This window comes from Morus notabilis, unplaced genomic scaffold (assembly GCF_000414095.1).
Source record: "Morus notabilis unplaced genomic scaffold, ASM41409v2 Scaffold16, whole genome shotgun sequence".
Classification (NCBI taxonomy): Eukaryota; Viridiplantae; Streptophyta; class Magnoliopsida; order Rosales; family Moraceae; genus Morus; species Morus notabilis.
This window is the reverse complement of record NW_010367452.1, coordinates 273,238-344,250: the sequence shown is the minus strand read 5'-3', so window position 1 is coordinate 344,250 and position 71,013 is coordinate 273,238. Positions and strand designations below refer to the sequence as shown.

The following is a 71,013-nucleotide window of genomic DNA, read 5'->3' as shown; positions in this document are numbered from 1 at the left end:
TTCACATATGCGCGAAGGAGGCGCAGGGGGGGTTTCAGTGAAGGGGCAGAGCAGGAAGTTGAGTCAGCAAGGCAGCCGCTGGATGAACGCCAGAGGCAGGAAGCTGAGTCAGCAAGGCAGTTGCTGGAGGAAGGCCATGCCAGCAAGTTAGTTAAGGGACGGGAGGTTAGTTACCTGGAGTCTGTATAGAGAATTAAGGTAGGAGTATAAATAAGATAGAAGGGAGGCTAGTAGGGATTAATTCCAGTTTGTCATTCTTTAAGAAGTTGTTAGGAGAGCACGGGATCTCTCGAAAATCCCCATACCATTCTTTACTTTTCTTGCCGCCATTGTTAATTCTCGGATTAGTAAATACAAATCCTCTTCAATTTGCCATCTTTCTGTGTTACTCGAATTGGAGCTTATCAGCTTAGCTTCACGATTTCCCATTTATTGCTAAAGCACAGTACCATTTTGAACATATATTTTGGCCAGATCAAGGGAGATGTGTCCACTGAAATTGTGAAATGTCTTAGTAGTTTTTACGTTAAGACTCTAAAATTCTAAATCGAGTCTGATAATTTTTTCATGCATGATATCGCAGGAACTGGATGGTCAATCCTTGGGTACATCGTCGCAGTTTGATACATTTGGATTCACAGCTGCTCAACTTGCTCTCAAACAAGCTGAGAAGGAACAAAAGCAAAGGTAAGTGTTTATTATAGGGGAGTATTTAATTGCTTATTATTTATAGCAGTGGTTTGATCACTTCTACTGAGTCCTTTCATTGGTTGAGAAAGTTGACTTGTAGAGCATCAAGATTAAGATGGTTGCTTTTTTAATTGAAGTTTGTATTTATATGTTGTAAACTACAAGTTTAAAAATTTATCCATTTTGATGAAAATAACCTTTTTCACTGTGCTTGGCTCCATGCTGCATAAGTGCCTGATATCTCACCATTATTTAATTTGAAATTTTTGTAATTATAAAAACATGTATAAAATTCCTGATTTCGTGTTGTGTGAGGGGAATGTTTGATTTCCATTTGTGGAATGGATTGATAATAAGAGGGGAACATATGATGTGTACATTCGTTTCTTCTTTCTATACGCTTTTGCGGCAGAAAAACCTACTTGGTACTCTATTAATTCTGATAATATATTATCTTAGTCTACTTCTTTTGCCTTTCACCTTTTGATGAACAAGATAACAATTTTTTGTCTTTATTTGCTTGTCCTTGTTTATCTACTTTCAGGTCGTCTATTTTCGGCTAGCTGTAGCCTTTTGCTTTCTGTTTAAACATGTTCCTACTTGGTTTAAATTTTTTCTTGATACAATACCATTCTTTATATAGAGCATCATGAGTAATTTTCTGGCTCAATTAATATTTTGTTTCTTTCTGTTTTTCAGACCATCAGCCATTCCTGGACCAATACCAGATGAAATTATTCTTCCAGCCACAGTGTCCATAGGTTTATTTTGTTTGAAGTTTAGATTATTGGTTATGCAAATTATTGTCCCAGTACAAATTGTGAATATTTCAGCTGTTTGCTTCATTGATTAGGTGTAAAGTTGCTGTTGAAGATGGGGTGGAGACGTGGTCGTTCAATTAAGGATTCTCATGCTGATTCACTCTACAGTATGTTTTTCGTTCCAAGTTTTCTTACAAAGATACAATTTTACAGCATCATTTAGGGTTGGTACACTTACAGATTTTGATCTAAACGGTCCTCTAAAGGGGCAAATACTTCTTATAACTGTCGTGTCAACATTAGTAATTATTGTCAGGATTGTTGTTTTCCTCAATTCTTAGTTTTGGATGCTTGCCTGCTTGTTTATTGTTTGCACTTAAGAAGGCTGCCTTCTCTTTTTGTATGGTATTGTGCATGTGAAAAAAATGTCAGAATGCCAGGGTTGTAAGCTATATTAACATGCCTACAGCAACTATGACGTTTTTGGCGATTGCTTTGGCTGGGACTCCTGTTTCTTTGGACCACGAGTACTTGTAGGGAGGATAGTTGGAGTTGCATTAGTTTGGTTAAAACTCCTGCTCCTGTACATTTTATATCTGTAGCAACAATAAACAAACTTTAGGTTATACTTTGGTATGACGTTTATCGCTTATCCAGTGGACGGAATATATTTAAAAACTGAGAGATAGTTTGTAATTGTGTGCTTGCACGGGCCATCTCTGGTCATGGGCATGTAAAAAACTAAAGATGTGTATGACAGTGAAATTAAGCAAGGTTAAACCAGTTTAATGTTTATAACTTTTTTGCAATTTAGTTGAAATTGAACCACATTGGTCTCACCAACCTGTCTTTGTAATCCACTTACAGATGCCCGAAGAGAAGCACGGAAAGCTTTTTTAGCATTTTCTTCTGATGATGCATCAGCTCAGGCTGCTCCTTCTGAATCTATTCAGGGTGACCTTGAAAACTACATTGAGCAGCCGGCTAATGATGATGTTCGCTCTTCTCAAGGCACTCATGTGAGAACGTTCTCTGCTTTTTTGCATATTACATAGAAAGTGTTCTATTTGGTGATTCAACATTTGAATTCTCTTATAAAATTTATCATGACATGGTTGGAATTTGGGTTCTAATAACATGCAGTGTCATAGATGGGCTTTTTATGTAACGTGCATGTATAAAGATATTTTGACTAGTGTGCCTAACTTGAGTAATCGGGTATTTAGATTCTGCGAGAGAACTCATATGTTGTGAAATTAAAGCCCTTTGGACGTTAAGGGAGAATTCTAAGACCATTTTCTCCGCTGCTTAGCTGAATGGGAATGTGTTGGAGTAAATTATTATTTCAAGTGTATCGTCTCTGCCACTTTAGTACAACAGACTTTTAGTAGCTTTGGAAAGAGAAAAGTAATACCATTTACTTGTATTATAAATGGGGTTTTAGACTTTGGACTTGGAGTTGGGTGGTAGGAGGTATTTCTGTTTGCTCTGTATTGCAGGTATTTTTTTCTTTGATGGGAGGGGGCTGAAACCACTCCTTAATTCCCATGTCAATTGCAGAATCTCATTATTTGGTCACTATATTTCTGGTTTCCGTGGTTTTTTTGTGTCCTAGAACGTTTGCCAATATGTAATTTGGCTTTTGCAAATTGCAACTAACTTTGATTCAAATCTTGCCAGAGTGATGGACGTTTCAAGTTTCCTCAGTTTCATATTTCCTTGATCATTGCTTGAACTGCTATTGTTTATTTTTTGATGTCATATCCATCCGCTCTTGTTAATCTATAAAAACATTTTGAAGATTCATTATCTGATAGTAGTAGAATTTGTGCCTAATCTTATCCTTAATTCCTTATTGCAGGTTTATACACTCACCCCAAAGCAGGACTTGCATGGTTTAGGTTTTGACCCTTATAAGAATGCTCCTGAATTTAGGGGTATGTGTTCCACAAGGTTTGCATTACTATAAAAAAGGCCACAGCTGAGTTTTTGTCCTGTTGATGTATTTTTATCTTTATTTATGAATTGATTCCTTCATCATTATTGTTATTTCCAGAAAGGAAAAGATCACGCATATCTGGGAACAGGGACCCTGAGTACAGGAAAGCTCCTTCAATGAAAAACAATCTCTTTGGTTTCAAGTGTAAGATCGATTGACATACATTTGTTTGCCATATCATTTAGAGCGTCACATTCTGTATAGGCACTCAGAGATCCATATTCCTTTGAAAGCTTCTGTTTGGTTTTTATGGTTTAACATGAGATTAACTATTTATCAGCCGGAAAGGTTGCACCTGGTTTTGGCATTGGGGCACTCGAAGAACTTGATGCTGAAGATGAGGATGTTTTTGCCTCCGGTTGGTATCAGCACTATAATCAATGCATTCTCGATAAAATCTAAATTTTCTAAAGTCCTATGGTTTCTTTGTTAAATGAGTTGGTAAAGGTTTGAAGCAGTGGGAGGCACTCCTGTTCATGGCATCGGGACAATACTTTTCACTTAACAGTCTGAAATAGTAATGAATATTGAACAGGACTAGTCTGTTTATAGTCCACTCCATTCCTAAAGTCCTATGTGCCATTTTATATTTGTTCTTTAAGATACCTGGTTTGCTATTTATCCATTTAACTTTTTGTATTATGTTGTAAAAGGAACAGTTTGTTAATAACAGACTTGATCTTCAGATTACGACTTCGAAGAGACTTATGTTCAAGAAATAGATGAACCTTCAACGAAATTGACAGTGGACAGCAAAAGAAAGTTGATTACAAATGAGCAAGGTGTTCTGCCTGGATTTAGAATTGCATCAAAGGCTGACTACCAGCCAGAAAGGTAATTAGATGGGTGTGATTTCATGTTGTATGCGTGTTGGTACTTTTTTTTCCCGGCATTTATAACCCAGTACAAATATCTCATATCTGTGAACTTATCTTCTTTTCTTCTTGGTAAGCAGCTCTTTTTTCAATCAAATTGTTATGCTTACGGATCCAAGGATGAGCTTTCTTAATAAAGAGTTCTGTAGAAATGAATGCATATATTTCTTTTCAATTCTGTCTTGTTTTTTCTGCTGTAAAACTTTTAATTATTTTACTTTGGAAACTGTTCCGCAGATTTGATCCTCCCCTTGTTCCTAAGGATTTTGAACCCCACCATAAATTTCCTGGCCCTCTTGAGACTGATTTTAGGGTCGCTGATGCCGGCCCTCCAGAAGTTTCTCCTCCTGTGGATAGTAATTTGAGACTCTTAATTGATGGGGTTGCAACTTTAGTAGCTAGGTGTGGTAAATTATTTGAGGACCTGTCCAGAGAGAAAAATCAGTCAAATCCATTGTTTAGTTTCCTTCGTGGAGGAAATGGCCATGATTATTATACAAGAAAGCTGTGGGAGGCCCGATTAAAGCGAGCTGATCAAAACAAGTATCAATTGGATGAGAAAGTATCTCCAAGCATGCAGAAGCTAACTGCAGAGAGCCGTGGACATATCTTAGGAGAGAGGCCTTTAGAACGAAGCTTCAAAGATGCAAGTTCATCTGTTGCTTCCTCAGATTCGGTTCATTTACAATACAATCTTTCTGACACATTTACAAAACCTAAATCACTTGTGAGTAGATATATATATATATATATATATATATATATATATTTTTGTTTTTTTTTTTTAAATCATATATATATATATATATATATATATATATATATATATATATATATTCTTGTTTTCCTTTTTTGTAATTTTTATGTTTGCAATATTCTTGGCTTTTATAAGATCCTCTCAGATCATTGCTTATTTATTTATTTATTTAGTAATATCAGATGATTGCTTTGTAATGCTTACATAGGTTATATATTTATCTTTTAAGAAGTATTCGTGGGTACTTTCGAATCTTACTTCTTGTTTTGGGATTTTAGAGTGGATTGCCTGAAGTTGAGAAACCCTTTAACGATGATCCTGCAAAGCAAGAAAGATTTGAGTTATTTCTCAAGGAAAAGTACCAGGGAGGGCTTCGAACTACACAGTTTAGTGGAGCTAGTCATATGTCTGAGGCAGCGCGTGCTTGTGAGAGGTTGGACTTTGAGGCTGCAGCTGAGACAATAGAGAAGGGAAAGGAGGGTAAAGAAAGCAAGATGCCTGCACAGCACATTACAGACTACTTGGCTACTGGGGCAATGCAGTTTACTTCCGGTGGGTTACAGGTATGTTTTGCCAATATCTTTCTTTCCCTTGTTTAGGTTGCAATATCTAGATTTTACATTTGCAGCCTTGAAATTAATTATTTGCTTAAAATTATTGGAAGCAGAAAGCTGAAGACCCTCATGCTGAAGATTCAATCACAAAGAAACTGTACCCAAAGCGGGAAGAATATCAATGGCGGCCTTCGCCTATTTTATGCAAGCGTTTTGATCTTATTGATCCTTACATGGGGAAGGTACTTCAATTGCTTTCTTTAGTCTGTCCTGTATCCTAATCTCTATTGTGCAGAAACCTCTTGTTATCTCTCTCATTTGAGCGGTATTTTTTTTCCCGATATTTGAGTAGTGATTGGAAAATTTTAAAAGGAAAAAAAAGTAATTATCTTCATTTTTGTGAATCTTCAGTTTTTTGGTCCTGGTGACAAATTTCCCATTTTAGTGTGTAGAAGCAGTAGTATGGTTAATTAACAAAAAGATGATTTCGGGCTGGTCCTTTCCTTCCTCTCCAGCCCTAAAATGTTATGAGCTGGTTTCATGGATTGATCTTCAAATTATTTGAATTTAATTTCTCACCTATTCCCTCCATCAGGAAAAGGAAAAAAAAAAAAAAAACAAAAACAATCTTTTGTACTTTCTTGTATCTCATCATTAGTATTTTATTTAAAGTTTTCCGTTCTCTTTTTTAGTTGATAGATATTGAATAATAACCGTGTACAAAATGAATAATTTATTGGATTTGTATAAATTATTTTTATTATGAAATTTTGATTTCTTCAAAATCATACCTTAGAATTGTTTCCCTTTGCAGCCACCACCAGCTCCACGCACACGTAGCAAGATAGATACTCTCATTTTCACACCGGATTCTATCAAAACCAAAAACATTGAAGAAACAGTAACAGAAAATAGAGATTCATTTGCAACACCTCAATCTGATACCCAAGGGAAAAGCAAAGATGTAGCTGATAAAGAATTAGAAGTTGAGGTAGAAGTTGAAAATGTGGAGAGGCCAGTTGACCTATACAAGGTAATACTTGTAGTAGTTTTAAGTACATATTACTTGCGGCTTCTATTTTCTGATTTTCTTTTATGCGAGGCTTTTTATTTTCTGGATTATGACAACTTTCAAGGGGTTGTAAAAATATTTATATAAATAAAACCACTGATTTTTATTGCATTTGCTGTATGTATAAGGCGTTCTTTTCAAAACAGTCTTCACTTCTATGCAGGCTATCTTCTCTGATGACTCGGACGTTGAAGAGGACACTACCTCTAATCTCAACAAAGCGGAGCATCCAGAAAAGAAGGCCGAAGCAGCTAATACAGCACTAAGTCGTCTGATGGCAGGCGACTTTTTGGAGTCCTTGGGTAAGGAACTAGGTCTGGAGGTTCCCCCCGAACCACCTTACTTAAAGAACAAATCCGTGGCTTCTACTTCAGAGAAAGAAGTTAACGAGAATTCAAGATATGATAAGATCCAATCCATTGAAGATAACCATGGGATTCCGTACAACCAGGACATGTCTCAAGATGGCAGACACAAGAAAAATGAGCTAATTCATGGTACCGCAAGCAAACATGGTAGTATACATTCTGAGATTGGTTCATCTGAGAATAAAAATGATCTAGTGAATTTAGAAAAGAATCCTCAGGAGGATAGGAAAGATAAAATGCGGCACCGAAGGTTGAGCAGCAGTTTATCGTCAGAAGATGAAAGGAGTAGAAGGCATTCCAGACGACGTCGGCATAGAAGCAGTGATTCAGATAGTGATTCATCCAGCGGGGGTCGTCATCATTCTAGATCAAAAAGCAAGAGGAAAAAAAATTCTCGAGAGAAGAGTACCAGCAGCGGCACAAGGCATTCTAAACATCATGATCGTAGAAGCAGGGACTCTCCAAGTAGATCTCGTCATGGCAGTGCGAAGGAACACACCAAAGCTAAGAGGGAGAAACATTAAAGGAGGAGTTGAACAAGAATTTCAGTTCCATAAAAGCAGGTTTAAAGAAAATGTAGTTCAGTCTTTGGAAAGATTTTTTCTTCTTTCTCAGGTTTTCCTTTAAAATCAAATTTAGTTGCTTGAAGGTGCAATAAATTTTCCATACTTTGACAAAACCAAAGTTTTTAAGATTAGAGGTTACAATATGTACCTCCTCTGAAAGATAGCGGTTTGCATGCCCGATAAAGCTTAATATTACCACATTTTAGTCCCATGTTACGTGTGACGTGATGTATATATTGATTATGGAGAATACTAGCATATGGGGGAACAATTTTCTTCCCTCAATTTTGAACATCCATTTCCAATGCCCATTAAACAACGTAGTGCATACATGTTAATGTCACAGTCCACGGCATCTTATGCTTCTCTCCTCTTTTCCTTTTCTTATTTCCTATATCCATAACTCAAATGGTGGATAGTCTTGACTCGGGATGAATTATGGGTCGTGCTAAACACGACACGATAACACAATTGTGTCTAGCGCGGCACAGCCATTTGGCATTTCTACTATTACTGTCTTTCTATAAGTTGTTTCTCTCGAGCTTAAACACAAATAATAGAAAAAACAAGGGAATAAAAAAAGAAAGGAGAAAATTACATAATTTACTCTTATGTGTAAATCTGGGCTTTTACTTCTTTTTCTTGATAAATACTTTTTTATTAGTATAATTATTTGATTAAAAAAGTTATGAATCAAGAATACACGGGTAAAAATCTTGACTCATACACTTCTAAAAAGTATTTATTAAGATTATCCAATGAAAAACCGTCACACAGGTTGCTTTGCACTTCAAAAAAATGTGTACACTTTTAACTCTTTCTTAATTCCTTACTATCTATCTCTTGTAAGGGTTAAGTTCGTAACTTTGGAACTCTAAACCAAAAGTAATAGACTCCTGATCCAGTCTCTTCTTCAACCTCCTCCAAGTCCTCAACTTATCAGACTGTATTAGCCCTCTATAGAGGGTCTCGAAAGTGACCGTCTGAGGAAGAAATCCCTTCTCTATCATCTCCACAAAGAATTGACAAGCCTCTCTCCACTTCTCTTTCTCGCACAACCCGTGAACCATCATCGTATACGAATCCAAATCCAACCCGCTTCCACTCTCCTTCATGTCATCCCAAATTTCTCTCGCAATCTCCAAACGATTCTGCTTCAAGAACATCCCAAGCAATATGTGGTACGTGTGCATGCCAAGCATGCACGAACCTTCATCCTTCATCTTCCTATACAACTTCAAAGCACCGTCCACATCTTTTCTTCCTCTATACTCCTTAAAGAAACAGTTATAAGTCTCCACACAAGGACTAATCCCGTCTCTAACCATCTGATCAAGCAATTCCTCCGCATCCTCAAGCCGCCCACATGAACACAAACACTTGACGACCGACGTGTACGTCGCCACTGTCGGCGACACCCCCTTCTCCCTCATCTCCCTCAGCTTCTCAACCGACATGTCGGGCTTATGAGCCCGGCTATAAACATGAAGCACGATCGAAAAAGTCGTTGCGTCGGGCTCAATCCCTCTCTCACGCATTTCATCAAACACCTTCTCCGCATTCCTTATTGTCTTCTCGAACCTCTCCTCCGGGTGCAAACTCGCCTTCCTGCAAACCCCATTCAACAAAACATTGTACGTAACGACATTGGGCTCGATTCCTCTCTCCACCATCTCGTTCAAAAATTTCTTCGCCGTCTCAACCCGCCCGATCTTGCACCACCCGCACATCAAAGCAGTGTATATCTTCACATCCACAACAAACCCATTTCTCCTCTTGTTGAAAACCTCAACGGCCTGTCTCACATATCCGTACTTACATAACGTGTCGAGCAAGAAAAGGAAATCCTCCGACGTCGGTCTTGTCCCGACAAAGGCCTCGACATCGTCGAACGCCCGGACGGCCTGACGGGTCAAACCGGCGGCGATCAGGCGGCGAATGAGGATGAGGAACGTGTCGGAATCGGGTTTCACTCCGGTCGACCGGTCCATTTCCACAATCAGCTGCCAAACGACGTCGAATTGGCGGACCTTGGCGAGGACGTCGATGAGGATATTATACGACGTGGTAGTGAGGGGAGGGAGAGGGAGAGACTTGGAATACTGGAAAAAGGCGAGGGCAATCTTGGAAGAGTGTTTGAGGCGGAGGAGGGTTTGGTGGAGGAGGTGAGAGGAGAGAGAAAGGCCGTGGAGCTGGAGAGAGGATTCCATGGCGTGGAAAGGGTTGTGGTGGCGGACGAGGATTTCGGAGATCGAATCGGCGTCGTTTGAAGGCTCTAGAGATGGGAGGTGGTGGTTGTGGTTGGGAGAGACGGAAGAAACGACGTCGTTTTGTGAGTCGGAAGGAGAGAAAGAGCAGAGGAGGCGGCGAGAGGTGACGGCCGCGACGGCGGCGCTTTGGGGGTTGAGATGAGAGAAAGCGGATCCGAGATGTTTGCTTGTAAAAAGAAGTTTGGCCATGTTTTTTCCGGGTGAAACTTGTCTCGTGGTATTGGTAGTATGAACTGAAGTGGAGTTTCAGAGTTTCGTTTTTAACTCCCTCGTTTTTGTTTCTGCTTTTTCACGAACGACCACTGAAACTTACGGAGCGTTCAGGGCGGATTTGTGTCGGATCATTATTTATAATTTATTATAATATTTTTTTCCGTAATTGAGAATGATTCTGAATTAATGAATCAAATATTTCCTCATTTGTGGCTCGTTTAATTCATACGTTTAAACTGTGATTTTGAAACTAATTTTAAAATAATTTTATTTTTTATATGAAAATGGAAATGAAAACGTCAATCTCAGATATAAATCATTTTTAAAAATATGTTTAATAGTTTTATCAAGAAATTATTTTCAGTATAAAAAACTCATTAATGTCTTTCTCTCTCTCTCTCTCTGCTTGAGAGAGGAGAAATCGAAAATAAAAAAATGAAAAAAGTCATTTTTCATTTCTCTCTCATTTTACACTAAACTAAAAAATCGTTTTCATTTCCGTTTTTGTCTTTTCGTTTTATAATCATTTTCATTTTTTTTCCTTAAAAAACGTGAAAAAAACAAAAACAATTCCAAACACGGCAATTGTTTTTTATTTTCGTTTATGTTTTCAAAACTTTTATTAAACAAACGCGATTTATAGACCGTTTTCATGCCTCAAAAGATGTGCATAAACGTTTTGAAAAATAACTAAAAAATAATTCTAAACGCACCTATGGTTTTGATTCTATTACAGTATTTTAAAAAAAATTAAAATTTAAATATCAAAATCAAGAATCACTAATTTAAACGCATAAATTAAGCGAGTTTTCCTTAGTTCAAATCATGATTCTTACTTCTGCTGCAACATTTTTCTCTCACGAAAAGTTTAAATTCTAAAAGTCAGAATCAAAACTATTAGTTCAAACCTGTGAACCAAACATACATTAGAAAAAGACAATTTAATTTAGTACTATGTGTCATATAAAAATTGTATGTATTTTTAATGATTTTAAATTAGTACTTTAATGTTTAAAAAAATCAGTTTTTGATACTTGAGGTCTTTTTAGAACATAAATGTTGAATTTGTCATTTTAATAATTTTTGATTTGGTTGCTTTTTATTAAACGTTTTTTTTTTAAAAAAAAATTACCCAAATATACTTAAACAAATAAGAAATTATTAAAAAGGATAAATTCGACCTTTTATGTCCCAAAATATAACTTCAAGTATCAATAACCGATATTTTAAAAGGTAGATATGCTAATTTAAAATTATAAAAAAATATTGTACTAAAAGACGGTTTTTTTTATTTTTATAACACATAGTAGTAAATTGAAATTATCTTAAAATAAAATATACAAAGAAACAAGATAGAAAAATAGAAGAAAAAAGAAGAAGAAGAAGTGAAAGCACGTTTGTTATTTACGAATTAAAACGACATTCACTTTACTATTGAGTTGATTCTTTTTTATTCTCACATATGCCTCTTAACTTTAACTTTAGTGTCATTTTCTTATTAAACTTAAAAAACTCTTACTTTATATATTTTTTTTAAAACGTGGAGTTAAGCAAAGTACGTGTGATCTTTTTTTTGTTTGTTATCAACATAAATTTTAACAAAAAGTTAAACGATACCAAGTTTCCCCTTTTTTTGGTCAGTTTTTAACAAAAATTATAACAAAAAAGATTAATTGTGACTAATTTAAAATTTAAAAGATAAAGTTAAAATGACCCTAATATTCAGGGTCATACTTTGACCATAATCCTTTTTTCCCTAGTCAATGGCAATGGTGTCACGTATAACATATCCAAAATACTCCTTATATTTTATTAAAATATCACTTTCGCTTATTATATAAATACTCAAAACACCCACGTTTGTAAAACATAATTAAAACACTCCCTTAAGCAATTAATTTTTTTTAATACCAAGATTATTATTCCCAATCTTTTTTAAATACAATTCAAAATATATTAAACTAAAATGTTAAATAAAATCGATCTTAAAAAAAGAAAAACTCTCAAAACAATTGAAGTATTTTTTTATTGGCATATTTATCTGAGGATTTTTTAAAAGAGTAATCTTGACATTTTAAAATTTTAACTATTTCAGGGGTGTTTAGGGTCTACTTTTATAAACATAATGGGTGCATTATGCATTTATATAATAAGAAAGGCAAAAATGGTATTTTGGCAAGATACATGGGTATTTTGAGTATTTTCCTTTTTGCTAATAAAAAAGGGACGAGTATTTTCTATTTTGCCGTCCTTTTTTTTTTTTTTTTTTTTTTTTTTTTTAAAAAAAAAAAAAAAAAAAAAAAAAAGAGAAAAGGGGGGGTTATTTTCTATTTTTCCGTCTTTTTTTTTTTTTTTTTTTTTTTTTTTTTTTTTAAAGATAGAGAAAATAGAAAAAGAAGTGAGACATGAAAGATAAAACTCAAACCTCAATTACCAAAATTTACAGTCCAAGAATGAGCTATGAAGATACATTGACATAGAATTAAAAATAAAACTACATAAAATTGGAAACCTGCAAAATAGCTAAAATAACTATCAGCATGTTTTGTTTTTTTTGTTTTTTTTTGTTTTTAAATAGAAATCAACTTGGTTATTGGTTGTAATATAATCAAAATAATGTACAATTGCTTCCTAACTAAAAAAAAACTCTTCTATTATTAATTTGTTTGATCAAACAGCATGCCTCTGGCTGTCTAGCATTGTTGTCGCATCCATTTACGGTTGCGACACTGCTTTGCTTGACTTGAAGTAGGAAACCCGATTAGGAAAAAACAAAACATTAGCACTTACCAAAAATAATAATAATAATAAAACATTAGCAAATTTCATTTCTCAATGATTGTATCACATATAAAAAAGGAAAAATTTTATATTGGTACCATATGTTTAATATAATTATCTTCTAGTATCGTGTGGTTTTAATAATTTAAAATTGATACATCAATGTTTCAGAAAATCATTTTTTAGTATCTTAAGGTCATTTTTAGAAATATAAAATGTTAAAATTGCCCTTATCATTAATTAATAAAAAAACTAATAATAAATTTAGAAAAATTATGAATTTTTCCAATTTTTTTTTTAATTTTCTTAGTTGTTGGTAAAATAATGAGAAGGGCATTTTACATTCTAAAAAATGACCTCAATGTACTAAAAAATGATTTTTTTTAAATGTCAATGTACTAATTTAAAATTATTAAAAATACAGGATATTAAAAGAAAATTATACTAAAACACATGGTACCAATATGAAATTTTTCCTCGTTTAAGAATATAAAAAAACGCACCACTAACGTTTTCTTTTAATTTGCTTATTTATTTTTTATGTCTAAAAATATTTCTGACAAACTATTAAAGTTGGGAAAAAATAATATTACATTTAGTTTTTTGAATCCCTAGAAACTTCTTTTTTTCTTTAATATGAAGGACCTAATGGTTCTATTGTGGGGCTTTAATTTTTTTAAAGCTAAGATTATTGTGGTGTATATTGTTCATGTATATCCGTCCATCAGTGACGAAAAAAAGTAATATATTTGAATTTTATTTTATTTTTGTTGGTTAATGTGTGTTTTTGATTAAAGAATACGTCAAATCTGCTATATATCATTATTTCCTTTTATTTATCTTATCAAATTTGGCAAATTTGTTTTAGTAAACTACTAGTTAACGAAACGCTTGATTTACAAGGAACATAAATGTTCATTTTGTTCCAATACCTAATTGTTTTCTTCTAAACCTGAACGCTTCAGATTCAGCAAGAAAAAAAAAAAAAAAAAAAAAAAAAAAAAAAAAAAAAATTTTGAACCTTTAATCCAAAGAAAAAAAGGCTGTTGCAATCTTTCTGTAAAACAAAAAAAAAAAAAAAAGAAACGTGGCAACTGTGTACATCTAAGTTGGCAATTAACTATAGCTATGTTTGGTTCAACTATTTGAACCAAAAATTCAATTCCAATTGTGTTTAAAGGTTCAAATTAGTGTTTATATTAAAAATAAAAAAAGATAATTCAAACCATCAACTAAGATTTAAATTATTGATTTTAGAATTCATACCCCCTTTAAAATTCACAACCCTATTGTTGACAACAATTCAAAAAGAATTGTTTTTGGTTTTTCTGTTCTTTTTAACTTTAAGCTTAAAAATATCATAACTTTTTCATTTTAACGTCAATTGAGATTTTTTTCTTATATGTTCATAATGAAGAGATGAACAAATTCTCATCCATATTGCATATCTTTCAACCTCATTTTCCATGACGTTTTATAAGATTTGTGATAAAACTCTAATGACAGTTTTCAATATTTTATTCAAACACAGTTCAGATTTTATTCTCAATTTAAATTACAATTTACCAGTGTATCTAAATATCGGTTCGAATTACAATTAAGCTCACTACAATTCAAATCACCAACTCAGACTAAATCAAGAATTTAAATTATTGAACCAAACAATGCCTATAAAAAAGTGAGTGCAAGTAGGGTGTGTGACCGAGTTAAAGAGAAGAGTAGCATTTATGTAACTATATTTGTACAAAATGACTTATTATTAAATATGTTTGTTTAAAATTCATAGGATGACATGTGTCAAAAATAGAATGAAAAAGAACTTTTATTTAGCATTCTCCTTAAATTTAAAATCACGCAATTACAAAAAAAAATTGAGAGAGGACACACACCTCTATATAATTTAAAGTTTAAAGGACACACAGAAAGATAATTTGTTGAAAAATGTGCATTCAGTATGAATTGAACTTACGAATTCACCAATTATGAGAGAAAGATACCAAAAGCAAGAATGTTGCCCCGTTCATTTCGCCGATTCGAGTTTAGAATTCGAGTTTTGCTACAGTAAAAAGCTCTCAGAAACAGTCACATCTAACTTTTTTACTACAGTAAAAAGCTCTCACACAAAATCACATCTCAACTCGAATTACAAACTCGAATCAGCGAAGTGAACGGCCCCTAATGAGGAGGTAGTCCCCAATCACTCGACTTAGAAAGGAGGTTCTCCTGCGGTTGAGTTTTTTTATTTATTTTTTATTTTTTATATAGATAGTCTAACAAGTAAGCAAGTAAACTACCTACCTTTGAAAGCATTCGCCGTGGCATTTCCCTCTTGCAGGATACTAGAAGCTCTATTGATTTTGTACCAAAGCGGATGTGTTGGATACAGAGATGAATAAAAAAGAATTGGAAAATTTTTATATTAGTACTTGTGTTTTAACGTAGTCTTATTTTTTTTTGGTAACTTGTGTTTTTGATCATTTGAATTAGTATCTTGATGTTTTAAGAAATAGTCTTTTAATATCCTGAGGCCCTTTTTTATATGTGAAATTGTTATTTTTTTAAGGGATGAAATTGTTATTTCTACCCACGTATTTTATTTTCCAAGAATTTAAAGTCAGATCTAATTTAATTTTTTTAAGAAAATTTTATATTTTGTATATTTTTTTTAGTTTTTTTTGATTTTAATACATTTTTAAATATTTTTAATCTATTTAAAAATAGATTCTTAAAAAATTAAGGCCATGTTCATTTCACCGATTCGAGTTTAGAATTCGAGTTTTGTTACAGTAGAAAGCTCTCAGAAACAGTCACATCTAACTTTTTTGCTACAGTAAAAAGCACTCACATAAAATCACATCTCAACTCGAATTAAAAACTCGAATCAACGAACTAAACGGGCCCTAAGTATGAGGGTAGAAATGATATTTTACATCCTAAAAAATAAGCTCAGATACTAAAAATTAATTTCTTAAAATATCAAGTACTAATTCAAAAGTATCAGAAATATAAAATACTAAAAAATGATTACGCTAAAAAACAAGGTACAAATATAAAATTTTCTCAAAAGAATTCTAACGATGGTTACTTTGGCCACCCATTTAAATTAAAGTATGCTGTTTTTATATTGTAAAAATTAAAAATATGGCCAAAGTTTAGAAGTTTTCCTTGTAATATTCCAATATTAATCTTGTCGTCCACATATCTCATGCCTTCTCTCCTCTCTATCTACTCACCGGAAAAATGGCAAAAAGATCTGCAAGGGAGAAATTCGACGAGATCTCATGTTGCCGTGGCAAAAGTGAGAACTGGTCATGGAAAAACCACATGGGCCCGTTTAGTTCGCTGATTTGAATTTTTAATTCGAGTTGAGATGTGACTTTATGTGAGAGCTTTTTACTGTAGCAAAAAAATTAGATGTGATTGTTTCTGAGAGCTTTTTACTGTAACAAAACTCGAATTCTAAACTCGAATCAGTGAAGTGAACGGAGCCCAGATGTGTTGCGGTGGAATCTCTTCTCCCTTTTTTCTTATCCCCTACGACTATGATGAACAAACCAGTGATATTGATGAAGGCCATTTTTGTCTTTTTCTGTTTAATTAGTCGACCGTTTCACTGTTGGTTTTCAAAACGTTTTGAGTGCGGATGCGTGGTAACAGATTGTATATAATAAAAATTTTTATAAAATTTTTAAATACTGTATAAATTGTATTAATTTATATAATAATAAATTAATCATATTAATTTATAAAGATATGTACTTAACGAATGATTAGGTGGATAATTTGAGATTTTTGATCACGAATAGTCTAAACTCTAAGTTTTTTTTTAGAAAATTTAAATTTTTCTCGTCTAGTCCTTGAAATCTACAAGACCTAAAGCGCGGGCTCTAATATAAAAATATGGATTTGATCACTAACTAATTTGTATTCATTCCCTATCAACACATGTATAACTTAGAATTAGAATAACTTTTATTATCTTTTCTGTCTCTAGAAACCAGCCACCTATAAAAAATAGAGAGTGAAAAGTTCTCCTCATATTTTCTATTATCTCCTATTTAGAGAACATTAGACTAGCTCTTTTACTTTAACTTAAAAACAAAACAATAAAAAATTGACTATTACTATATTTTAATCTCATTAAAATATAAATTTTCATTTAATTTTAAAAATAAATTTTCTCATTCCCTTTTACTACATTGCTGGCCATGCCACAAGGAAACCTCTCCGTGGTTGGGCGCAAATCTGTAACAGGAAAAAGAAAATTTATTTTTATCAAGTTTTTAATTTTAGTTCAAATTTAAATTTAAATAAAGTCATACTTCATTTTCTTTTTGAATTTGATTAAAAAATTTGTCAAACAAGTGAATCAGATATCTTAGAGAGTAGTAACTAAATTCTGGTGAGATTCTACCTGTGTCACACGCTCTCTGTATTTCACGGTGCCTGGGGTGTGACCTCCTGTGGTCCAACCACAATGTACTCGAAAATTAATTTAATTAAATAATCACATTATTTATTTTGAGTGATATTAAATCTTAATAATTCATCTTATTTTATAAATATTACAAAAATTACGCGGGGACTTAAACTTATAATTACAAGCTTTAATAAAAATAATAATTAATTAAAATTTTTAATTAATTAATTATCCCAATATTTCTAGTTTAAATAAACAGTTCACCGTACGATCATCATCAGCTTTGCTTTTTCTCTCTACCGTAACCAATAACTGTTTTATGTTCCTTCCCTGCGACGCCGACAGTCTCCGACGAGTTTAGAAGCGTAAGCATCGTAACCTTATTTCTCTGATATGAACCTCAAAATCAAAATTTCCTTTTTTTTAATGCGAATTGTTTTTTTGGTTTCTGATTCGTTTTCCTCTTGACCAATTCATCTCCGTGCTTTTGATTCGCTTTTGAGCATTTTCTGTTCGTATTTTGATTAGTGGATTTTGCGGTATTTTTGCTTGAATTCGCTCTGTTGTTTGGTGAAATCATGAATCCTAATAACAGCGATATCTATATAGATGAAATAAAATGTGCTTGAAAAAAAAATGCAATAGGCTTGTTAATTTGTTGTTCATAGGAATAAAAAATAAAAAAACGTATAGAAAAAAAAAGACGGACAGAAAATTTGTTTTTGCATTTGTACGGTTTTGTAAATATACCACTTCTAGATGAATTTGAAACTTATCATTTTGTGGTCAATAAACTTTTCATTTATACGGTTATGAATAATGCTAATGGGCACGACATTTTGAATCCCAAATTGGCTTGTCAGGATGTAATTAGTAAATGATGCTATGCATATATTGCTTGATTAGACATTAGTTTGATTATTATGAGGACTTTCCTTTTTTTTTTTTTTTTAATTCTTTTGAATTGGAAAGATGTAATGGGATGATTTGGTGTGATGTATCTGGTTTTTCTTTTCTTTAATGGTTTTATTTTTATTGTTATTGTTTGTAGTATGTTCATGTTGTTTTCTTCACTGTTTCTGTTTTGTTATTCTAGAGGCCACTTGTCCTCTTTCCTTTGTAACCAATTAGATATTGTCGAGGACATTACTTGGTGTGGTAAACAAGCCGACGGTTTGATGTACTGGACAACAAAAGTTTAAAGGGGTTGATTTGGGTGGAAATTGTTGAAAAAAACTCATGGGTATAATTTTGGGAAATATTTGTGGATGAAGAACATGTTTTTATGTATTACGGATTGATCACATGTGTTATCTCATAAATCTCATTTTCATTTGTTGAGCTTGCTTTGCCTTAAATAGCTCACAGATTGGCTAAATTGAGCGGTTTCTTGAGAGTTGCATTCATTTTTCTCATTATAGAAGATGATGGCTTCACGAGCAATCTTGAGAAGAAAGGCATGCATCTTAAATTCCCTAAAGCAACCATTTTGCTTGATTCGGGGTTCCTCTATTTTTGAGCGCGAGCAACTATCCCGATCTAATGAATTAAAAAGTGCAAACTTGCTTGTAAGCCAACTATAACCATATATTGATAATAGAAGTGATAAAGATGCGACTTCAGCTCTTTGGATTGATCGTTTGGATCTTAGAGTTGTAGAATTTTCAAGCATAACTTGCTTACAGAAAAAACTTTTGAAAATCAAGTTGGAAGGGCAGATTTTGTTTCTTTTCCCAGAGTTGCATGGGCTTTGTAATTTATGCGCTATACTTCGACAACAGTAGCTCGTCAACCTGAATTTGGGAGCGGTGATCAAAGAGATATACAACAGGTCTTTGGAAAGGAAAAGGAACCTTCATGCCATGAATGTGATTAAGCAGTTGAAGGTTTGAGTACAGTTAAAGCAAAAGCAAAGGCTAAGTAGATGCATGAATCTCCAAATTGTGATAAATCTGTAATGACGAGAATTTGGCCCAAGCTTTTGGGGACTGGTATTTCTCTAAAAGTTGTTGCTTCTATAAGCAGGTTTGGGAATTTTCTCCTCATTTTGTTGTTATTGATCTCGTTAGATACATATAATAACCATATCATATTTCAGGGAGGAATGGTTATATTTCAGGGAGGAATGGTTTTCTCCTCATGTTGTTGTTATTGATCTCGTTAGAAGTATATAGTAACCATATCATATTTCAGGGAGGAATGGGTGTGGAAGCTTTGTTATTGGAAGGATGAATTTAAATCAACAATGCAGCACTATTGGTTGGGTACAAAACTCCTTTGTGTTCATGTTAGGATCAGCTCAAGGTTGTTGTTGAAGCTTGTTAGTGGCAAGAGTCTTTCAAGAAGGGAGATGCAACAGCTCAAATGCACCATAGTTGATATTTTCAAACTAGTCCATTAGCTGCTTTTATTATACTTCCATTCACGGAACTCTTGTTGCCAGTAATACTTAAATTCTTCCCAAAGTTGTTGCTGTCAACCTTAGGGACGAGATGAAAGAGCTGGTACGTGTTGACAACCATTAGAAACTTACAAGCTACATCCTATTGCTTTTACTCAATTCTTATCATTTTACTATTAGAGGAGAGTGAAGATTTCAATATTTAAATTATTGGAAACTGAGAACTTCATTAATATATAAACCTGTGCAATAAAGTTTTTTGGATTGATGAGAAATCCATTAGGGGAAAATATGTTTCGATGTTATTGAGTATTTACATGTTGGGCCTTCTCATTGATACTTACTCACACAATTGTCCATTGTCTAACCCACACGTGAGGGGCAGTGTGTAACGACCCGCACTTCCAACTAGTATGATAATGTCTATTTTGGGCCCAATTCCACAGGGTTTTGCACTTGGGCGCCTCATACCATTGGGGCATGGTGTCATTCCTTACAAACTATCACTTATGACCATCCCACGTGATGTGAGATTGCACAACTTACCTTATCTTGGCCCTTTTTTGGTCAAGGGAATGATGGCTATCACAAAGTGTTAGAATACAAAACTGTTGTTGGCCCTCTTCGTAAGAGCTTAAGCTCTCGGGAGAGTTGGTAAATTGACAAAGTTTAACTTTGATCTCATTGCACAAGTTTATCATACATTTGTAATTGATTAATTTATCAAAGAAACAAATTTTTTATTAAAAACAAAGACTCTTATTTTGCTCAAGTTTCGAAAAACGTTTGCCTTCAAGCCATAATATTTGAATATATGCTGCAACCCATACTCTTTTGTTTCTACACTTGTATATCCTTTTGTTTTCGAGTTCAACTCATCCCCTTTTTTGTTGCTAATAGCACGTTCTGTTTATCTAGCGAGAAGATTTTAATGTTTTGGATAAGGAAAAATATGAAATTTGGACTCTTTCAAGGATTCAGGGTTGGAATTGCTATAAAACAGCTCTGACATTTATCAATAATAATGCATAAAAGCTGAATTTAAAAACATAATTAATCATTATTTTAATTCTGGCATATTTAGGAATTCTATCTAGGTAGAAAACAAATAAATATTGGAATCCTAATCTAATTCTGACAATAAAAATAAATCCTAATAGAAATAGAGAGCAAACAAAATAAAATCCTAATTGGATTCAAACTGTCCTACATCAAATTTATATCCTTCAAAATGCATAAACTGTAGGAGGAGTTGAAAAGAAAGCTACATGCAAGAATAAAGTATGCAGAGTTTCTTCAAGATACAGTAATAGAAATGGCGACTGAAATCCAAACCTCACGAAGTGGAGAAGTTAGAAAGACAGCAAAAGATCTTGATGAATTTATGAACAAGGTCGGTTTTAATACTTTTTTTCCCTTTCATAAAGAGAAGGCACTTCTTTTCTTTCATGTTTTGCCATATTAATGCTTGGTTTTATTCTGCTACTTGACAGGTTAGAAACGGTGAGCATGTTTCTAATGATGACATTTTAGGCTTTGCCAAGTTGTTTAGTGATGAACTTACTTTAGATAACATCAGCAGGTTGTATTTTTCTATTATTTAATTTAAATTGTTGGGAGCTTGTTTTGTCTTTGCTGTTGGGACTTTACCTGCCCAAGTGATTTTACATTGTGATAGGCCTCCTTTGCGCTTCACTTATGCCCGTAGGAAGAGAATGGGGAAGATAGGAGAGAAGGAGGGGGGAAATAAGCTGACCACTACTGAAAACAATGAGGGAGCTGTTGAGTTGGCAAGTGACAGTGCTGAAAGTGCTGAGGTCATTAGGGGGGCTGAGCTGGCTGAGATGGACACTGTGATTGGGGGCTGCAGTGTGGGAAAGGCGTGACTGCTTCAGGATTCAAGTTAGTTGGTTAGTTAGGGAATGAGGGAATAAAAGAAGAGGGAGAGCTCTGTGAGTGGTATCGATCATTATCATGATATTTTGTACTCAGTCGAGCTTCTGCTCTAGGGAGTGCAAGGGGCCACTCGAATACCCTCATATCCACTTGTATTTCTTTAATTGCTAATAGAACTTCTAATTTAGTTCCCTCGATCGATCAAATTCCCTTGTTTGCTGTATGTGCGATTTGATTTGAACCAGGTCCTATCACATTGTTGTCTGACAAACTTGCTTTTTTGGTTTTTGCATACAGGCCACGGTTAGTAAATATGTGCAAATGTATGGGTATTAGCGCATATGGAACATATGTGTTTTTGCGTTATATGCTTCGAAAAAGACTGCGATGGTACGAGTTTTTTTCTTTTCCTATTTTTAGTTTACTCTTTGATTGAGCTGATCATCATACTTTTTTTAAAAAAAAAAAAAAAAACAAGAAACGGAGTATATTAATGGTCAAAAACTAAGTACATGATTTGAGGACGAAGTTTCCTCAAGGACCTGACCAAAACTGGAGATAGGCTACAGAAAGGGTGGCCATGTCCTATCTAAATCTGAGGAAATCCGACTGGCTGACTTTTATATCGATATTTCTGCAAAGAAACCCGGTCTTTTACTTTGTCCCATATGCTGAAACTATCTTCCTTGCACTCCTCAGGAGTCCTACAATTTCTCCGTACAATATCAAATAATTCATATTTATTTTATTGGTCCTTTTCTATCCTCATTCAAATTCCATATCTATAAAATTTGCTATGCCATATAAATCTAATTAATTAACGTTGATATGATAATCAAGTAAAAAAAAAAAAATACAAACAAAAAGACTATACCTCTCTTTATATCTCTCTTTTATAAGGGATGTTGTTTCTAGTCTATCTCTTTCTATTTCTATATATGGAAAGTTAAAAAAATTGTTGATGGTCAAATTTCGTCAACAAAAACTGGCCGTGTTACCTCTTGGTATCCCTTGGGATTACCGGCCGTGTGCGTAGTGAACGTATGAGGATTTGTTAAATATATGTGCTTGTGTGTTAACTAAATCATGCATAGACAAACAACACAAGGAATTTTATAGTGGTTCACTCTATAAAATGAGAGCTACATCCACTGTGATTTTGTATTTCTTTTGAGAAGATAACAATCTACAACAATTGCTCTCATTAAATCTCTTTTCTCTTTTTTGGAATCTCCGAACCCCTTCCTTACTGGGGGTCTTCCTCCTTTTATACTGGGCTTCTTTCGCTTAGGGGGTTTCCTTCATAGGTGAAAGCACTCAAGTGCTCTTCCTTGATAGGCCCAGACGTAGCCCACTAATCAGCACTGTTCACTCAGCCAATTAGTCTCCTATTACGGCTCTGTGTTTCTCCGTAATACTTTTCTGTCCCCTGTGGGGCGGTTCGAGAGCTTGCAATTAATGCCTGCAGACGTCTTCCACTTTTGCACGCAACCCGTCACGTCCTCTAAAAAAAGTTCCCCTCGTCGTCAGCGTTGCTTAGCCCAATCGCCCTCTTTGGCGGTCCTTTCTGCGGTCGAGGGATCTTCGTGCCTTAATCTCGAAGGCACGATCAGTCGACGCCAGAAGGAATCGTCGCCCTAATTTGGACTTCGTGCTTTGGGTTTTCCAGCGGAATAGGAGGGAGCCATAGACGTCGAGGGTTGTTGCTTGGCGGATAGTAGTCAAGGCCACGTGTCGCATTATCGTTCGTCCATGTGTCCGTCACATTTTCCCACACAACAAAAATCGTCATATAATAATCCAGAAATTGAAATAGAAAAGAAAAAGGGGATGTTTGCAATATATGTGTGTGTGTATATATATATCAAAACAAATATATACATATGTATGTGCATGTATATATGTATTTGTAAGTTGATCGTTTGTAAAGACAGTGTACAAATCAATCCATTATCAAGTTTTTGTTTGATGACATGTCTATCACTTCAACATGCTTTGTTCAGTCACGCTGGATTGGATTCCGTGCAATGTTGTTTATTTATCGTCGCAGCACAATCTCATTTGTCCATGCCACTTGACCCTTAGATCCTCTAGGATAATTGTTGGCCACAATAATTTGTTGATACCAAGAGCCATTGCCTAAAATTCAGCCTTTGCCGTAGATCTTTTGCCACAATTGTCTGTTTCTTTCTTCTCCGTATTGCAAGTTTCCTCCAGGAATAGTGCAATAAACTGATCTGGACCTTCTATCTGTGATAGACCCTACCTAATCAGCATTGGTATTGGCCTAACTAGCCTTCAATACCAAACCCTTCTCAACTTCTCCACTTTCACCAAGGTTATGGTAGGTTACATGGGAGTATCAACTAGTATGCTTCCAAGCATCCTAGTTTATTTGAGAAGATCAAGCACATACTTTTTTTTGTGACACAAAAATGCCTTTAGCCGAATGTGTTACCTCAATCCGCAAGAATACTTTACAAGTTGCTTAATTCCAAATTCAGAGGCTAATTTCTTCTTGAGGAAGTTCCTTTCATCTAGATTATCACCTGTCACAATTATATTATCCATTACACAATCAAGGCAGTAGCTCTCCTACGTTCGACTGGAATTCTTAGGGTGTTTTCTAGCTTCCTTTTGGCACCATCTAGAAAAATATTGAATACTTTTAGATTTCCCACTTTGAATAACATATTACATCATATATGTGTGTGTGTGTGTGTTCTCATATTTTTTCCCAATACATTGCTGGCTGCTCTCAGGATTCGAGCATGGGACTTAAATCCCCAATCCACCCCACCCGTATCAACTGGTCTAGCATCAGTTGACAATACATCAAATATATACACTGTAGATCAGTGATTATGATAACTATAAAAGGTCAAGAATCGTAGGTAATTTAGGAAACTAGTCTTAACTAGCTGTATACAAATGAATGCAGATTATTTTCACAAAAATAGAGTAAACTAGGAAACACAAATTAGTCCGACTTCCAACAAGGAACAAGGATTTTCCAATTGCTTTTAAAGAAAATGAAAGGCAAGATTGGAAGTTCAGCTCTCAAGAAAGGAAAATAGGACTTAACAGAAAGCAAGTCTCTTGTATCTAGAATCCAATCCCTTCTATCCTAAACCCCTTTTTTTAGGTTAACCCTCTCCAAAAAAGAAATTAACTCTTAAACCTCCCCAAACTCACTGTCGGTTAGATTCTTGCGAACTTAAAATCCCAAGTCCAATCGTCTTGCCCGTTGATTAGCAACCAAAGTAAAGTTCAAAATTGGCTGAAAATGAGAGACGGAAGTCTATATAATGTCAGTAACATTGCACTCAATAACATTTCCTCACACCAAACATCCTCCCAAAATTTGACGGTCTCCCTCATACCCTCCTTTTGCTTTACTTGGAAAAAACCTCTTGCAGCGGACTGGCCACTTTCCTACAGGCATCTAAAACTGACTCTAGTGGCTTCCCTGAAGTCCCATTTATTTGAATTTAACCCATATGTCCCTACAATCACTTTGTAGTTTGTACTATAATGATTCTTTCTCAAATAGGAATCTCCATAGCCATTTTCTGAAAAGAGCATTTTCTAATATTACCAATCACCAAACTCCTCGACTTCTTTTGGTCTACACACGTACTCCTAAGCCACAAGGTGAGTGGTGTTGTCCTCTGAGTATCCCTTCCAAGAAAGGTCCCTCATTAGCTTTTCTATCTCCCTTACCACTCCAATTGGAAATTTTAAAATGGACATATAATAAACCAACAAAGACGACAGAACAAACTGGATGAGAGCTATCCTCCCTGCTTTCAATAAGAAAGCTTTCTTCCACCCATTTGACCTTTTCATGACTTTGGATAGCACTGACTCCTAAAAATCTAACAGCAGTGGGTTTCCTCCTACTCACAACCTCAAATATTTGACTGGCCAGACACTTGTTGCATAACCATCAACCAATAACGCCTGGCAATGTGGACAACCTATTTTCATCCAAATTTTAATAAAAATAAGGCTTTTATCCAAATTTATCTTCAAATCGGGAATTAAACAAAAAAAAAAAAAGAATTTAGAATAGAAGTTAAAAGTTGATACTCTCCTCCTCCAGTGAGCTAAAAGATAAAGTTTTGTTCACATACTACAACCAACTGGTTTGGATGTTGGATCTCCTGATTTTGTGCTTTGAAGAGAATGTTACACCTCCCTTTCATTGAAAATCTTCCACTCTACGTGGTTATAGGCTTTTTCAAATAATTTTGATAGTTCCCTCTATCTAATCTTGCTGTTATAGTGGGTCTTTTCTGTTTAATCTCTGGTTTAAAGGTTAATTTGGATAGAAATTTTGGGCATGAACTTGGAGGAAGATAGGTTGCCTAGTTTGGCGGAAGTTGTTTGCTGTGCAGTAAGTTCTTGGCTAGTTAAATATTTGGGTTTACCACTCGGTTGGAATCTCTTGTAGCAGAACTTTTGGTAGCCATTGTTGTCTAGAACTGTGGAGAGATTGGACAGTTGGAAAAAACCTTATTTGTCAAAAGGGGGTGGCGCACTCATGCAATCTGTTCTATCCTTGTTGCCGTTTTATTATTTGTCCATTTTCAGCCAGTTGGACTAGCAGGGAAGATTGAAAGACGTATGAGGGATTTCTTGTGGAAAGGTTACTGCAAGGACAATGCCACCCATCTGATAAGCCTTTACTCAGGCAAGTGTACATTAGGAAGAATAAGAGGAGTCAAGAAAGGGTAGGGTGATTGTATAGGCTTGTGAGTACTTGAGTTGTTACAAAGCTTAATAAGAAAGATTGTTTCGGTAGCTTGTTAAGAAAGATTGTTAGTAGCTTGTTAAGAAAGGTTGTTAGTTAGCTTGTTAAGAAAGATTGTCAATTAGAGCAGTAGGAGGGAATAAAAGGGGGAGGAGGGGAACTAAAAAAGGAGGGAAGATTTCAGGCCCTGTTCACTTCACTGATTTGAGTTTTACTACAGTAAAAGGCTCTCAGAATCAGTCACATATAACTTTTTTATTACAGTTAAAAGCTTTCACATAAAGTCACATCTTAACTCTAATTATAAACTCGAATCAGCGAACTAAATGGGCCATCAATGATTGTTCAAGGGAAAATCTTGGAGACATTTCCAAGTAGGGGAGGCTACGGACCCTCGAAGTTCCGTAATTCGTTTGTAACACTCAGCAATTGTCAATATAGTTTCATTCAATTTCTTCTCTATTCAATTCTGTTCTTACCTATTGTTAGAGAATCTGTCAAGGCTCTATCATTATCTTGGGAGCAGGTGTGTAGACCAAAGAAGTTTAGGGGATTTGGAAATTGGTAATATTAGAAGAAATGATACACGCGTAGCAAAATGGTCGTGGATTGAAAAGAGAATCTTTATGCCATAAAGTCATTGAAGGGAAGTACGGATTTGACCAAACAAGTGGGATTCTAGGCCAGCCTCTAGAGTCACTTTCAGATGCCCTTGAAATCGATTCAGTCTGTTTTAGAAAGGTATTTGCAGCATGTTAAATGGAAAGTGGGTTCGGATGAGTTTATTATTAGACTTCGAGAGGATGTCTGGTGTAGTGAAATCAATTATGGCATTGCCATTGAGTTTGAAATTTCTGGCATCATATCGATTATCTCCTCTCCATAATAAGCAAGCTCTAGATTTTGTTTCGACTTCTAATTCACGAGAAAGTGAGTCTCGATCTTGGGATTTTAAGTTTTCTAGGAACTTTATTGAAAGGGAATTTAGGGAGACTTCATAGTTAGTAACTATTTTGGATTGGTTTCATCTGAGTGGCGGGATCCAAGATAGTAGGATTTGGGCTCTAGATACAAATGGGTTGTTTGTTGTTACTTCTTATTTTTCACTCGACAGCCGAATCTTTTGGCTTGCGTTTTTTTTTTTTAAATTTATTTAACTACATGATTTGGAAAACCAGCGTTCATTCTAAATTTCCAAATTTTTGTTGGCCCCTAATTCTTAGTAAATTGAACACTCAGTACATTTTAAGTATGGAGGAGGTAGAATCTTATAGCCAACTGTTCTTACATTGCTCCTTTTGTCATCAAGTCTGGTCGTTGCTGTTGGCGGAGTTTGGCTCTCATGGGTAACGCCTAGGAATTGTTTGGAGTTGCTTGAATTTTCCCTCCTCTTAGCCTTAGTCTTAGGGGAAAATTTTGTGGAAGGTTTGCTATGTCTGTAGTTTTTTGGGGGCATTTGGTTAGAATGTGTTTTGTGGGATGAAGCAAGGTATTGGGTCTCTACCTAGGTATATAGAGATAAAAAGTTTGGCAGGCTAGTCTTTTTAGATTCGGTTAGGAGCTGGGCACATTTTTGTAGCCCTTTTTACTAGTTCTTTGTCAGATTTTTGTCTCTGCGAGGAAAGCTCTTCCTCCTATTGTACGTTCATCTTTTCTTCAATAAAATTTCTTCGTTTCTTTTCACACCACCAAAAAAAAAAAAAAAGGTAACCAAGTTGAAAAGCTTATGTAACTTTATTTATCACGGTAAGCCTTTCAGAACAATCTTTGAAGGCTAGACATACGCACCCAAAAAAAAAAAAAAAAAAAAAAAAAAAAAAAAGAAGTAGAAATAAAAACAATAAAAATAAAAACAACAACAAAAACCAAGACAAAACTTCATATTGAAATCTAATGAGATTGTAAGGCTTTATTGTGAAATCTTTTATTGTACTGTTTTCAGCATCAATAAAATTTGTTTTGTATTTAAAAAAGTAAGCCTTTCATGCTTTAAGAATTGAATTGCCTGCATGCTGAAAAGTGATGATATTTGAAGATTTGTTTTTTCGCTTTGTTATTTTGTGCATTCAAGTGATGAGGAAAAGAGGTTAATATCAGTAGTTTTTTATAATTTTCCAAAAAGTCCTCGAATTTATTATTATTATTATTATTATTATTGTTGTTGTTGTTGTTGTTGTTGTTATTAATATTATTATTTTTAGAAAATTGCATGGTTTTATTTGACAGGATCAAGGATGATGATAAGATGATTCAAGCTGAGGGAATAGAGTCCCTTTCAGAAAAAGAGCTTATCTTAGCCTGTCGAGAACGGGGTATACTTCGATCATGTTCAGTGGAGGAAATGCGGGAAGAGGTTGGTGCGTAATCTACATTTTTGTTTATCTTGTTCATTGACTGAAGATAGACCGACCCATCTCTTTAAATTAAAACATTCTGCATGGGATTCCTCACTCATGACTTGGAACTTTTTGCTTTCGTAGTAATTTCACATGATCTTTAATGAGGTTAGCTTTTACTTACCAGTCACTATCTGGGATATCAACAAGCCATTCAAGCTTGATTGGCTGTAACCTTTCTTGAAACGCAGAAACGTAAGCTTATATCCGTATGAAGTGATCTAGAAGAACGAGAACTGTTGCTATTTTTATGCTGTTACACGAGTTTATTTGTTTTGACTAGATTGGCAAACTCCCAAGTTCCGACATTGTATGATTTATTTCACATAAAGATCATCAACGACTGGATTATTCAACAGGCTTTTCTTTAATGCACAATTTATGATGCTACTTGCTAAAATATTGAGATGAATTTCTTTTTAAAATGATTTCCTCCACAAGCAAATGAGTTTCTCATTCTTAAGTGGGGGGTGTGTGTGTGTCTGTGAATATGGTTATTTTTATTTTATTTAATAATTTAATTATTTTTTCTAATGGGTGGGGTGGGGGCATAATTGGTAAAGGAAAAGATTCATCTTGTTCAGGCATGTAATATTTCTTTTTTTTCAGTTGCATGATTGGTTGGATTTATATCTTATTCGCTCCCTATCATCATCCCTCTTGATACTTTCTAGGTATTCTTTGGCCATATCTGTTTCCCAATGTTTCTGGACATTGAGCTGTATGCAAAAATTTTCCTATATCTGGTAACCTCTGCAGAGCTTTCTTGGTGCATGGCAAGGTGAAGCCAGAGGTAGCCTTGCAAGCTACACTCTCCTCTCTCCCCGATGAGGTTGTGGATAATGTTGGGGTGACTGCTTTGCCATCTGAAGACCCCGTTGCAGAATGCAGGAGAAAGTTGGAGTTTTTAGAAATGCAGGAAGAGCTGATCAAGGTTGGCTGTTTATGCGTTCGCATTTTATTTTTTATTTAATTATTTTTTGTCACGCTAACATCTTTGTGGGAATTTGAGAATTAGTACAACATATTACAGTTTTTGTTAAGCCGACTGGATCTGGGTGGTAGGTCGTTGGTCTTTTAGAGCCCCACCCTCTCTCTCTCTCTCTCTCAATTTTTGCTTTATACATTGATAGGTTATTATAAGATTTCTGTTAAGAAGTTTTACTTGAAAATAGATCTTATGCTTTGCATTATCTCATATAGTCGATACAACTTAATTTTGATTTCTATAGGAAATGTTCATGAGAGTTTATAAAGCACAATGATAATTTCTGACTGCAAAGGAGTGTTACTGGAATGAGTTTGCTAACGTTTGAGAAGTCTATAATCTAAAACTTTATTTGCGTGTTTTCTTCTTATTTCTTAGTGTTCCTACTTTGGTGAGCGGCTCTAAATGATAATATTTTTTTTTCCTTCTTTAAAGGAGGAGGAAGAGAAAGAGGAAAAAGAGCAGGCCAAGTTGAAGCAATCTTTTAGTAAAAAACTGGATGTGGCTTTGGAGAGATGACTATTACAACCAGAGAAGCACAGGAACAGACAAGAGCAAAAACATTAGACAAGAAAGTACAGCTTTGCGAGCTCAGTCGTGCATTGACTGTTTTGGCTTCAGCATCTGTAAGGAATTAAAAGTGGTTATCTATTTTTAAGTTGGCAAAGCCTTTTCTTCTTCTATGTCAGAGTATTTTCTAATCTCTTATTTTCTTTGTCTACTACTTTCAGTCAGTCAGCCTAGAGCATGAGAAGTTCTTGAGACTCATTTGAAAGGAGGTATAGTAATTTCTTAGCCTAGAGAATATTAGAGATTAAATGCTTGCCCTTCTATAACCAAACAAGAAAGAAAAAGAAAAAATGAAAGGAAAAAAAGGTAGTTCCATGGGATCCCAACAAATTGAGTTGGTTGAAAAATCCTTGCTCTCTAGAAGATCTATCAGATTTTGCAATTGCTATATTTTTACTGTATTCTAAAAAAAGAAAGGAAATTTTTCATCTGTTGCCATAATCATTTTCAGATAGAGCTATATGACGATTTCGTGGGGAAGGAGGGTGATAAGCCCTTACTCAGGCAGGTGCATGTTAGGAGGAATAAACAGGTTTAGGAGAGTAGGTTTAGGAAGGGGGGTCTGGTTTGGGAAAAGGCCGTCTAGCTTGCTGTGGAAGTGTTAGTATTAGTTAGTAGCTTACTGAGAAAGTTTGTTAGAGGAAAAGTGTATAAAAGGGGGGCAAGGGGGATAGTATGGGGGATCGAGAACTTAACAGGAAAACTTGTACAAATCTTGGATAGATTCCAAGTAAGGGGAGGAAGCATACTCTCGAAGTTCTGCCGATTGGAGTGTACATTCCAACAATCAATAAAGTCTACCGTGATTCTTTTCTTCTTTCTTTCAATTCTTTTCTTGATTTTGTTCCAAACGACAGTCTTTATCAATTTGGTATCAGAGCATCGTTTTTGGGTGATTATGGCGGCTAGGAAAACGGAGGAGAGATTTGAGGCGGTGGAGAAGGAGATTCAACAAGTCAAAGCTTCAGTGGAGAAAAGAATCGGTGAATTTAGGGCTGAGATGAATCAGAATTTTGCCAATGTCCGTCAGAATCTTGCCGATTTCCGTCAGAATTTTGCCAATGAGGAAATTTTTTTGATGAATGGGTCATATGGTCGGTAGCTCCCGAGTCAATAATCCAGGAGCTGGTAAAGGCTATATCTGAGACATTTAATCCAATGGAGAAGGGAAGTTTACCTGAATACGCCAGTGAACAAGTACCTGATGGTTTTTCAAGATTGCCAATAAGTGATCTCACCCTCTCAATTTCTTCTTGGCTAAGATTTCCCATCTCTTGTGATGTCCCTTCATGCGGCTGCACTGCTACAATCTGGGCTCGTCCATTGTTCCTCGGTTGCTCTCCTTTTTGTCCCCACTCGCGGCTTGGTGGTTTTCCATGCAATTTTTAACACCGCTCACAAGTATGACGTGCCTTCTTGCAGTAGGTACACCATAGAGTGTCTTTGTAGTCACGGTTTTGGGTCTTTGGCTGGCTGATCCCCCCATTCTCGACCGCCGGCACTTTTTCTGCATTTGTGGCTGTCTTATTACTGTTGCTAGCAACTAAAGTCAAACTGTCAGTCCCCTTTGGTTCAAGCATCAATTCTCTTCTACTTTCTTCTCCTCGGATGAGTGCCACCACTTCATTGAAACATGGAACTTCCTGTTTGCCAAGAATTTGAATTCTAACTAAATCAAATTCTGGATTGAGTCCAACAAGGAAATCATAAACTCTATCTTGTTCAATAAACTCCTTCAAAATTGCTGCATCATCGGGATACTTGGTCTTAATCACCCTATAATGATCAAGTTCTTGCCACAAAACCTTCATTTGATTGGCATATTTAGTGACAGTCCTATCTCCTTGTTTTGCAGCGATCGTCTTAACTTTGACTTCGTAGACTTTGGGTAGCATCCTTTGCCTTGGAGTACGTTTCTTGAATTGCATCCCATACATCCTTGGCAGTGGCCAAGAACATACAGGTATCGCTAATCTCCGGATTCATGGAGTTCCGTAGCCATGCCATGATCATCGAATCCTCCTCATCCCACGCTCCAAATCGTGGATCTTCCGGTTTTGGCCCGGTCCCTAAGATGTGGCTGATTTTTCCTTTCCCTTTCAGCACAGTCCGGACAAGTTGGGACCATTTAAGATAGTTTTTTCCATTCAGCCTATATGCGGCATGAATTTTCTGCAATTCCCTGGCTTGAGGCCTAACGATTTCTGCATCCTCCGACTGTATCGTAGCTGTTGTTTCTGCCACCTCCGACATCCTCAATCAAACCAAGCAGTCCCAAGGCAATTAAGGCCGGTTGAGTCAAGTAAAATATCAGCGATGAAGGCTGATACAATTCAGGTGCTCTCTTACAAAAGCTTCTTGGCAGCAGTGGCGGTAGGGCAGGAAATAGGGGCAGTTCCGTACAAATATGTACAGTTCCGTACAGTTACGTACAATTTCGTAGTTTTAGAAAACTCCTCGGCAACAGGACAGAAAAAGAAAAGAGAACCCTGCGATGAAGGCTAGGGTTTCCGTTCCCAGAAAAAGAGCCTAAGGCTGATACCATGTGGAAATTTGAGAGGAAAAATTGAAGGAATTATATATTACATGACAATTACAACCGATTTATATATAGGAGCCCTAGCCTATAGAAACGGCAATCACATCCCATAATATGTGGGATATCACACTAAAAAAGGAAACTAACCAAATCAACCTAATTCCAGGAAAACTAACTATTATATTCAAACTTTCCTAATTTAGTCTATACACGTGTAAAACACATTCTTCCACATCAGGTAACCAATTTGGCTTCATGCCAGGCAGATCAACCACGTAAGCCATTTTTCTTCTTAGGATGCTGATGGAAAGGTACAGAGAAGCCAAGACGGACCTACATATGGTCTTTATAGATTTAGGAAAGGCATATGATAAGGTGCCGATGGAAGTTTTATGGTGGGTGCTAGAAAAGAGAGGAGTGCATGTGAGGTATATCAAGGTAATTAAGGACATGTACGATGGGGTGGTTACGAGTGTGAGAACTACTGGAGGCTACACGACAACGTTCCCCATTCGGATCGGCCTTCATCAAGGATCTGCTCTTATTCCTTATCTTTTCACCATCGTGATGGATGAACTGACGAGAAATTCAAGATAGAGTTCCTTGGTGTATGCTTTTTGCGGACGATATAGTTTTAGTTAATGAAGATAGGAAGGAGTTAACCGTAAGTTAGAACTGTGAAGACAGACTCTCGAGACGAAGGGATTTAAGTTAAATATGATGAAAACTGAATACATGCATTGTAGGTTTAGTAACTCAAGTGATCAGAGTGATGAAATTTCTTTAGATGGTGTGGAGATTGAGGCTTCTAGGAAGTTCAGGTACCTTGGGTCTATAGTGCAGTACGAAGGAGATATAGAAGAGGATATTCAATATAGGATTACACCCAAGCCTAGGCGGAACATATATGAACGGATGTATTCTAGAGGAGCTCGTAACGTTTTCGGTTGGGGAAAGGATGTGAGTGCGTGAGGAAGGTTGCTGAGGTGGCTATAGACGGTTAGGCTAATCTAGGGAATAGTGCCTAGGGAGCAGGGAGGTTACAACGGCCTCAGGAGTTTTAAGGGAGAGGATTGTGTGAGAGTGAGCACATGGAGAGAAAAACTAATGCTTATTGTTTTTATTTACTGGCCGAGCAGAGCTCGTGGTTTCCAGTGACAATTAATGAATTGGATCCTTTGGTTGAGGTTCCTTCAGTAGTCTAGCTGTGGTGTTGTTCTGTTGCAGGTACTCGGTGTCTCAAAAGTTTTGGTATCAGAGCCCCTACGATCTGGGAGAGTAGAGAATGACGAAGGGCGGAACTCGTGGTGATCGCGTGGAGGAATTAGAGAAGAAGTTGGACGAATTGACAGAGAAGCTAATAGGGTTAGACCGATTGGAGGAGTGTCTCAAGGGCTTTACCTCAGCTGGTGACTAATCTCGTCAAGGAGAGCTTCGAGAGTTTCAATCGCGAATTGCCAGCATCTTCGTCGAAGGAACGAGGAAAGGAGGCGGTCTCCGCTCCTGCAGCAGAAGCGGATGAGGCCACCACGGGAGCAGGACAGAGTGAACCTTGGGATTTGGCGTCCACCGGCGTTCCTCCTGCAAGACGGCCACACTACACGGTACGGACAGATGGACTGCGACCTCGAGGGGCAGCACCTGAAGTAGAGCCGCCGACAGCCTGGGCAAGAGGCCGATATAACCCAGAAAGAAGGTGCGGTCCAGAGCGCTAGGAGGTTAGGGGTGACCGAAGGCGGTTTGGAGAGGAGTTTCCGCCATGGGCTGGAGGCGAACCCCCTAACCCGTTTCCTCATCGACAGAGGACTGGAGGGAGTCCACCTCGTGTGGATCTACCGCCCTTTGATGGCGAGGGGTGGCTGGTCTAGGAGAGACGGGTGGAGCGGTACTTTCGGGTCCATATGATCCGACTTGATGTTCGCGTCCAAGTGATTGTGGATTTCCTCGTCGAGAAGGCTTGGGAATACTATGAGTAGGTCATGGAGGAAGAGCCGGGCATGGATTGGGAAGAGTTGAAGTTCTCCTTCGGGCAGCGTTTTGGGCCTAGAGAATTTAGATCAGTTCAAGAACAATTGGTGGGCCTAAGACAAAGGGGCTCCGTGGCGGAATACGGAGAACAGTTTTAGGAGTTGTCGGCTCGAATTCGAGGAATGGACCGGGCTACCACCCTGGGAATTTTTTTGAATGGACTGAGCCAGGAATTGCAAGATGATGTCCAGATGTGGCAACCAAGGAGTGTACATGAGGCTATTCAATTGGGATTACAGCTGGAACACAAGTTGAAGGCTCAAGGAACACGTGGAAGGGTAGGCCACGTATCACCCTTCCATTCCCCTCACCAAACGACAAACCGTTTGGTTTCCAATAGGTGGGGATTAGCTACCATGAGCAACCAGCGTCCCTTATTTGGGTAGACCCAAAAGCCTGCTGAAGGGGGACAAAGAGAGGTTGGCGGTGGTCCGAGCGCGGCTCAGCTGGAACGATAACGGCGGAAGGACAACCGGGAGTGTTTCTGATGTGGAGAGCCGTGGGTTGGCGGTCACCGATGCAAGACAGGAACCCTCAAACTACTAGAGACCGCGACAGAAGAAGACGACGAACCAGAAAAAAGAGCGACGCCGACAGAGGAAGGCCGCGGCAGTACAGACTCAGAAGAGGAGGAAGGATTGCTGTTCCTCCAACCGGATCTGAGGTTGCAGGCTTTGGTGGGAATTAATGGGGGAGAGACCCTCAAATTGTACGGCCAGATACAGCAAAAACAGGTAACCATCTTAATCGATAGTGGGGCCAATTCTTCGTTTATCAGTTGGACCAAAGTTAAGGAGTTGGGGTTATCGATGTTTTCGATTTCGGAATACACCGTCAAGGTTGGAGATGGTTATTGCGTGACTATTGATAACGTATGCCGAGGAATGCGTCTGGAAGTGTCTGGTTTAGCGTTTGAGTTGGATTTATACCCGTTTGAGATACCGGGAGTAGATGTGGTTTTGGGGGTTGGATGGCTTAGGACATTGGGAACTTTTAGGGCGAATGTCCGGCCGATGTGGTTAGAGTTCGAGTTGGAAGGGAAGGCACACCGGTTGATTGGGGTGTCGGCGCTATCCACAGAACCTATATCGGTTATCGCCATGGCCAAAATGGCCAAGAGGGGAGAGGAGTGTTATGTGGTGCAGTGGCAGAATACTTTCCCAACCAATACCGGGAATGATGGGGCACATAAGACTTATGTGGAGGAGTTGGAGAAAGAGTATGAAACGGTGTTCTCGGGGAAGCTGGGACTACCACCGTCCAGGATAGGGGATCATGCTATTGTGCTACAATCCGATGCAAAACCCCCAAATATCCGGCCCTACCGTTACCCTCATGTGCAGAAGAATGAGATAGAGCGTTTAATTGTAGACATGACCGTGGCGGGTATTATCCGACCCAGCCATAGCCCCTACTCAAGCCCGGTGATATTGGTTCGCGAGAAGGATGGGAGGTGGTGCTTCTGTGTGGATTACCGAGAGTTGAACAAATTGATGGTGCCTGACAAGTTCCCTATTCCTGTAATCGAGGAGTTGTTGGACGAGCTACACGGGACATCCTATTTTTCGAAGCTTGATTTAAAGAGTGGTTACCACCAAATACGCATGAGGCGGGAGGATGTGGAGAAGACGGCATTCCGGATGCACAAGGGACACTATGAGTTCCTCGTCATGCCCTTTGGGCTTACGAACGCTCTGGCTACCTTCCAAGCAATGATGACCGGGTTATTCAAACCCCTATTCTGGAAGTTTGTTTTGTTTTCCTAGATGACATACTAGTATACAACTGCAGTTCACAGGAGCATTTTAACCATGCACCGTGTTGGGATTGTTGAAGGAAGGGAGTTTTGTGCTCAATTTAAAAAAGTGTTTGTTTTTCCGGGATTCTGTGGAATATTTGGGACACCGCATCTCACAGGAGGGCGTGGCGGCAGATCCGGAAAAGATACGGGGTATGGTTGAGTGGCCATTCCCAACCACAGTAAAAGGGTTGCGAGGCTTTCTGGGTTTGACAGGGTACTACCGCCGTTTCGTTAAAAATTATGGCACCATTGTGCGGCCTTTGATAGAATTGTTGAAAAAAAGGGAGTTCACTTGGTCTGAGGGGGCGCAACGGGCATTCCAGGAACTCAAACGGCGGATGACGGAGACTCCGGTCCTTGCCTTACCCGATTTTAATCACACATTTGAGGTTGAGACAGATGCATCAGGGGTAGGGATAGGGGCAGTCTTATTACAGCAGGGGTGACTGGTGGCTTATTTTAGCAAGGGGCTGTCGCCTAGAACAATGGCCAAGTCAGTTTACGAGAGAGAACTTATGGCTTTGGTTTTGGCCATCCATAAATGGAGAGCCTACCTTCTCGGCAGGAAGTTTGTTGTGCGTACCGATCAAAAGTCACTTTGTTTTCTGTTGGAACAACGAATCAGTACCCCGGCACAACAAAAGTAGTTGGTGAAGTTGATGGGGTTTGAGTTTGACATCCACTACCGAGTAGGAAGAGAGAATACAGTGGCGGATGCATTGTCTCGCCGGGGCGGCTGGCCACAAGGAGGGGAGCTGTTGGCTATCTCGGGTCCTCAATTTCTTGACACGGCAACCGTGGAGCGAGAGGTAGCCGCGGACGTCACTCTTCGCACCCTCAAGTATCAATTGAGCCGCGGAGAGGCACAAGGAAGTCATTATACAGTGGAGAATGGGTTGTTGTTGCATCGAGGACGGATAGTGATTCCAGCGGGGTCCCATCTCAAACAGCAAATGTTGGAAGAATTCCACTCAACCCCAACGGGGGGACACGCGGGGACGCTACGGACGTACAAGCGAATTAGCGCTAATGTGTATTGGCCGGGTATAGCTAGGGATGTGCAACGCTTTGTGGCTGAGTGTGGGGTTTGTCAACAGAACAAGGTGGAGTCTACGAGTCCGGCGGGGTTGCTACAACCATTACCCATTCCAGAGGCAGTGTGGGAGGATATCTCGATGGATTTCATTGAGGCTCTGCCTAAATCCAATGGTCATGAGGTCATTTTCGTGGTGGTAGACCGCTTGACCAAATTCGCGCATTTCATTGCTCTCAAGTGGCCGTTTACTGTGAAGGTGGTGGCTGAGGTGTTTTGTCGAGAGGTGGTGCGCCTTCACAGCATACCTCGGAGTATAGTGAGTGATCGGGATAAGGTGTTCACTAGCCTTTTTTGGAGAGAGTTGTTTCGCCTCCAACACACCACCTTACGTATGAGTTCGCCATACAACCTTCAAACGGATGGGCAGACAGAAGTTCTCAATCGTTGTTTGGAGGCGTACTTAAGGTGTTTCACAAGTGGCCAGCCTAAGCACTGGAGTAGGTGGTTGTGCTGGGCGGAATATTGGTACAACAACAAATTTCCACGGTGCTACTCGCTTGACACCTTTTCAAGCCCTATATGGCCGGGCTCCCCCGACTTTGATACGCTACACAGGGGGCAAAACCGCAGTAGGTTCTGTGGATATGCAACTCACTGAACAAGATAAGCAGCTCAAACAGTTACGTTGCAACTTGAGTGTGCACAAGAACGAATGAAGCGCTATGCGGATCAAAGGCGGGTGGAGCGAGAGTTTCAGGTTGGGGAGCTCGCTTGGTTGAAACTGCAACCTTACTGACAGGGAACCGTGGCCAGGCGTGGCAACAACAAATTGGCACCAAAATATCACGGCCATTTTGAAGTGATCGGCAAGGTAGGTCCAGTGGCATACCGGCTGCGGCTGCCAGAGGGTTCCAAGGTACATCCAGTTTTCCATGTGTCTATGCTTAAAAAGGTGGTCGGTAGGCGTGCAGTTTCACAGGAACTGGTGGTTGTCGACACGGCGGCAGACACTCCAGAACCGCTGTTTCCAGAGAGCGTGCTGCAGGGTCGCCTGAAGAAGCAAGGAGGGCAGCACATTAAGGAGGTGTTGGTCAAATGGCAGGGACGAGACATCGAGGACGCCACTTAGGAGGTATTGGAAGAGCTGCAAGTCCGCTTCCCTATCTTCGACCTTGAGGACAAGGTCCTTTTTGAGGAGGGGAGTATTGTTACACCCGAGCCTAGGCGGAACAGATATGAATGGATGTATTCTAGAGGAGCTCGTAACGTTTTCGGTTGGGGAAGGGATGTGAGTGCGTGAGGAAGGTTGCTGAGGTGGCTATAGACGGTTAGGCTAGTCTAGGGAATAGTGCCTAGGGAGCAGGGAGGTCACAACGGCCTCAGGAGTTTTAAGGGAGAGGATTGTGTGAGAGTGAGCACGTGGAGAGAAAAACTAATGCTTATTGTTTTGATTTATTGGCCGAGCAGAGCTCGTGGTTTCCAGTGACGATTAATGAATTGGATCCTTTGGTTGAGGTTCCTTCAGTGGTCTAGCTGTGGTGTTGTTTTGTGGTGCTTGTGTGTGTTGATTTTGTATTGTAGGTACTCGGTGTCTCAACAGATTAATGCAGGGTAAGTTAAGTGGAAGAATGCTATAAGAGTTTTATGTGATGACAAGATCTCTATTAAGTTGAAAGGAATGTTCTATAGGACTGTAATTCGCCCAGTTATGTTATATGGTAGTGAATGTTGGGCCATTAAGAGACTAACATATATCTAGGATGAGTGTGGCAGAAATGTGTATGTTAAGATGGATGAGTGGCTTTACGAGAATGGATCACATAAGGAATGAAGTTATTCGTAGTAAAGTAGGTGTAGCAATGTTGAAAGATTATGATAATTTGTAATTAGTTATTATTGTCTTTGCTGTATTTTCTGTTTTTAGGAAATAAGTTAAATCTGATCATATCAGATTTGATTAGGGCCTACAAATAAGGTTCCCAAATTCATGGGAATCAGTTTAATTTCTTTCCTTTTTTACTGTTGTAACAATCAGCATGATTTGTTGATTCTAGCTTATTAATAGGCAGTGGCTGGACACGGTTAAAGGTAGAAAAGAAGAGAATAAAACTTCTTAGTCGTAGTAAAGTAGGTGTAGCAATGTTGAAAGATTATGATAATTTGTAATTAGTTATTATTGCCTTTGCTGTATTTTCTGTTTTTAGGAAAGAAGTTAAATCTGATAATATCAGATTTGATTAGGGCCTACAAATAAGGTTCCCAAATTCATGGGAATCAGTTTGATTTTTTTCCTTTTTTACTGCTGTAACAATCAGCATGATTTGCTGATTCTAGCGTATTAATAGCCGATCAGTCAATTTATGACTTGTGATCGACAGCAATAAGGAGTCAGAGTTTGTTGAGACGCTGGATTCGCCGTTCTCTTGAGCGGAAGAGATGGTCGTGGTGGATGCAACCGAAGTTGTAGAGGAGGCCATTCCATACTTGACCTTTAGGATTTGAGAGAGATGGAAGAGGAATATCGGAGACTTGAAGGATTATAGATGATAATGGAGATTAGACTACCCTCTTTGATACCATATAGAAATTAGAGAGTGAGAGAAACTGAACGAGAGAGAAGTTTTGAGAAAAAAGAGAATTTTCTTATTCTGATTTAACCATGTACATCCTACGATTATTATAGGCTAGAACCAGCAATCATGCTGATCAGTATAACAGCAAAATAAGGAAAGTAATCCCACAAGTTTAGGAAACTTATTCTATACTCTAATCAAATCTGATATGATCAGATTTGTTTCTATTTCCTAATAACAGAAAGATATAATTACAATAATCAGAAAGAAGCAATTACAGTAATTGATTATAATCGTAATCTTTCAACAGGCTCTAGTAGTGAGAAACCCTGTATTGCTGCACAAGAATTTTCCACTGCGCCTCCATGGCCAGCCTTGGAAATAAGTACTTTGGATGTCGAGACCTTAGGACAGCGCACCTTAATGCCATCAAATGATTCACAAGGAAATAGATGTTGGAAACAATTCCGGAACAAAGCCTCAAGGAACTTCATGTCTACTCAAGGAGACCAAATTTCTAGAAAAGGGTGACTCCACTTTGTAGCAATGTCATGAATCCGATCCGAGGATAGATTAGAATTCAGTCTGAGTCATTTAAGACTCGGAACGGATCCTCCTTGTTCCACGTCACAGTTTGAGTCATTTAGTAATCTTGATATTCCTATTTCTTGTCGAAAGGGTGTGAGATCGTGTACTAAGCATCCAATGTACGTGAGGCTTTTAGACGTTTGTGAATGGAAGCTAGAAGTCCTTATATGGACTGAAGCAATCTCCTAGAATCTGGTTCGAGAAGTTTACTCAATCTGTTAAACGACAAGGCTACCTTCAAGGACAAACAGACAACACCATGTTCCTGAAGTTTTCAACTGAAAGAAAGTTGTAGTTTTTATAGTCTAAATGCATGACATCATTCTCGCAGGGAATGACTTGACCGAGATGGAAAGTTTTAAGGAATGTCTAGCTACTGAGTTTGGCATCAAAGATCTTAAATAAAATAAATTTTCTTGGAATGGATGTAGCATGGTCCAAGAAAGGAACTGTTTATCTCTCAGTGAAAATACGTACTAGATCTTTTTGACAGAGATAGGAATGAGTGGCTATAGGCCCTCAGATACTCTTATGGATCCCAATGTGAAGCTTGGGGAAAAGGGAGAGGAATAGCTGTGAATACTGATAGATACTTGAGACTAGAAGGCGAGTTAGTCTATCTATCACACACTTGACCAAATATTTCTTTTGCAGTTAGCGTGGTGAGTCAGTTTATGCATGCTCCATATGAAGTCGTCCATAAGATTCTACAATACGTAAAGAATACACCTTGTAATGGTTTCTTCTTTAAGAAGAATGACTGATGGGTTTGCCTTTTTTTTTAGAAAAAAAAAGGGAAGAATGAACAATAGAGCATTAAAGTTTATATTGATGCTGGTTGGGCCAGATCTATAGATTTAAGGTCCACCTCATGATACTACACACTTGGTTAGGGTAATCTGGTTACTTGGAGAAGCCAAAAACAGAGCGTTATAGCTCGAAGCAGTGCTAAAGTTGAGTTTATAGCAATCACGCATGGAATATGTTAATGTGGTTAAATTGAGTCTTCGGAGCCAAAGAAACCTGTAGAACAACCCATGAAAATGTACTGTCACAACAAAGGAGCAATCAGCATTTTGCCCTTTTTGCCTATTTTACCTACACAAATGAGGACAAATAAATAAGAGGGAAAAATTAAAAATCAGAAAAATAAAATAAAAATAGAATAAGCTAAGATAAATTAACATAAAAATAAAATGAAACCTCAAGAATGCTCATCCAAATACCAATTTGAACTAGGCTCATGGGTTCAAACTGTATGAACCCACGAAATGAACGCCCCTTTAATTTTTGTTTTTTAATAAATTAGAGTTTTATAATTTTGATATTAGGATTAGATAAAGTGATACGATTTCCTTTTGTTTCAATTTTCAATTTTCTTCTTTACAGGGATGACGAGATTCTCGATTGAGATACGATATCTTTTTCTTTTTTTTTTCCCACAAAATGAACGACCCTTCAGTTTTTGTTTCTTAATAAATTCGAGTTTTATAATTTGGATATTAGGATTAGATAAAGTGATGAGATTTTTTTTGTTTCAATTTTCAATTTTCTGCTTTACATGGTTGACGAGATTCTCAATTGAGATATGATATCTTCCTTTTTTTTTTTTTTTTTTTTTTGAAACTAGATTATCTTTTGGCATAATTCACCATTTTGCATTGGAAGTTCTCATATAATATCCTTTTATGCTTCAAACTCTAGTCATGACATGGCAATAATTTTATGGTGATTATAAGACAACTGCTTACTTCTGTTATCGTTTTCTAAAGATGGGAATAACTGATGAGAATAAAGTTGAATTATTATTTCTAGGGACTATGATGGGAAGGTGACTCCTGAGGAGGTTGAGTCTGCCGCCATGTATCTTAACGATACATTGGGGAAAGAGGGCCTACAGGAACTTATTAGCAGCCTTTCCAAGGATAGAGGTCAGTACGTTCTTTCCGCTGAACACCATACCCAATTTTCTATTATAAACAAAAAGCATATCGATACGTTATATATAGTTTGGAAGTACATCAATCGACGGACCTGTTTGAGATACCACCCTCCTATTAGATCATCTTCAATGCAAATGCTAATGTCAATTGTATATTTACCATTAAAAAGTGTGATATGGTATGTTATTTTCATTTTTGCTCTAATTCATAATGCTATTTGAGATGTTAAATCTATTTTTTTTCTATAATTATTAAACTTTGAAAGTTGTAAAAGTAAACTTTTATATTTAAAATAATTAGAAAATGCAAAAATTGCATTGATTACAAGAAAAAGTAGACATTTCAACCAATAAAAATCAAATGCCGAATTTCTCATATGCTATGCTTGGTGGAAAATTTGTCACAAACTATAGCATATAAGAAATTTGGCACAATAAATAGCATTGCATTATAGTGTTTTTTGCACTCAAATGTTAAATTTACAATTGGCACATCAATTATAGCATTGCATTCCCTTGTCAATTTTGAGAGCATGTTTGATGCCATATAGTTGACAAAAAAAAAAAGAAAAAAAAAGACCAATAATGGTTTAAAGGACGCCTTCACAATTCGATTGATTTGTTGTAATAATTTGGTGAATGATCCTGCTTGAAGTTCTTTGTTACTGGATGAGGAAGTAATTTTTACTTGCTTTATAAGTTGCTTTGTGCAATAAAAATATCTCATAGTGATCTTTGCTTCTAGTTTTAATCTTTGACATTGTTCGAGCGTTAACACTAAACGTGTCCCAACAGATGGAAAAATCCTAGTGGAAGATATTGTTAGATTGGGCAGTTACAACAGAAGATGCTGATGCAATGGAAGCAAAATAATTGTTGCAGTTCAAGTTGATGGCTCTGCAGGGCATCTCTTTTATTTCATTAAGGTGCTGGTCTAGTGCCATTCATTTCTTACACTTCTACCCTTCGGACATTTCTTTCATGTTTCCACCTTGGACAAATCCAAAAAGATAGTACTGAAGAAACATTGGGACTCTGTAGCAGTAACTTATAGGGATGATCTCTTAATTATCGACATGAATGGTACCTAAGCAAGAGTTAATTTTATTTAATTTTGCTTTTCCTTTAACGCTTTGTGATCAAGTACGACATATGTTAATAATTTGCTTGGAAAAAGATGGTGTATCAATGACTTGAAACGTGCATCTTTAATGTTAAGGTTATTATCACCGGTGCTACTTGAGTTTTAGGGTCATTTTTAGTTTGTTTCTTGAACTTTAAAAACTCACATTTTCTTTTTTGATAAGTTAAAAACTCGCTTTTCCTCTTGAATTTTAAATTGTTTCCACTTAACCCTTTTATATTCTAATTTTTGTTAAAAACAGTTAAATCAACCCTTGAAGATATAAGTAGGGGTTTAAGGGGTCTGAAAACTCTCTCACATATATTCTTGTTGTATCCATTTTGAGAAATAGTGAAAACTTCATTTCTTTCTGAAAGTAGACGTAGCTCTCAAGTTTGAGAGTGAATCACTGTAAATCCTTAGTGTTCTTACCATTTTCTTATTTTTTATTCGTTTTTATTCTCGTTTAATCGCATTTACACCGCATTCAATTACATTAGAAAACGCTATTTTATTGTTGATAAATTTTTACCGTCAACGTCAATCGTCTGATTTTTTGAGCAATTATTAAAACTATATATATAAGCTAATGAATTAATGGAATGTTCATTATAGATATTATAATTGCACGATTGATTCTTCCACGAAAACAAAAAATTGCATGATTGAACCGCGTGAGGATAGCCCGGTCAATAAGGTACTTCAAATTAAATTCAATAATCTAATTCGGTCTGTTGAAGTGTTTTCTCAGCAACGTATATACATTTTACACATTCTTACGAAATCGATTCGTATCTGACTGAGTCGTTTTTCCAACATGAAAATTGGAAACTATAAATACTATAGCACACGGATTGGAATTGAAAATAAGGTTGTTTCAGAGTCATAAAGGTTGTACAATTTGCTGTAATTTACGTATTTATTTATTAATTTGTTTTTTGTAACTTTGAATGAAACACTTTATTTTAAATATTAATAAGGATAATTTTATAGTAGGATCTGATAATGTATATTTCGACCACTTAATCTAATAAAAAAAATGCAAATCAAATAGATGACGACTGAAAAATTGAACCTATGTCTTACCTTGAAAACTAGAAATATCTTATTGTTAATAACAATGGTCTTATCTGATTTAGAAAATCAAAATGATGGTTACGGCCTAAAGATGTTGAAAAAATAGTGGACAAACAAGTAAAAGCCATCTTACATCTTTATTTACTCATATGGTTTAATTTTCTTTATGTCCTTGAATTTTGTAATGTCTATTAGTTGAAAATAACCAAACTACCGTTAATAGCCAAATTACCCTTTTTAATAATAATATATATTGCAGCTGACGATCTTGACTGGAAAAAGACTTCTCTTCATAGGGCAAAATAAAATAAAATAAAATAAAATAAAATGGGGTTAAATTTCACTTATTTTATTTTACAAAATTTTCCCCTTGTCATATTCATCAACTTCAGCATTCTAAAATTTTTTTATAATCCCACCAGATACTTTTTCTAATATAAGAATACATATGATATAATTATAACTAAAAATATAATAACTTTGGTGTGAAAAAATATATTAATAGTAAACTTTAAGCCGCTGTATTTTTATTAAGGAGATTCTCTGGTATGCCTTGCATACTGGTAGATCAGATTTTTCTAATCATTAGATTTGCATACTTTTTTACTTTTACATGATTTTATGCAGATCCGATGGATATAAAATCTGACCTATCAGTATGTTGACGTACCAGAGAAGGTTCCATTTTTTTAAGATCCATTAAATTATTATTATATTTACAACGTGAATTGATGGTTAAAATTTGTCTTTTTTTTTCATGTTGTACCGTAGAATTTTTTGTAAAAATATATATATTTTTCATAAACTCCAAACAAAGTGAATTAAATCCTTGAAAAATTAAAAATAAGAACAAAAATAGTTGAGAAATAAGAATTTCAACATATGATCTTGGCTGCATTAAGAAAATAATGCACCTTATCTATCCGGAGCCTTCGAAAAGACAAAGATGTAATCCAACTAATTAAAAATCTAAATATCATCCCAAAAAAAAATTTAATAACAATAGTCTTATTGTTTGTCGTTTGCAATTTTTGTTTTGAATTTAATTAACTTGTGAAACATGATTAAGAAGAAAAAGGGCCCCATAAAAAAAAAAAGAAGAAGAAGAAAAATGGGGGAAAGTAGTAAGGATTATTTAATTTATCTGGGCCAGAGTTAGATTGGAATCTAAAAAAAAATAGAGAAAGAGATGAAAATATTTGGTCATAAATGTGCAAGAATTTATATCCACACAGAAAGATAGAGTTAGGTTTTGAATGTAACTAATAATACTACTACATCTTAATAGTATATTAATAAAATCACAAATAAAAGAATAAAAACATGTGAGATGTCTTGTTTGACCCCCCCATCACGCAGCCTCAGCCTCCTCCATCATGTTTCCAGACATATAATACTATATACTATAAAATACCTAAATTTATGCAACTCTATAGTACTATATACTATAAAAGATCTTCACATAATTTATGCAACTCCAATCCAGAAGCAAAAAGGGCAAAAAAAAAAAAAAATTATTTGCACAAGTGGCAGAATTTTGAGCCCCTTTTGAGAAAATTCAACAACATATGTAGTCCGTTTTATTTACATCAGTTGGGTAATTTTGGTTAGAACGTACAAATTTTTACTCACTTGGGAATAAAGAAAAAAAAAATTTTCAAGGGAACATCACCAATTCTCAAAAAAAAAAAAAATGTATATATATATATATAAAATACTTACATATCCTGATTTACGTTATTATTACAGTGATATCGTATTTGACCGAATCTAATTCAAGTGACATTTTTCCTATGGGGTGTAAAATTACGTAAATTAAAATTGTCAGTGTTATTGAGCGTGAATCAATTTGGTGTTGCTCGAATATTAGCACATATAAAATTATTTTTAAAGAAGAATCATAAATATGAAAACATAGCTCTTTTTTTTTTTGCCTTTTGTAATTACTGAAAAAATATAAGGGTAAATAGTTTATTTCAAGGTTTAAGGAAATTATATAATTTTCATTTAAAATAATATCCAAAAGACCCATTATTTGAAAAAAAAAACTCTTTTTAAGCGAGAATTTAAGGGGGGGAAAAAAAACTTTTCGTTCTGACAGCAATACTCCGTATATTATATTATTATTATTTTGTCAAGACCATATATTATATTATTATTTTTCACAAGCTCCATTCAACATGCCCCACGCTGTTTCTTCCATCCAGAATAATTTGACCCACATTAAAACCTTTAATAATAGGATGATACGTTTTTTGGCTCCAGCTTTCTTACTTTGAAATTTTCAGAGCAAACAATGCAAATAATGTGAAACCCCTAGTTGTATATAATTATGCTTTTGGCATTTTTTTTTTCTTTTTCATTTTCTTCTTGTTCCCTAATGGCTGCTAATTTTTGACTTTCTAGAACACTTTTGAATCTTTGGTGGATGACTTTCTAGAACACCTGGTCACTACCCTTCCACATATTGTACATATTTTAGAAGTTGACAATGACAATTATTCGTAATCCAATAATATATATCTGGCAGTTGACAAAGGAAAAAAGAAAAAAAAAAAAAAAAGAAGACAAAAAATCATTGAACTTTCTATTTTGTCTGAATTTCCATATTAATGGGTTAGTTTCCTTTTTTTTTTTTTTTTTTTTGTCTTTTTCATGATAAATTTAACTGTTTGATAATTCATAAAGTAGTTGAGTTTCATATACACTCATGGGGTTTTAGATGGGGATATCCCAAATCCACTATTCATTTGTTAGCTACAAGTCAAAGCTGTGATGCTAGTCTTCTCTCTCTAGAAATAGATATATTATAGAGAGAGAGAAAAGAAGAATTGTTCACCACGTTTCTTCCTATATGCTTCCTTCCCAGAACATGACTTTTCTTGGGTACTTCCTATTTTTTCATGTGAGGCTTTGTTAAATTTTTAAAGCAGTAATCTTTGTTTTGGTCTTAGTTCTTCATTATATAGAAAGAGTCATAAGTTTTGGCTGAAAGTTTCATTCATTCATTCTTTTCTTCTTCTTCTTCTTCTTCTTCTTCTTATTATTCTTCTTCCAGATTTGTTTATTTGTTTTAGTTTCTTCATCTTCTTTGCTCTTGCGAATATTTCCCAGAATTAAACCTTCTTCTCCTGTGTTTCTGGGCTTAAAAGCTTTCTGGGATTTGATCAAAATTTTCTCTCTAGAGCCAAACAAATCTGTAGGTGTTTGAACAACTTGGGTTGTTAAGATCTTCTTGAGTTTAGCTTCTGAAAAGAAAAAAAAAAATTAAAAATGGTTGGACCAAGAAGAAAGAAGAGGCAACATTTTGGCAGAATCCATGCCTTCTCATGTGGGAAAGCATCATTCAGAGGAGAACATTCATTGATTGGAGGGCCTGGGTTCTCAAGGGTTGTCCATTGCAATGACCCTGATGGCTTTGACGCCACAATTCGCAATTATGGAGGGAATTATGTCAGAACTACCAAATATACCATCCTAACATTCTTGCCCAAGTCATTGTTTGAGCAATTCAGGAGAGTGGCAAACTTGTATTTCCTCATGTGTGCAATATTGTCCTTCACAGCACTTTCTCCTTACTCATCTGTGAGTAGTGTTCTCCCTCTTGCGGTTGTGATTGGAGTTTCAATGGGGAAAGAGCTTCTCGAAGATTTTCGGCGCAAACAGCAGGTATAAAGCAATTCTTTTTTGTTACTTATACCAGATTAAATATGCAAATTTTTGTCCAGTCTATGTTTGTTGTATTGACAAAATTCTTAAACCATTTGTTCATCGTGGCTAAAATTGTTTTAGTAGTACTTTTAATGACATTTGGAAGTTATTAAGTATACTCTTATAATTTTGCCAATATATGGTCCTAGTTTATGTAAATGATGTAGTGAAGAAAAGTCTCAAACAATTTATTCATCTTAGCTCAAATTTTTATTGAAGAAGTTAGAATGAAACTTTTAACTTGTACGAGTATAACTAGAAACTTTCCCAAGATTTGATTTCATACAAGTTTGAAGATCTATTATTGCTTTCCTATACCCTTTATTGCATTCTTGATCTTTTTAATTTTTTATCCTTAATTCTGCCTGTAAAATTGTTATCAGGATATTGAGGTAAATAACCGAAAGGTGAAAGTGCATTATGGCGACGGCGTTTTCGATAATACTAAGTGGAGGGATTTGAAAGTTGGAGATATAGTAAAAGTGGAAAAGGATCAATTTTTCCCTGCTGATCTCATCCTACTTTCATCAAGCTTTGAGGAAGCAATTTGCTATGTTGAGACCACCAACCTTGATGGAGAAACTAATTTGAAACTAAAGCAAGCAGTGGAGGCAACCTCAAATTTGCATGAAGACTCAAGCTTCCAAAACTTCAAGGCAGCAATCAGATGTGAGGACCCAAATGCAAATTTGTACACTTTTGTTGGTACTTTGGAGCTTGAAGAACAACAACACCCTCTTTCACCTCAGCAGCTTTTGCTTAGGGACTCGAAGCTAAGGAACACGGATTTTGTTTACGGGGTAGTAATCTTTACTGGTTATGACACGAAGGTTATGCAAAACTCAACCCCTCCACCTTCTAAGAGAAGCAAAATTGAGAGAAGGATGGACAAGATTGTCTACTTATTGTTTGGAGTCTTGTTTTTGTTGGCTTTTATTGTGGCAATTTGCTTTGGAGGTGCAACTGACGACGACATTGACAATGGGAAAATGAAAAGGTGGTATCTTAAACCAGATGATACCGAAGTCTATTATGATCCCGAGAATGCACCACTTGCATCAGTTTTGCAGTTCTTGACAGCCCTTATGCTGTACAGTTATTTGATCCCCATTTCCTTGTATGTGTCAATAGAAATTGTCAAAGTTCTTCAGGGCAGTTTCATCAACCAGGATCTGAATATGTACTATGAGGAAACTGACACGCCAGCACGAGCTCGGACATCTAATTTGAATGAAGAGCTTGGCCAAGTTGACACTATACTTTCTGACAAGACAGGAACATTAACTTGCAACTCCATGGAGTTCATCAAGTGTTCCATTGCCGGGACTGCTTATGGACGCGGAATAACAGAAGTTGAAAGAGCCATGGCTAAGAGAAACGGGTCACCTTTACTGCAAAACATGGCTGTTGAAGAGAACCATGTTGAAGATGCCACAGAAGCAAAGCCATCCATTAAAGGATTTAACTTTGTGGATGAGAGGATCATGGACGGTCAATGGGTTAAAGAGCCGCGTGCAGATGTAATCCAGAAGTTTTTAAGGGCGTTGGCTGTATGCCATACGGCATTGCCTGAAGTTGATGAAGAAACGGGAACAACAACTTATGAAGCCGAATCACCTGATGAGGCAGCTTTTGTTATTGCAGCAAGAGAACTTGGGTTTATGTTTCATGAAAGGTCTCACACGAGCATCTCAGTCTACGAGTTGGATCCTGTCACTAACATGAAAGTTGAAAGGTAAGCTTTTTACAGCTACATATTTTCGATGTTGTTTAGTTCTGTTCATTCAGTCTTAGCTGCTATGGTTTATATAATTAAAGCCCATGTTTTCCATGTTGCAGAGTCTACAAGCTTTTGAACATACTGGAGTTTAGTAGCTCAAGAAAGCGGATGTCGGTTATTGTAAGAAACGGGGAGGGGAAGCTGCTTTTAATTAGTAAAGGAGCTGACAGGTTAGTAATCTTCGAAAAGAGTTGGTTAATTAGTTAGTTTCTATGCTTATGTGATTTAGTAATTCTTATACTAATTTGATTTGTTTTCCATAAGCAGTGTCATGTTTGAAAGACTTGCAAAGGATGGAAGGGAGTTTGAAGAGCAGACTAAAAAGCATGTTAATGAGTATGCTGATGCTGGTTTAAGGACATTGGTTGTGGCATACCGCGAACTCGATGAAGAAGAGTACGATGAATTTAACAAGGCATTCACTGAGGCAAAGAACATGGTGAATGCAGATAGGGAGGAAATCATTGAGGACGAAGCCGAAAAAATCGAAAAGGAACTGATCCTTCTTGGTGCTACTGCAGTTGAAGACAAACTACAAAACGGGGTGTGTATTATATTTTTGTTATGACAACTTGATAGCTCAGCTATAAAAATCATAAGTAATTAATTTTTTTTTTCTGTTATATATAGAATGGACTGAAAATTCTTTATTTGGTGATCAATAGGTTCCAGAATGCATAGACAAACTTGCTCAGGCTGGAATTAAACTATGGGTGTTGACTGGAGATAAGATGGAGACAGCAATCAATATTGGGTATGAATATGATTAATCAGTGAATAGTAGTATGAATAAATGAAGTTTTAATACACAAGAATTTCTCACCATATTTGTTTTTCTATTTCAGGTTTTCCTGCAGTTTGCTTAGACAAGAAATGAAGCAAATAATAATTAGCTCTGAGACTCCTGAAGTTAAAGCATTAGAGAATGGAGAGGATAAGTCTGCGGTTGCTACGGTAAAGCCCCTTATTTCCTCTTCATTCGTTCTTTTTTTTTTCCTCTTATTTTGTAGCATAAGATGATGATATATCTTTCTGATTCTTTAGGCACTCAAAGCAAGTGTCCTCCACCAAATAACCACAGCAAAGGAGTTGCTTCTTGCATCAACTGAGAACTCCGATGCGTTGGCTTTAATCATCGACGGAAAGTCTCTCACTTATGCTTTAGAGGACGATGTAAAGGACCACTTTCTGGAGCTTGCCATTGGGTGTGCATCCGTTATATGCTGCCGTTCGTCTCCCAAACAGAAAGCACTTGTAAATTTCATGTTCACCTTCCATTTTGCACTTTTGATGTTTCAGGTTAAATTGTATATCTGTCTTGATGAATTTGGTTTGTTTGTATGTTCATCAAAAGCATGTAAGAGGTTAATTCTGCTGATTTAGAAAAGGAGTCAATTCTGAGTTTTTGTGTTTCTTAACATAATTCAGGTTACAAGATTGGTCAAACTTAGAACTGGTAACACTACTCTTGCAATTGGTGATGGAGCAAATGATGTTGGAATGCTTCAGGAAGCCGATATTGGAATCGGTATAAGCGGTGTTGAAGGAATGCAGGTAAATGCTAAAAACTATAAAAGCATTGCTCATAGGTTCTCTTTTTAGTTGGTAAACCCCTGATGGAAATTATTCCACTTAACAAATTCTAATTTTAACAATCACTTCTCAACATTTCAGGCCGTCATGTCGAGTGACATTGCAATTGCGCAATTCCGTTTCTTGGAACGCTTGCTGCTTGTACACGGCCATTGGTGTTACAGAAGGATATCATCAATGGTAAGATTTACCTTTTGAAATCCATTTTTTTTCCCTTACTGATCTAATACTAGGTTGAGTTATGAACTGGAAAGGTTGACTTAAGCCTTTTTTTTTTTTTTTTTTTTGGTTGCAGATATGCTATTTCTTTTACAAGAACATAGTTTTTGGCTTCACTATCTTCTTCTATGAGATATACACATCATTCACTGGCCAATCTGTATACAACGACTGGTATTTATCGCTATACAATGTCTTCTTCACTTCTCTTCCTGTGATTGCTTTAGGAGTGCTTGACCAGGATGTCTCAGCCAAGTTCTGCCTCAAGGTATCGATTTTTTTTTTCCTATTAAGGAAAATAAATAATTTCAGTTTCAAATCTTTTACACCAAATTTCTGTTTCTTCATTAGGAAAAACAATAAAATAATTACAGTTTGATGGTTCTTTTATCTAGTAAACCTCTAATGGCATCTTCTTTCTCTTATTTCCATGAAACAGTTCCCATGTCTAGTAAACCTCTAATGACATCTTCTCTCTCTTATTTCCATGAAACAGTTCCCATATCTATACCAAGAAGGTGTACAAAATGTGCTATTCAGCTGGGTTAGGATCCTGGGATGGGCCTTCAATGGTCTACTAAATGCTGTCCTGATTTTCTTCTTCTGCATCCGGGCAATAGAGAGTCAGCCGTTCCGAAAAGGCGGGCAACTGGCTGGTCTGCAGGTCCTCGGTGCCACCATGTACACATGCGTGGTGTGGGTCGTGAACTGCCAGATGGCACTGTCCATCAGCTACTTCACATACATACAACATCTCTTCATCTGGGGTAGTATCGTACTCTGGTACATATTCCAATTGGTATATGGAGCCATGAGTCCTGACCTTTCAACCACTGCCTACAAAGTCTTCATTGAAGCCTGTGCACCTTCTCCATACTACTGGATCCTCACCCTCTTTGTCGTGATCGCTTCCCTCACGCCATACTTCACTTACGCCTCTATCCAAACACGGTTCTTCCCAATGTTCCACCAGATGATCCAGTGGATGCGAAAGGACGGCAATTCATATGACCCCGAGTTCTGCAAAATGGTGAGGCAGAGATCAATAAGGCCCACAACAGTAGGGTACACTGCCAGAATCGAAGCAAGATCGAAACGCTTCGAGTTTAAGCCTGAAGAAATTTGATGCTGCACAGTTTTTGGTGGGAAAAAAAAATCCTTAGTACTTATTTATCCCTTTAGTGCTGTACATTGTTTCCAAAGAGAGAATTCTTTATTTATCTCTTTGTACATAATTTTACAGAGACTAAAGACAGGTTGTTTGGTTGGGCTTGGCCAGAAAGAGAGTATCAAAAGATGAAGGTTTCAAGACCATTATTATGCTTTCAAGTCCCCCTCCAGTTTCTTGATGGGGATTCTCTTTCTCCAAGATGCAGAGCAGAGCTACATAGTTTTGGGTCTTTTTTGGTAGATTTAGAGACGAATTATACACTTTTTTTTTTTTTTTTTTAAATACATGTTCCATAGTACATAAATAATTAATATTTGTTCAATTCTAAGTAGGAAAAAAAAAGAGGTTCAGTTGTTAGTTTCTCTTCTCATCTGTAGGGTGAATAATAGGGCATTGTCTCTTTTCTTTGTGTATATTATTACTTTTGATGATTATAGGTCTTTTGCTTCATCAGCTATGCATTTTGAAGGAATTTCATGATTATACTTCAATTTCTTGTCCCATTATTTTGATGGAAATCCTGCTTTTTGTTGTCTTTGCTTTTTAGAACATTTTAGTTTCTGACAACCTTGGCATTGTTGCAACGTTGAAACCGGTGGCCTCCTCTAGACCTCAACAATATCTGTCCAAAATAAAACATATCCCAATGCTATTCGCTAGTAAAACATATCCGAGTGCTTGATCATATATTATGCAATCTCATGTGCTTATTCTTTTGCAAAACGGTAACTCTAACACCAATATGTACTCTTATCACTTTTATTGTCAGTCTCTTTACTCTGCTGTGACATACGTGACACACCGTTTTATTATTTAAGAACTGTAATAGTGGAGTGCAACATTATGGCAAAGTAAGGAAATATACGTGCATCATGAAAATATCAATATTAGTGAAAATATAGGTATTTTAAATTTAAAAAATTTTTAGAAAAAATATTAATATCGGTGGAATTATTGAGAAAATATTGCAGAAACTAGGAATATTTGTTTTGACACTTAATATTTCTTTTAGATATCTTAACATAAGATATATAAATTAGTAAGTTTGTACAAAAACAATAGTTTCTCTCAAGATTTTTGATAAATTTCAGTAAATATCGGAGAAATTCTTTAGCACCTAAAAATATTTTGGGACCTTAGATTTACGGAAATTTCGGCGGAAATTTCAAAAATATCGGAGAAATTTTTGTCCTGAGACAAGCAATAAGGTACATATTGTTGTTATCAGGACTTCTAACAATAAACCTTGAAGCTGATTATTAGACATGTAAATGTCCTTTGGCAATCACTACGATGGAATCTTTAAAAAAATTACGGTGAAATCCCAATGGTTAAATTTTTAATGATTAAATTTGTAAATATTTATATTAAAATTTATAATACGTCATATAAAATTATTTTTATTATATATATAATTATTAAAAAATTAATCTAATATTTAAAGTTGAGAATTGTACAGGTGGAGGTTTTTTTATGCCCCTTTGAAACCTTTTTATTTTTTTTCCCTCGGAAAATTAGTAAAAATGGGATGTGATTGATAACTAAAAAGGAAAAAAAAAAAATGAAAGCTGATGTGAAAAACTGCGTATACAAAAATTGTACGTTTAATTAAGAAATTCGTGTTATAATTCAGATCATAATTTATAATTCATTATAATATTTTTTTTTATAAAAAATATACATAAATTAAAAATAATTTTAAATCTATAAATCAAACATACACTTAATTTCTTAATACTAATTTCTTAATACTTAATTTCTTAATAATTTTTTAATGCTTTTAGGGGGCGTTTGGTAGAGGGATTCATTCCCTGATTCGAATCATGATTCGTGATTCGCTACAGTATTTTTTCTCATAAAAAAATATACATAAATTAAAAATAATTCAAATCACATAGAATCCTCCAACCAAACGAAACCTAATTTCTTAATAGGCCACTAGAATGAGACGCAGGCAAAGCAAAGCAGAGCAGGGAGGGACAGAGAGAGAGGGAGGAGAGAAGGAGAGAGAAAATGGGGGAGATGGAAATGATGATGAGAGGGAGGGAAGAAATAGAAATGGGAGAAGACTTAACCCGACCACTCCCTCCTCTTTCCTTTTCCCTCCACCATTCCCTCCTCCTCTCCCACTGCTCCTCCTGCTTTTCTCCTCTCCCCTCCTCCCCTTTGCCTCCCATTTTCCCCCCTCGTTTCCCTCCCTCCAATTCCAACCCCAAAATCCTCTACTGCTCCTCCCAATGCTCCTTCTCCGATTCCCCCCTCCACTTCTCCTCCGCCGAGCACCACCTCCTCTGCCTCCTCCCCTCCGCCGCTGCCGCCGACTCGTCAGACCTCCGGGCCGCCCTCCGCCTCCTCGAATCCAATCCAGCCACGCGTCGTTCCTCCTCCGTAAGCCGCATCGCCGGCCTGTCCACTAATCTCCACAAATTAGCGAATGACGACGAGGAGGAGGTCGCCGCCAGAATTCGCGACGGAGCTAGAGCTATGGCGGCGGCGAGAAGGATGAGAGACCGCGACTGCAGCGGCGAGGAATCGGAGGGGGAGGAAGAGGCTATGGCGGCGGCGGCACTGTGCGCTGTGCTAACGAATGGCGTGGAGGTGCAGGTTAAGAGCGGGCGCACCCTCGGGGTGGCGGTGTACGGCGGCGGAGGGTTTTCGTGGATCAACCATAGCTGTTCTCCCAACGCCTGTTACCGGATTTCTTTGCATTCGGACCTCCAAACGACGTCGTTTTTACCAGACCATGAGACGGCGGCCATGAGAATCGTCCCCTGTTGTAATAAAGAAACTCAAGTAAGCCTCTTTATGTCGTTTTGACTAGCTACTTAATTGCTTTTCCTTGATGTCGTTTTTGAGACCCTGTTTCTCTTTGCAGACAGAGAGTGGTGTTTGTAGCAATATTATTAGTGTCTTATCAACAAAAGGTGTCGTTTTTCTTTATCAACTTATCATTACCGGAAAAAATTAAAGGGTTATTAATGCTGTTAATTTCTTAACTTTGAGTTGGTCCCTAAATTTTTAATAAGATTGGCTGATAGTATATTAGCTCTTGTACTTTCGATTTTTGGCAAATTTGGTGTCCGACACTAAAATTGACGTGCTATTTAAATTTTACGTAGATAATCACATCCTGTAAATTTTATATAAATAGTTGCAATAAGTGCAAAATGTTGTAATTTTCAAGATATTAAATAGTAACATAGAGAAAATTTTACATATAACATAACTTTTTCTATAAAATTGTAAGTTATCACTAGACACATTATTATTTTTGTGAAATCGTTCCTCAATTTTAGTGTAAAGGAAAAAAAAAAAAAAAAACGAAAGTTAGAGATGAATATGTCAAAATTAAAGTTAAGGGTTCAAAATGTGACCGCTCAAAGTTCAGAGATTAACCGGCCCAATTACCCGAAACTTAAGTTTGAATCTTTATGTTAGAAATTTGATTGGGACTACAGTTATTGAACCTTTTTTTTATTTTTTTATTTTGGTGTTCTTACATATATGAAAATGAAGAGTGTGGGTGTTCTTATGGACCAAGAATCATAGTTAGGAGCATCAAGAGGATACAGAAAGGGGAAGAAGTAACTGTGGCTTACACTGACCTATTGCAGCCTAAGGTACTTTTTGAATCTCATAAATTAAATTTTTTGTTGGTCAAACAGTTTTTTATAATTGCCTTGTTTTGTGACATCCTTGAACTTTTATAGCATTGCAATTTCGTGTACAATTGAAAGCTAATTAAACATTCAAGAGAGGAAGCAAATTGCTTCAGATCTCAGTTTGGCTTCCCAGCCTGCTAAACAAATTCTGGAAAATTCCCTAGCGGGAAATTATTTTGTTATCTATTATGAAGCATTTTGGTTATTGGGTGATGTAGATTTAGAAATATGGTTAGATTCCCATCACCGAGTTTGTTTATCTTATTTTGGTTTAGTTTCCTATTTTGTTATTTAGTTTATCTATAAATATGGTTTGTGAATAAATATTGAGATTATTGACTTTACTCCACCCCACATAAGTTGTTTTATTTATTTATTTATTCATTCGTTCCTACAATCCTCTATTTCTCTTGTTGATTCTATTTCGCTATCTCTAGTGCTTCTACTTCTCTATCTTGATTCTAATCTTCTGTCACTATATTTGGGATTCACTTGGTGCTGAAAATTTGAGAACCATATATTTGGTATTGCCTTTGAAAGTCCCAAAAGTGCTTTGCAGTTTGCACATATTATGATGCAAGTAATTTGTTTGATAAAAGTGTTGATAAAAGTGTACGACACTAATGGCCTTTTAAATAAAGCTATTTATAAGAGCCTAGAATTTTTTGACATTTTCTTTCTATTTCTACCCCTCTTTTTGCTATTAGCAAAATTAGATGTTCTTTTTAAAGCAAAACAATCCCAAACTAAGCTCCAGTTTTCGTTTCTTCCTCAAAAAAAAAATCCGAAACTGAGCCATAGCTGTATCCTTTTGTTCTTTTGGCCTCAGATATGACAGAAGGGTGTTGCTAGTTCATTTTTCTCTCCTCCCCAGCCCTTGTTGACAATGTGGACATATATCAACCTGATTATTGGTTATTTTGTGTTATAGTTTATTTTATTTTTCTTTTATGTTTATAAATAAGTATTAAACTGTTCTTTAATAATTTATGGTTATTTGCCTGTTCTATAGTCTGTGAGGCAATCAGATTTGTGGTCAAAGTATCGTTTTATCTGCTGTTGTAGTAGATGTGGTTCGGTGCCCCCAACTTACATGGACCGTGTTTTGGAGGTAAGAAATCATAAAAGCATGTTATTTTTATGGACCTGCAACAAAATTTGGAGCTTACAAGTCTGAGATTAAATTTGAAGTTTACCCCTGCAATCTTTTCATGTTACCTATGAGCGTCTTGTCTCATTCACGAGCTTAAAAACATTTTTGAGGGGACAGAACCGTTACGTTGCTATTATGCTTGTATTTACACACACACACACACATGTTGTTCTAAGTTTACTAGTACCTGTTGGCAATTTATCCTCCTTTTTATATATATATATATTTTTTCTTTACGAGTTTTGTAACGTGCTCCGCACGTATTGGCGTGTTGGAAACAGCTGAAGAGTTTTGTTTACCGAATTATGAGAAATTCATTTATATAACCATTTAAGGATTTTTAATTTATTTTAAAAGAAATGTGTGTAAAGATAACAATTTACAAAAAAAATTTAAGCGAAGAACAATATATAAATAAAATAGGATCGCATGCGGAGTTTTATGAGTAAAGTGAGGAGTAATATATTTTTAAAAAGCACACAAAAAAATTGAAATGTAAAAAAAATCACTAAAGAATAAGGATAAAAAAAGAAGAAAAGAAAAAAGAAAAGAAAAGAAAAGTAGAGGGGCTGCCTAAGAGCTTGGGCTCTTTTATATACTGTTAGATATATTTTTATTCTGGCAAGTTACTTTGAAATATAAACTACTGTTGTATACTGTAAAAGTTGCACCTCTTTCTCCAACATATAAATGTCTGAAACAGAATGTCCTAAACAAGTATTTACACTTTCAGCTATTTCCTTGGATAGGAAATTTCTGTTGTCAATGGTAATTCGTCAAGTTCCGATAGTGGCTTTTACAGAGACAAGGCAACACAAATGTTAACACAGTATATTGATGATGCTATATCTGACTATCTTTCAATTGGTGATGCTCAATCTTGTTGTGAGAAGCTTGATCATGTCCTCACTCGAGGTCTTCCCGATGAGCAGTTAGAACGTAATGAGGGAACGTCTCTGCCGACATATACTTATTGGCTGCATCCTCTGCACCATTTATCTCTAAATGCGTACACGACACTGGCTTCGGCATATAAAACTTGTTCAAATGACATGTTGGCTTTGTTTTCTGAAGCGAACGAAAATCTTTGTGTAGCTTTTGACATGAGCAGGACCAGTGTAGCGTATTCCTTGTTGCTTGCAGGTGCAACTAACCATCTCTTTCAGTTTGAACCTTCTCTAATTGCATCTGTTGCGAATTACTGGGTTAGTGCAGGGGAGTCCTTGTCGACTTTTGCTAGAAGCTCAATGTGGAGGGAGCTTATCCCTTTGTCAAGCCTATCTTCCATCATAAGGCATAACTGCCTTAAGTGTTCGTTGGGTAACAAATACGAAACTGGCTCATTTCATAGCCAAGTCCAGTATGAAGATTTTGCGCATGTATCAAGCAAGTTTCTCGACTGTGTTACTGATTACATGCAAAAAGTTTGGCATCTTCTTGTTCACGGTTGCAACCATTTAAGAGTATTTAAGGATCCCTTGGACTTCAGCTGGCTTGTGACTGCAAAATATTCCAGTATGTGGGAAATTTGCAGTCATTGTAGTAGTAACAATATAGGTTCCAACAGTGACATTTATGAAAATATTCCTCTATGTGAAGCGCAGGGATGCACCACGCAGGTAAGAATCCATCTCTTTCAACTTGGCGTTCATTGCTTACTATATGGAGCATATCTATCAAGCATATGTTTTGGTAAGCATTCTTATTTGACCTGTCATGCTCAGAACATTTTAGACACTGTGGAACATGATTGATCCTTGTCATGTTCCAAACTGAGTTGTGAAAAGTTTTTAGTTTATGAGGCAGTAAGTGAAATTATGGTTTTGTTAAGAGTTGACCTCTAAAATTTTGATTTGCTTTTGGTTTGTAGACTTGTGAAGAGTAAAAAAGATAGAAAATATTTACTGAATTTCAGATACAAATTGATCCGACATATTTCTACTGCATTGTTTTCCAAGCTCCTTTATTTTATTTCTTGGTGTGGCTAGAAGCAAATGTGGTGTTAATGAATACTCTTTGGTGAAACAGAAAATATGGAGTGTAAATATCAAGTTCCAATATGCAGACTAGTACGACAGTAGCATTCTTGTGTCACTCATTGTTACTGGTTTTGCTTGCATAATTCATACATGTTTGTTCTTGTTACCATAACAATTTCTTGACCCCCCCTTTTTTTTATATGTAAGTACATTTTTTTGTTAAATTCTATTGCTGACCTATTCTTTAAACTGTCAAGAACACAAATCATGCGTGAGGAATGGTGCCTCTTTAGTTCTTTACGTGGTGTTTGCATAAATGGAAAACGAAGCATGTGAAAGAGAATTTTTTGGTAGGTTATAAAATAAATCCTATATTGGTATGACACAATTCTGGACAGTCAGATCACATCATAGTCGTATTAAATTTATTAGATTAAGAAAAGTACGACTATTTAATGGAGCATGATAAAGATAATGATTTAGAACTTTGCTCTACTGGTAGGGTACTTTACTATAGTTCTTCAGACAATTGTCATGTAAACAAAAGCCACTACTGTCTGGAAATCAAGTTGGGAAAAAGTTCATAAATTTTCAAAATGCAAAAAAGGGCATTCATGAAACTAGGGTAATCATCAGATCTGGTGAAAGTTATTTTCAAATTGCATATTTTTTGTTTCTCTTCTCCTCTACTGTTTACATTAGTCATAATATACAAGTAAAGATTAGATTTCCTGTTTGGTCGCTTGTAATTGCCTACAAACAACTGCACTGTAAACACCATCCTTGAAGAGTAGCTCTTGATGAGTGCCACTTTCAACTATTTGACCATCTGAAACAACTGTTACAATGTCTGCACCTTTAACGGTTGATAACCTATGAGCTATAACAAGAACAGTCCTTCCCTTCATCACAGAAACCATTGCATCCTGTAATATGCACCAAATGTGACTTTGCCATTTTGTTACACAAGCAAAAATAAAGTTGAAAATTCATCTGAAACCAAAAACGAGTTTATTCAACATTTAGCTTTCTTGTCGAATGAATAGTATAAGTTGATATTAATACCATACTATACAACATAATTATCGCAAAGGTGTGATGAATAACTAGTTCATTGCATAGCATGATCATCAATTAGTATAATTCGTTCATTGTGTGGTTCCATTTAATTTCATGATGGTCCCGTATCACGATTCAGTATGTCGAAAATTAGTAATGTTATGCAATAGGTAGTGAATGATAACCCTTTGTAGAGACCAAAAAAGAAAAGAAAAAAACAATCGGTATGTTGATGCCTGCGCGAGGATAATATGTAAAGCTTTCATGTACTAGGCACTCATTTTCAACATCCAGAGCACTAGTGACTTCATCCAGGAGAAGAATTCTTGGGTTCATGAGGAGGGCTCTTGCAATTGCTAGTCTTTGTTTTTGACCTCCTGAAAGCCTCACCCCTCTTTCGCCCTCAAAAGTTTGATATTTTTCTGGCAATTTCGAGATAAACTCATGTGCATTGGTCATTTTCTGCATTTTGCAACATTGTTGAATAACATAAGTGTAAGATTAAGGATTTATTATATTTGGAGAAAGGTTTATATGCATATTCTCACAGCTGCATTTTCCACATCTATACTGCTGATTTTGCCACCAAAACCATAGGCTATGTTTTCCTCAATGGAACTGTTGAAAAGACTCACTATATTGATCTGTAGTACATTATAAAAGAAAGTTTAAATTAATAGTGGCGTATTTATAGCATTGAATTAAGCCAATACTAAACACAGACAGTTAATTGATATGGCATAATTTTTAGAAAAAGGAACATTTAATAATGCACTCTCCTACTTTGAGACAATTTTGTGAGCAAGCAAATATATATATATATGTATATATATATATATATATATTTCCTAGTAAAACAGCAAGCAAATATAGTTAAGATCAAGATTACCTTTCTGTGTTGATGTTCATGTGATACCTCAGCTAGAGGAATACCATTTAGGAGAATCTTTCCCTTCTTTGGGTCCTAAAAATCTTTGAATCAAGTTTGCTAAGTTGTCTACAGGAAGCAGCAGAATGAAAGTACATCAGGCCTTTGCTTTGATACAGAAAATTAAATCTCTGACATTTCCAAGGCAATAAACTTGCAGCTAAGCATAGCATTAAAATGAAAAGTTAAGCATACGAAAATTACTTTTCCACCACCACTGGGACCAACAAGAGCAACCTTTGAGCCAGGCTCCAATTTTAGAGTTATTCCCTGAAATTCAAAGTAAGAGTAATGCTACGGACACCAATTCAAATATCAATTTTTATGTAGCATTGATATGGTACGTGAGTTGTTATCTTTTTATTAGTAGATATAATTTTTTTATTAATTGACGTGACAATGTTTTAAACACTCACAAATAAAAAAATGACAATTCACATGTCATATCAGTTGATACATAATAGTTGAAATTTGAGTTGATATCCCTAAGTTATCAATATCTTTTTTATTTTTTATTTTTTGCTTGAAAGTTATCGATATCATTATGCTCATATAAATCAAATATTTGGTTCTCTTTAAAAAACAAACAAACAAACAAACAAAAAATCAAATATTTGGTGCTTTTTCAGCAAAATGATACCTTACCTTGAGCACCATATGTTTGGAGCGAGATGGATGGATAGGCAAACCACACATCATCTAGCTCCACTTCTCCATCTTCATCGTTATATTATAAGATACATTCTATTTATCAGCCTAAGATGCAAAACATTCTCGTCTATCTTTCTTTTCTAAGTTATTTTAAATATTCCTTGAAAAGTTAATCAAACCCGAACAAGAAAGATTTAGAAATCTCAAGATGGGGAAGTGATTCCTACAACGTACTTGTGCATCAATTATGATGGTATTCACTTAGCAAGCAATCCCATCGCAACTACTGTGGAAGGAGAGATTAATAATATGATTTGCAGGCAAATATGTTTAAGAGGACACATGTTTCCTGACTTGGGCATAGGCGAGATTCGATCCAAAAGCTGAAAAACGCGCCTACTTGCTCCCGAAGCTTTCATTGCCACCGCATATAGCTCCGAAAGCAACAGAAGATCCAACTGCAAGTGGCAACAGTCAAATGAAGGTGGTAACTGGTTATAACAAGAAAAATAAAACCAGGGAGACCTCATACCTATAAAATTTTACCTTCATTTTGGGGGTATTTATATGAATGACAACTTTTGGACCCCATTTTAGAAATATGTCTAAAAGAAACGCCCAGCGCCGAAATTCATCATAATTCGTTTTAAAAGGAAAATCATCATAATTTCCCAACACTGTAGGATGGAAAAGTGCTCAGTGCCTCAATCGTGTTTAACAACGCGACAAACAGAAGGTAGGCTGCTCCAATTGTGGACCTGCCTTTTATCATGTGTGGTGCTTAACACACTTTATACTAGAATCTAAGAGTCTACCTGTGAGTCTAAAAAGAGTGAAGGATGTCAAAGAACCAATTGTCATCGAACCTGTGATAGTCAAATAGCTCCATATATCACTACTATGGTAATTGATAACCTTGATGCTGCACTGAGACCACCATAGAAGAGTCCAACAACTTTCTGTGGCAGCACCCAGATGAGGTTAATACTTGTATACACAGAGAGATTTCTAGGTATAACAAGGGAACTCACAGCTTGTTGAAGACCAAGCTTAAGTGTGTGATCAACTCTCTCATAATAGCGCGATATCTCAAAATCTTCATGTGCAAAAGATTTCACTGTATGAATAGCACCAAAAGATTCCCGCAAAACAATGCTCAAGTTGCAGTTAGAATAGTTCTTTGTTCCACAAGAAATGCCGTCACTCCTTGTTTTTCAAGAATTTAAAATGTCATAAAAATTTTTCATCATATTCAGTCTTTAGGCAACACGATTTATTTATGTATTCTTTTAGGGTTAATTTTAGAGAAATTACTGTAGTAAAGAAGTTAAATTTAAATTTTTGAGCAAAAAATACTGCAGCAAAAAAGTTTGAGTTGTGAAAAGAACATTATGTTACAAATTGCATCCTGAGTCGATATCTCATGTTTGGCCTTTTAGTCACGAAAATTGTTAAAAATCAACAGAATCAATCGTGTGATACTCACATGCTTAGTTAATGAAGCATATTTTAGATAAATCAAACCTAAATAATTTCTTTTTATTTAAAAAAAAAAAAGAAGAAAAAATTGTGCTTCGTTGGGTAACAAAGTATGTGAGAGTTAAATTAGTTTAAATTAATCTTAAATCAGTGAGTTTTCTAAAATATCCCTTCATTAATAAGTAATGTGATTATGTGAGTTCCAGACCGTTCATTCTGTTCAGTCGTTAACAATTTGTGATTGAAGGGCCAAACATGGGGACAATGAGCATAGTTCAAGGTGCAATTTGTAACAAACGTTTTGAAGTTCATCAGTCCAAACAGGACAAAGATCATATAGTTCAGGGGCGAAAAGTTTAAATAGCGAAGTCATATATAACTCGGCAACAGAAGTGGCTAGTGCAGCTGCAGCTTGATTCTTGTGAGAAAGTTCGGAAAGAAAGCCGCCAATGGCCATATTTTCGCAGAGCGGTCGAGATAACAGGAATAACAGCCAAAGCCAACACTAAGCAGAAACGGTTGAGTTGAAATGAAATAGTACATGTCACAACCAATAAGTTTTATATTCTTCATTAAGTAGACAAACTTCAAGCACAACTGCTCACATGTTGGCTTCCATGATGTTGTAGACATGAAGACAATACCAACAAATGTTTTAGAGCTCGAGAGAGATTTGTAGTTGCTGCACTTTTTATGATCCGGGTATTATTAGCCATTGCAAGCAAGATTATATTTCCTAACAAGAAAAGTATATATATATATATATATATATATATATATATATAAGTTATGCTTTACAAAGTGGCGGAGCCACATTATATTGAGTGGGGGCACGCGGTCTCCTCACAATTTTTATGCCCTTATTTTACAAGAAAAATTATAATTGGAGCCCCACTGAATAATTAAAATATGATGTGCTCCTATTTTATAAGAACAACTATAATTGTACGCACACTCATAAAGAAAATTTTTTAGCTCCGCTACTGGATTTACCTAGTTTATCAGGTGACTAAATAAGTTCTTTCTCAATCTAGCAACAATCCTTTCACTTGCAGAAGAAATTAAACAGCCATACTCGAACAGTTGTGCTAATTGCACTGAAGGCAAGCCCAAAAACATTGATGAATAAGATGAAACTTGTTATTAGCAGAATCAATTAATTTAACTTATATTTTAGTATGCCAAACAAATTTTTTTTTTTTCCATTTTGCAGATGAAGAGAAAAAAGATGCTAAATTCTTGTGTAATAGGAATATTTTAGTTGTAGAAGATTATTATGTCCCCAACAAAACATTTATAGGAATTCTTTACTTTATACCTTTTTCTTATTAGACAAGTATTATAACTAAGAGATAAAACAATAGAATATCAAAATTTACAGGAGCAATAGTCATAATAGCTACAAAGACAACTAGTGTGATATTCTTGATTTGATTTAAAGCTTCAGCTTTCTGTTGTAGTGTCTTTATGTTTCCTGACACTATATCTAGTATGTTTCCAGCAAATTTTCTCTGCAGGATGGGGGAAAAAAATCAAACTTTATGATTAAAGTACAAGACAATTATTTGGAACATTTTTGTTTACACAAGAATGATTGAGTGTAACTTGGGCAACCTAAGCCTAACTAAAACTTTATATAGGGCTTGCTTAGATCTTTTAGGGCTTGTATTTTTTTTTTTTTTTTATTAATATCCATTGTTGATTGTTGCAACATTGGATAATTTTTTATTACTTTCCTTTTTTTTTTACCTTTTATTAATTCTATTTGATGGGATATAGACAAGGGATTTAATTTTAGAGTGGGCGCCGACGTAGTCAGAATGTGTTAATTTTAAGTATTTTGATGTCTTAACACTTCATTTATTCCAAGAAAAATAAAAGCTCATGTCCAACATGATCCTAGCCTCATTATTTGGTGAGTTTGTTGGGATTTGAAAACTTAGAAATGGGTTTTGGATGCCTTAGTTTTATCCCTTACAAAAGAACACTAAACACAAAAACAGATCATAGTTATGAAGAAAAATGATACATACAACCAATATACTTGCTGTTGAAGCAACCAAGAGAGCAATCGAAGCTAATACCAGCCTCCCTGCTTCAGGTTTGGCCTGCAATATGATGAGTTTAGTTTCAACTATAAGGCTTCAATAACAATGTTTTGTAAGACTAGATAAGTCCACTTACAAGTGAAAGTACCCTACAAAGTCCCACATTGTCAGCCTAAAGTATGCAATAGCAAATATCAGAATCTCGCTAGAGCATTTACTTAATTAGAAAATGTACACAAGTATTGAAATTCATCGTTAAGACACCGCAGTTATCGGTGTCACATCTTCATACTTAAGATCTGTTGATTCATGATCCCCTGACGCATTTCTCCTCTTTCACCTGTAAGAATTACGTGGCCCACATAATAAAATAAAAGCCCATTAATATTATTTATTTTAATGATTTAATAATTATCTTAATACTAAAATTTTATTGGCTATGAGGGGTTACAACTCTTATGAAGGGATGTGTGCTTTGATTGAAGACACTAATTCATGGTCTATAAAATAAGAGTCTAGTCCTCTCTCTATCTAATTTTTGTATATCTTCTCTCCATCAGAAAAATACATTAAAGATTACAGAGGATCTAGAGAGAAAAACTTAGATTCTACTTCTCCTTTAAATTCTCTGTAGAAGTGATCTTCTTCAAATCAAATTAATGAGACAAGGTACGCTTCTAATTCTAATTCTGTGAGAATCATGATGTAATAAGATCTTTAGATATTATAGATCTAAAGTGTACATATAGTATCAGAGCAATTAGGTTTTTGGAACTCATGACTTTCCTTTACAATTATTTCCCTAATTATGCATGAACCCTAGAATTTTGGTAACTAATGAAACTTCTTCTGCTGCAACTAAAACAATTTTGATATTCTGGGTTTTTTTTTGGCTATTTCTGCAGTGATTATTTAATTAATTTTCAATTTTCGAATTATCCTGTACGCAATTTAAAGTTTCCTATCGAATTACTGCAATTTTTCTTCGTGGATTGCAATATCTGTGATTGATTATTTTGGGCATATATATTCGTCAATTATGTCGTACAATTTCGTTTGCTTTGGAAATCTTTATGCACGTAATGATTTGATGACCATTCACACTGCGTCAAATTTATATATATATAAGATTATATAAGAAAAATCGCCAAGCATGTATGGGATAAGAATAAAAGGTTTTATGTATATGAATAGTATTACTATGCTTTACGGCAATTTACTTGACTGGGCATAACTTGATTGCACATGATGTTTAATTGTGCTTGATTGTTACAGAGATTAAATATTTTAGGTTTGATAGTCTGTGACGTGAAATTAAGAAAGTTTTCGTTTCTATTTTGGAAAATTACATAATTGTGTTTTGTTAGTCACCACAAAACTTACAGGAGAAAGTGTATTTTGGAAAATTACATAAATAAAATAGGATCGCATGCGGAGTTTTATTAGTAATTTTCAAATTAAGAAACAACATTCAATAACTCATGAATTTTGATGCTTCTAATTGAAATGACGTTATGTTATTTACTGATCATGGGTTATCAAATTTCATCTATTATAAAAACTTAGGAATCACCCAAAAGTTGATTAATATTTCTATAATTGTTGAAATAACTGTTGGTAATTATTATGTGCAATTATTTTTGTTTGTTTATCCAAAGATAGCAAGCACTTTTAATTGGGTGTATTTATAATTATCAAAATAATTTTTTTTTTGTGATTTTATTTTTAATTAGCATCAATTATAGTTTGTATGTCTTAGTATCACCCAAAGGTGAACTATAATGTACATTTAATGTTTAGTTTGAATCTAATTATAAGATTATCTCAAAACATTAATGTATGCATGTTTCTTGCATATTTGCAATATCTGTTCCTGTTTCACTGCATTCGCATGCTTCATCTGTCCCCTTATTTAATGGACTGAATTTCTTTGATTGGTGTGAACAAGTCCAATTTCACTTAGTTGTATTGGATCTTGATTTAGCACTTCAAGATAAGGAACCCACTACTGTTACTGAAACTAGTAGTGAGGAGGAGAAAACTTTCCATAAATTATGGGAAATGTTGAACAGATTAAGCTTGATGTTTATGCGAATGACAGTTGTAAACAACATTAAAGCTACTCTTTCCAAGACTGACAATGCTAAGAAATTTATGCAACTTGTGAAAGAGCGCTCTCAAACTGCTGACAAGTCTCTTGCTAGTACATTAATGAGCGAATTGACCAATATGAAATTTGGTGGTTCTTGTACTATGCATGAGCACGTCCTCGAAATGATAAATAAAGCAGCAAAATTAAAGTCTTTAGGGATGAATGTGGATGAGTTCTTTCTAGTACAGTTCATACTTAACTCCTTGCCTCCTGAGCAATATGGTCCATTCCAAATGAACTACAACACAATTAAAGACAAGTGGAATATTAATGAATTGACTGGCATGCTTGTTCAAGAGGAGACAAGATTAAAGAATCAGAAATCTCATTCCGTTCATCTTGTGAACCAAGAAGCTGAAAAGAGTTCTAAAACGAAGCCTGGAAAGAAAAAGAAGAAAGGATTGCATAACTTGAATGAGTCAACTCAGGCTTCTCAAATCCACAAGAAGGAACACAAGTACATTAAGTGCTATTTTTGTAACAAAAAAGGGCACTTAAAGAAAGATTGCCTGAAACGGAAGGCTTGGTTCGAAAAGAAAGGTAAGCCTTGTGCCTTAGTAGTATGTTTCGAATCAAATTTAACTGAAGTTCCTTATAACACTTGGTGGATTGATTTGGGTTCAACTACTCATATTTCCAACACAATGTAGGGATTTCTTTCGATCCAAACCATAAAAACAAATGAAAGCTTTATTTTTATGGAAAATTGAGATGAAGCTCCAGTGGAAGGCATTGGCACTTATCGCTTAATTTTAGATACTGAAAATTATCTTGACTTGTACCAAACTCTTTATGTACCTACATTTTCCCGCAATTTAGTTTCTTTACCAAAACTTGATGTAGCGGGATTTTATTGTAAGTTTGGATTTGGATCATTTAGTTTATATAAAAATAATAAATTTATTGGTTCTGGAATCCTTTATGATGGTTTATATAAGTTAAAGCTATTGAGAATTGTGTCGTAGAAGCATAAGATGTAATATGATATTTATTATTTATTTAATAAAAGAATTTATTCATCATTTTATGTGTATATATTTGTGAATATTTTATTAATATTAATGAAAATTTCGTGATTATTTATGTAACCTTAAACATTGTATATAAGTGTTATATTCGAGAAAATAATATTTAAGGATAATAATCAAAAAGCAATGTTCATAATAAATTTAATTAAAGTTCAGAATCTTTAATTAAAACATTATTAATACATGTCATTCCTATTTAGAATGGAATGGTGTTATCCGCACTGTTAATATGGTGAGATATTAAATGAGTGTATTTCGCATAATGAGATTATGTGGAACAAGGACACAGACATAATATGAATTTATAATAATTTCCGTTAAGTATAGAAATTCTAATTGAGTCTACCGATGGTCATATATAGAATGATCTTAATCCTGAGTTTTTAACAGACTCATATTTATGGATTTGTGTCTTTTGATTTACTCGGTGCGGATTCTGAGATCCTGAATCATATTCCTTATATTTTAGAGACATGATGAAGTAGGTAGCCGGGAATGTTATTACACGAGATGGAATCCATTCCTTCTTAAGAAAAAAATAGATAAATAATTCTCTTGAGGGTTGATTCGGTACTTGAACCAGTAGGAGCTCCGATTCATGAATGTGTTTTATGAATCATTGTTCATTAGAGAATCATTGGTACTCAAGGAAAAAGATATAATTAGAGAGGTTAACGGATTTTACCTAGCTCTAATTATGAATTATTTATGAAGGATCGATTTATATGCAATGACTATATCAAATGGACACTTCACAGTTTAGAAGTAATTTATGTCTATAATTTTGAGAGCGCAATTTCAAGTTTATAGTGGAGTAACTATTGGAATTAATAGAATTAATTAATTAATTAAAGTGTTTAATTAATTATTAATTTTATTGGAGCTCGGGATTATAGGTCTATTAGTCCCCGCTTCATCCTAGTAATTCTACCAGACACAAAGGGCAAAATGAGAATTTTAAAATTACGAAATTCTAAAATTAAACACTAAAAAATAATTAATTGAGAATTAATTATTATTTAAATAATGTGATTATTTAAATTTAAATTTGAACACATCTAGGTTTATCTATTTAAACTTATTTGATAAGTTGTTCAATTTAGAATTCAAATTAATTTAAGTTTGACTTAAATTGGAATTTAAATTTGAGTCAAAATTGGACTACAGGATAAATAATGATTTTCTCTTCCTTCCCTATCTGCAAATTGGCACCACACAGGGATGAGAATTCCCTAAGGTGGTCGGCCACACAAAGGATAAGAGAATGTGAGATTTTGTTTCAAATTCAAATAGGAGATAATTAACAAGCTTTATCTTGGAGATAGAGATTAGATTCCTTTTAGAAGTTTGACTTCTACTC

The 71,013-nt window shown here is 35.8% G+C and overlaps 4 protein-coding genes, 1 long non-coding RNA gene and 1 pseudogene across 8 annotated transcripts in view; 4 read left to right on the top strand and 2 right to left on the bottom strand.

The window, feature by feature from the left end:
* LOC21405089 (G patch domain-containing protein TGH) overlaps positions 1-7,827 on the top strand; it is a 14,852-nt gene extending 7,025 nt beyond the window's left edge. The window contains exons 4-16 of the mRNA XM_024174996.1: positions 584-687; positions 1,390-1,451; positions 1,544-1,618; positions 2,319-2,470; positions 3,313-3,388; positions 3,508-3,594; positions 3,731-3,808; positions 4,137-4,284; positions 4,563-5,052; positions 5,361-5,645; positions 5,750-5,878; positions 6,451-6,669; positions 6,872-7,827. Of these exons, the coding sequence (XP_024030764.1) occupies positions 584-687; positions 1,390-1,451; positions 1,544-1,618; positions 2,319-2,470; positions 3,313-3,388; positions 3,508-3,594; positions 3,731-3,808; positions 4,137-4,284; positions 4,563-5,052; positions 5,361-5,645; positions 5,750-5,878; positions 6,451-6,669; positions 6,872-7,600 (2,634 nt within the window). The 3' untranslated portion in view covers positions 7,601-7,827. The remainder of the gene's footprint in view (positions 1-583; positions 688-1,389; positions 1,452-1,543; positions 1,619-2,318; positions 2,471-3,312; positions 3,389-3,507; positions 3,595-3,730; positions 3,809-4,136; positions 4,285-4,562; positions 5,053-5,360; positions 5,646-5,749; positions 5,879-6,450; positions 6,670-6,871) is intronic.
* A 587-nt stretch (positions 7,828-8,414) lies between these two features.
* Positions 8,415-10,209, bottom strand: LOC21405088 (pentatricopeptide repeat-containing protein At2g13420, mitochondrial). The gene has a single exon (XM_010112468.2). It carries the CDS (start codon positions 10,099-10,101, stop codon positions 8,479-8,481), a length of 1,623 nt encoding a protein of 540 aa, XP_010110770.1. The 5' UTR covers positions 10,102-10,209; the 3' UTR covers positions 8,415-8,478.
* Positions 10,210-17,620: 7,411 nt separating this feature from the next.
* On the top strand, positions 17,621-44,015 carry LOC21405087. Of its 3 annotated transcripts, none has more exons than XR_002903492.1 (11): positions 17,621-17,691; positions 18,748-19,351; positions 19,520-19,830; positions 20,974-21,120; positions 21,221-22,013; positions 28,606-28,736; positions 29,450-29,709; positions 30,199-30,389; positions 30,495-30,542; positions 42,714-42,829; positions 43,636-44,015. It is a non-coding gene; the product is annotated as an uncharacterized LOC21405087 (long non-coding RNA). The 3 variants fall into 3 exon arrangements; XR_002903493.1 differs by having other exon boundaries at positions 18,748-19,830; positions 21,221-21,230; positions 21,406-22,013; XR_002903491.1 differs by having other exon boundaries at positions 18,748-19,830.
* Positions 44,016-48,112: 4,097 nt separating this feature from the next.
* LOC21405084 (phospholipid-transporting ATPase 10) lies at positions 48,113-53,975 on the top strand. 2 transcript variants are annotated; one of them, XM_024174991.1, is made up of 12 exons: positions 48,113-48,709; positions 49,135-50,486; positions 50,591-50,701; positions 50,799-51,075; positions 51,197-51,285; positions 51,377-51,485; positions 51,576-51,785; positions 51,960-52,085; positions 52,206-52,304; positions 52,420-52,611; positions 52,840-53,485; positions 53,587-53,975. In XM_024174991.1, the coding sequence occupies exons 1-11, from the start codon at positions 48,314-48,316 to the stop codon at positions 53,467-53,469; spliced, it is 3,591 nt and encodes a 1,196-aa protein (XP_024030759.1). In that variant the 5' UTR covers positions 48,113-48,313; the 3' UTR covers positions 53,470-53,485; positions 53,587-53,975. The 2 variants fall into 2 exon arrangements, with proteins under 2 accessions (XP_024030759.1, XP_024030758.1); XM_024174990.1 differs by having other exon boundaries at positions 52,840-53,975.
* A 1,540-nt stretch (positions 53,976-55,515) lies between these two features.
* LOC21405083 (protein SET DOMAIN GROUP 41) lies at positions 55,516-60,539 on the top strand. The gene is made up of 5 exons (XM_024174995.1): positions 55,516-56,307; positions 56,390-56,438; positions 57,031-57,134; positions 58,189-58,287; positions 59,079-60,539. Exons 1-5 carry the CDS (start codon positions 55,528-55,530, stop codon positions 60,081-60,083), a joined length of 2,037 nt encoding a protein of 678 aa, XP_024030763.1. The 5' UTR covers positions 55,516-55,527; the 3' UTR covers positions 60,084-60,539.
* A 490-nt stretch (positions 60,540-61,029) lies between these two features.
* Positions 61,030-66,726, bottom strand: LOC21405082 (annotated as a pseudogene).
* Positions 66,727-71,013: the final 4,287 nt, after the last annotated feature.

What these genes read in the sequence shown, in the direction of transcription:
- LOC21405083 (XM_024174995.1), top strand. Translation starts at nt 55,528, where the DNA reads ATGGGGGAGATGGAAATGATGATGAGAGGGAGGGAAGAAATAGAAATG. An exon ending in GTTGTAATAAAGAAACTCAA is followed by an intron (nt 56,308 to 56,389) that starts GTAAGCCTCTTT and finishes TTCTCTTTGCAG; the next exon opens with ACAGAGAGTGGTGTTTGTAG. An exon ending in ACATGGACCGTGTTTTGGAG is followed by an intron (nt 58,288 to 59,078) that starts GTAAGAAATCAT and finishes TTCCTTGGATAG; the next exon opens with GAAATTTCTGTTGTCAATGG.
- LOC21405084 (XM_024174991.1), top strand. Translation starts at nt 48,314, where the DNA reads ATGGTTGGACCAAGAAGAAAGAAGAGGCAACATTTTGGCAGAATCCAT. An exon ending in GAGACAGCAATCAATATTGG is followed by an intron (nt 51,286 to 51,376) that starts GTATGAATATGA and finishes TTTCTATTTCAG; the next exon opens with GTTTTCCTGCAGTTTGCTTA. An exon ending in CAGCCAAGTTCTGCCTCAAG is followed by an intron (nt 52,612 to 52,839) that starts GTATCGATTTTT and finishes TCCATGAAACAG; the next exon opens with TTCCCATATCTATACCAAGA.
- LOC21405088 (XM_010112468.2), bottom strand. Translation starts at nt 10,101, where the DNA reads ATGGCCAAACTTCTTTTTACAAGCAAACATCTCGGATCCGCTTTCTCT.